Source organism: Rana temporaria, chromosome 4 (assembly GCF_905171775.1).
Source record: "Rana temporaria chromosome 4, aRanTem1.1, whole genome shotgun sequence".
Classification (NCBI taxonomy): domain Eukaryota; kingdom Metazoa; phylum Chordata; class Amphibia; order Anura; family Ranidae; genus Rana; species Rana temporaria.
Window position 1 is genome coordinate 11383113 of NC_053492.1, and position 72089 is coordinate 11455201.

Below are 72089 nucleotides of genomic sequence, written 5' to 3' on the forward strand. Positions count from 1 at the left end.
CCTACGGCGGCACACAATGGGTTAAGCTTTCTCCTAACCCCAAAAGGAAGAAAGAGTTAAACTAGCAGTGAGACAAGTTAGATTTAATTGATTGCCCATAGTGGGACCACCTGTCCCTGCCCTATAAACTGCCCCCAATAACACCAACACACGTATTTTTTTCTTTCTTCATACCTGGAAGAAGAAGAAGAAGTCGTGAGGCAAGTGCTCACCCCCGGTGCTTCCGGGTTCTTGAGCGGAGGGGAGGCTGTATACCGGGTGCTATCTCCGGTCCCTCAGCCTGTGCCCCATCATCCTCTGGTCCGGCAGCAGGAAGTATCTCCCGAGAGGCCGCCATACTTTCCCCGTCCAAACGGCTACATGGATACCAGAGGCTTGTTTGCGCTCCACAGGCCGGAAACGTCACAGTGGACCGCGCGTATTGATGACGCACTTCCGGGAGTTCCGGAGATCGCGTCCAGAGACCGGAGGGACAGTAAGGTAAGCGCCTGTGGCGACCGTTTACCTCTCTACACCCACTCGGGGACATACATTATCGGTCTCACTACTAGTTTAACTATGGTATGGATAACAGAGGGGTCTCATCTCTGGGGGGTTTCCCACATACCGCGGCCGCGTCACTTCCGGTCTGAGTGTCCACACTATTTCTGGCCGGCGGGGATCTGCTATGGCTACACTCAGCCTTAGGCAGCAGATCCCTTGGCCGGTCAGAGGTAAGAGCATGTCTTGGGATTTCTGTTGAGACACCAGTGTGGAGGCTTTGGCAGTTCTAAAGAGGGATTTCTCTATCTCTTGTTTTTTTCCCAGATGGCGTCCTCTGGTAAAGCCAAGAGAAAGTCCAAACACACCTTTTGTAGCAAATGTGAGCAGCCCATGCCGGAGTCTTATACAAGTGACACCTGTGCATCATGTTTAAACCCGTCTGACAATACCAACTAATTTCTATCGTGGTTTAAAGGGGAAATGTCCAATACCTTTAAAGAAATTAAGGACTCTTTGGTGCCCAGGAAAAGAAAGAGAAGTTCCAGGGGTATTTCCCCCACTGCAACTATCTCCTCTGGGGAATGTAGTGCTTCCTCTTCGGATCAGGAGATACTATTTGAGGACCTAGATGACGATTTGTATTTATTACCCAAAGACAAAGTTCCCAAGCTGCTGTCGGCGGTCAAGGACACTATAGAGTCATCCAAGGATGTGTCGGCTAGGCCGAAGAAAGACCAATTATATTACTTTCCTCAAATCCCAGATATGAAGTTTCCGTTTCACCCCATTCTTGCTGACTGGTTCAAGAAGGACTGGCCCAACCCTGACAAAAAAACTGATGCAGGAGCCCGCTTTAAAACCTCTTATAGGTTGGATTCTAAGGTTTCGTCCGAATGGGAAAATCCACCCAAGCTGGATCTGGCGGCTGCCCGGATGGTAAAAAAATCGCTGTTTCCCTCTGACGAATCCTCCAAATTGTCCGACCCTTTAGAACGCAAGGCGGATAGCTTAGCCAAAAAGAATTATCTGGCTGCAGCCTCCACCTCAAAAATTGCAGCCTCCTCAATTCCAGTAGCTAGAGCACTAAGGGTCTGGCTGAGTCAATTATCCTTAGATATAGAAGAGGGGGTGTCTAGAGAATCTTTGCTAAAAGATGTTCATATGATGAAGTCTGCCGCGGAATTTTTATGTGATGCCCCGGTAGATGTTCTAAAGTTTTCATCCAGATCCCTCGCTTTATCTAATGCGACTAGAAGGGCGCTTTGGATAAAGCAATGGACGGGTGATTTATCCTCTAAATTCAGTTTTGTTAATATGCCTTTTCACCCTTCATCCATGTTTGGCCCTCATTTGAAAGACATCCTTAAATCTTACAATGAGGAGAAGGACGCATCTTTTCCCGTAGAGAGGAGGAGGCCTAATAGACCTTTTTATGGAAGATCCAGATACTCCCCAAAGAAGAATTTTTCCTTTCGGGGCAGAAGACCGTTCTATAAGAAAAAGCAGGATGCAACCGCGGCCAAAAAGCAGCCCTTCAACAAGCCCAAAGAAGCCTGACGCCACCAACGCCTCTCCTCCTGTGGGAGGCAGGCTGAGGTTTTTTTCTCAGGTCTGGCAAAAGACATCATCGGACTCCTGGGTGACAGACATCGTCTCCAGAGGGTACTCCCTAGAGCTGAGTTCTTTTCCTCCGCAGAGGTTCACGCTCAACAAACCCTCCAACCCAGTAGTTCTAGAGTTAGTGGAGGATTTTATAAAAAAGCATGCTCTAGAAGAAGTTCCAGATCGGGAGAAATTCCAGGGCCTCTACTCCCCAATTTTTGCAGTTCCCAAAGCCTCCGGGGGGTGGAGGCTAGTAATAGACCTCTCTTTCCTAAACCAGTTTTTCGTGAAACGCAAATTCAGGATGGAGTCGATTCGGTCTGCCATTGCAAACATAGAAGAGGGAGACTTCCTAGCGTCAGTCGACCTCCAGGACGCATACTTGCACATCCCTATCCTAAGATCTCACAGGAAGTATCTACGGTTAGCTCTGATTTGCAACCATCAGATTCTCCATTATCAGTTTACTTGCCTACCGTTTGGCATCACCTCAGCACCTCGAGTCTTCACAAAAGTCGTGGTGGTCCTGACAGCAGCCCTTCGCCTACAGGGGATATATGTGACACCCTATCTGGACGATTGGCTAGTCAGGGCTCCCTCGAAAGTTGTGTTAAGACAACATCTTCTCGAGACCCTCCGAATGCTGGACTCTCACGGGTTCATCGTGAACATAAAGAAATCCTCTCTGATCCCTACTCCAGTCATTTCCTTCCTTGGGTTCACAATAGACACCCTTCAGATGAAGCTGTTCCTTTCTCCTCAGAGGGCTTCCAATGCCCAACAGGCAGTGCGGGATCTCCTACAATCCAATCACTGCTCAGTGAGGAAGGCAATGAAAGTCCTAGGTACGATGACTTCGTCCCTGGAAGCTGTTCCATGGGCCAGGGCCCACTTCAGGATGCTTCAGAACTGCATCCTGTCCCAATGGGACAGGAGCCAAGACTCTTTGGACAGGATTATCATCATTTCTCCCACAGTGAGGAAGGACCTCGTCTGGTGGATACACCCTCAACGTTTCCGGGGAGGCAGACTCCTCAGGACTCCGATTCAAACAGTCCTCACCTCGGATGCTTCAGGCTCAGCCTGGGGTGCCCATGTAGGGGACCACTGGGTACAAGAGGCCTGGTCTCGGAGAGAGCTTCAGATGTCTTCGAACTTAAAAGAGCTTACTGCGATCAGGAAGGCACTCATTCATTTCAAGTCCGAACTTCTCCACAAGTCGGTTCAAGTACAGTCAGACAATTTGGCGTCAGTCTTTTACCTGAACAAACAGGGAGGAACACGGAGCCCCTCCATGCAGAAGGAGTGTGCCCGCATCATGCTCTGGGCGGAGGAAAACCTGTTTTCCCTGACGACCACCCACATCAGGGGTGTAGACAATGTGAGAGCGGACTGGCTCAGCAGAAACTCGATCCTGCCAGGGGAGTGGGAACTAAACCCTCAGGTTTTCAGGAAGATCACCTCCAAGTGGGGTTTACCCGAGATGGATGCTATGGCGAATTCCCAGAACAAAAAGCTCCCCCGGTTCTGCTCCCTTTCCAGTATGGGGGGTCCGCTAGCAATAGATGCTCTCTCAATGAGCTGGAGGAAACTTTTTGTCTATGTCTTTCCCCCGACTCCGCTGATCCCGAAGGTACTGCAGAAGATTCGGGACGAGAAGGTGAGAGCAGTAGTAATCCTACCATTCTGGCCCAGGAGGGCATGGTTTCCGCTAGCCTTGAATATGGCAAGGAACCAGATCTGGAAACTACCCATCCAGAAGGACCTTCTTCTCCAATCAGGGATGCTACATCCGGACCTCGAGAAACTCCAGCTTGCGGCTTGGAATTTGAACTCAGATCCTTGACAGCTCAAGGCCTGTCGCAGGAGGTTATAGCTACCCTCATGGCTTCAAGGAAGCCCGCTACCTTGAAAGTCTACGGCAGGATATGGTCCCTCTACTCCGCCTGGTGCGCCAGGACTTCATCCTCTCCTGAACAGGTAGCATCTCTCTTACAATTCCTACAAGAGGGCTTCCAAAAGGGCCTGAAGCCAAACACCCTAAGGGTCCAGCTGACTGCTATTAACTCCTGCCTGAACGGAATATTTTCAAAAACTCCTCTCGTCAGCAGGTTTTTCAAGGCAATTAATAAAATAAGACCAGTCTTCCAAGAACCATTGCCAGCTTGGAGCTTGCCCTTAGTACTAAAAAGGTTAACATTACCTCCCTTCGAGCCTCTGGAGAGTTCATCCTTAAGGTTCCTCACATTCAAGTGCACTTTTCTGGTAGCAATTACGTCCGCCAGAAGAATAAGTGAACTGCAGGCCCTGTCATCCAAGGAGCCCTATCTCAGATTACTTTCGGACGCAGTAGTCCTTAGAACTATGCCGGGTTTCCTCCCCAAGGTTTCCACCTCCTCAAACATCAATCAGGAAATTGTGTTGCCTGTATTCAAAGATAGATCTGAAGATAACATACACCTTTTGGACGTAAAGAGGATCATCTCTGCTTACTTGCAGAGAACCTCGAATGTTCAGACAGTCTGAGGCCCTGTTTCTACAGTTCCAAGGCCCAAACAAGGGGAAAAAAGCAAGTAAATCTTCACTGGCACGGTGGATAAGAGACACTATCAAACACTGTTACCTTTTGGAAGGCGAAGATTCCCCTCTTCTCCTTAAGGCTCACTCTACAAGATCTACAGCTGTGTCCTGGGCAGAGAGGTATCATATTCCAATGGACCAGATCTGTAAGGCGGCGACGTGGGCTTCACCGAACACCTTCATAAAGCACTACAGAATAGATGTAGTATCGTCCGAGGGATCGGCCTTTGGCTCAAGAGTGCTTCAGGCGGCTTTAAACCATTGATCCCCCCCTTTTTTTTCATTGCTTTGCAAATCCCATTGTGTGCCGCCGTAGGACGACCAGGAATAGGAAAATTTATTCTTACCTGAAATTTTCTTTTCCTGTAGTCCGTAGGCGGCACAGCTCTCCCTCCCATTAAATTTACTCTATTGCTGCATAAAATACGTGTGTTGGTGTTATTGGGGGAAGTTTATAGGGCAGGGACAGGTGGTCCCACTATGGGCAATCAATTAAATCTAACTTGTCTCACTGCTAGTTTAACTCTTTCTTCCTTTTGGGGTTAGGAGAAAGCTTAACCCATTGTGTGCCGCCTACGGACTACAGGAAAAGAAAATTTCAGGTAAGAATAAATTTTCCTATTCTGACCGCTAAATGACTTTTCCTGGCCAGCTTCACTCTGTCTGTAAACAATGGCAATGTCCTTCATTCGTTTGATTTATAAGGGGGCCCCAAAAAAGATACACACAGGAAGATCACTGGATGTTGTGAAGGATTGCTGCCCACATCTGGGCAACTGATGACATCGTCAGTTGCTAGGACTCCAACAGTCATTGTTGGTTTGGGTGCACAAAAGAAACGAATATAGAAAAAGCACGAATTTCCCACAAAATCAATACCAGACTCAAGGATAAGGAGCTGGTGTGGATTTTAAGAGAAACCACCCCCCCCCCCCCCAATAAAAGAAAGCTGTGGGGTCTCAAATTCCATACCAGACCCTTCAAGTGGGGTATGGAAGGGTAGACCCCCACATAAAAAACAGGAGACAATTGTGAGCTCTATCCCAAAGCGTACAGTCTGGCTGGCCAGGAATAGAAGGGCAGCAAGTGCGCCCCTCCCCTGACTCCCCTACTACTAAACCATACAAGACCATGTCCTTAAAATGGGGGGAAACCTCCCTGACAAAACACCTTATTCCCCTGTTGAGGAGAAAAGGGACCTCTTCCCCACATCTCTGGGCTTGTGGTTGTGTAGTCTTTAGGGGAGACAAAATCTCAAAACTGCCTTGAAAATAAGTTTGTCATGAGGGAAGGCAATGCTGGAGGCTGTCAAACAGAGTCCCGGCCACAAGTGTGATATCACACTTGAAGCTAGTCTTGTATGCAGGAACATGTTTCAGGGAATACCTCCCTTTCATCAACCCCTGAAACGTCCCTGCATATGCAACTAACTTCAAGTCTGATCCCTGATCCATCTGAATTCTGGCTTGTCCAGTGAATGGGCAAAGTACGGGTTCTGCAGGATCTTTAGGCTGTCAATTAGGATTTGCAAGCACATCTATAAAGGACACTATGGGGGCTACAGGCCTGTGTTTTATCTTTTGGTGGCTGCGGGATTCTACTAGTGCTATCCACCGCACCAGCTTGGACTGCACTTATGAGACTCGCTATGTCACCGAGTGTTACTGCAGTGCTGGTATGTAAAAGAACAGGATATACTAGGCCAGTGGTGCTAACCAGTTCACCAAAAGGTACTGTAACACTAGTACTGGCACTCTGCTGCATATAAGAATCATCATGTGATTGCACCACCACAGCAACCTGGGCATGGGGTCGGGTACGCCTTGCCTTAGCAGGGACCTCTTCTCCATCGTCTGACCTATCTGTCAGGGTACCGCTGCTCTCTACAGGTTCGTATACTGAGCCTGATTCTGTCAGTGAGGCTTCCCCATTGCTCTTAACTGACATATTCAGATTCCTGTAGACCTCTTCACTAGAGTACCTTTCTTTGGACATTTTGGCCAGTAAATGTATAGGTACCTAGTGTGACTCAAGAGAAAAAGAGCACCTGGCTGTCAGGGACTGCTAGAACTGCTCCAAAAAAATGTACTTGCTAGTGCTAGCAGAGATCAGGCCCGATTCTGCTAACGCGTTTTGTATACAATGTGTTAGAAGAGACAGTGATCTACTGACACTGCACTTGTTGAGGGTGGAGTGGAGGGGCTAACAGGTGTCGAGGCTGATCCTGCTAAAGCTGCATTTTTACTATTGGGGACGCTAGTGTAGTTCTGATCTAATCAAAGATGCTGTTCAGACACTATGTTAGTAATATATAAACAAAGCGCAGCCCTTAAACAAATATGATGAAAAGATAGAATGCAATATGGTGCAACCAAAAAAGTGCATACAGTATATCAATATGTTAAATTAACGTCCATAGAAAAAATCCCGGCACATTAGACATACAGGCCCAGATTCTCAAAGGACTTACGACGGCGCAGCGCCATGTACGCCGTCGTAAGTCCTAATCTGGCCTGTCGTATCTATGCGACTGATTCTTAGAATCAGTTACGCATTGATATCCATTAGATCCGACAGGCGTAAGTCTCTTACGCCATCGGATCTTAACTGCAATTTTTTGCCCGCTAGGTGGCGCTTCCGTCGATTTCCACGTCGAGTATGCAAATTAGCTAGATACGCGAATTCCCGAACGTACGCGCGGCCGACGCAGTAAAGTTACAACGTTTACGTTAGGCTTTTCCCGGCATATAGTTGCCCCTGCTATATGAGGCGCAGCCAATGTTAAGTATGGCCGTCAGTTCCCGCGTCAAAATTGTAAAAAGTTACGTCGTTTGCGTAAGTCATCCGTGAATGAGGCTGGACGTCATTTACGTTCACGTCGAAACCAATGACGTCCTTGCGACGTCATTTGGAGCAATGCACACTGGGATATTTTACGGATGGCGCATGCGCAGTTCGTTCAGCGCGGGGACGCGCTTCATTTAAATGATACACGCCCCCTACCCGCCGAATTTGAATTCCGCTGGGTGAATTACGCTACGCCGCCGCAACTTTACAGGCAAGTGCTTTGTGAATAAAGCACTTGCCTGAAAAACTTGCGGCGGCGTAACGTAAATCGGATACATTACGCCGCCGCATAGATACTCCATTCTACGAGAATCTGGCCCACAGTGCCCTGAAAAAGTATTCATACCACTTGAAATTTTCCAAATGTTGTCATGTTACAACATAAAACTTTATATAAAATATAAATAAAATATATTTTATGTGATAGACCAACACAAAGTGGCACATAATTGTGAAGTGGAAGGAAAATGATAAAGACCATTTAACATTTTTTTACAAATAAATATGTGAAAAGTGTGGCGTGCATTTGTATTCAGCCCCCCTTTACTCTGATACCCATAACTAAAATCTAGTGGAACCAATTGCCTTCAGAAATTACTTAATTAGTAAATGGAGTCCACCTGTGTGTCATTTAATCTCAGTATAAATACAGCTGTTCTTTAAAGCACTCAGCGGTTTGTTAAAGAACCTTAGTGAACAAGCAGCATCGTGAAGGCCAAGGAACACACAAGGCAGGTCAGGCATAAAGTTGTAGAGAAGTTTAAAGCAGGATTCGTTTTTTATAAATGTCCCAAGCTTTGAAGATCCCAAAGAGTATGGCACAACTGCAAACCTACCAAGACATGGCTGACCACATAAACTGACAGGCCGGGCAAGGAGAGCATTAAACAGAGAAGAAGCCAAGAGGCCCATGGTAACTCAGCAGGGAGAACCTGTCCACAGGACAACTATTAGTCGTGCACTTCATAAATCTGACCTTTATGAAAGAGTGGCAAGATGAAAGCCATTGTTGAAAGAAAGCTATGAGAAGTCCATTTTCAGTTTGCTAGAAGCCATGTGGGGGACACAGCAAATATATTGAAGAAGGTGCTCTGGTCAGATGAGACCAAAATTGAGCTTTTTGGTCCAAAAGTAAAATGCTATGTATAGCGGAAAACGAGCACTGCACATCAGCCTGAACACGCCATCCCCACCGTGAAACATGGTGGTGTCGGCATCATGTTGTGGGGATGCTTTTCTTCAGGGACAGAGAAGCTGGTCAGAGTTGATGGGAAGATGGATGGAGACGAATACAGGACAATCTTGGAAGAAAACCTGTTAGAGTCTGCAAAAGACTTGAGACTGGGTGGAGGTTCACCTTCCAGCAGGACAATGACCCTAAACATACAGCCAGAGCTACGATTGAATAGTTTACATCAAAGCATATTCATGTGTTAGAATGGCCCAGTCCAACTCCAGACCTAAATCACATTAAGAATCTGTGGCAAGACTTGAAAATTGCTGATCACAGAAGCTCTCCATACAATCTGATCGAGCTTGAGATATTTTGCAAAGAAGAAGAATGGGCAAAAATGTCCCTCTCTAGATGTGCAAAGCTGGTAGAGACACCCCCAAAAAAGACTTGCAGCTGTAATTGCAGCGAAAGGAGGTTCTACAAAGTATTGACTCCTCAGGGGGGCTGAAAAAAATGCACACCACGCTTTTAACATATTTTTTTGTAAAAAAAAAAAAAAGTTGAAAACCATTTATCATTTCCTTCCACGTCACAATTATGTACCACTTTGTGTTGGTCTATCACATAAAATCCCAATAAAATACATTTACGTTTTTTGGTTGTAACATGACAACATGTGGAACATTTCAAGGCAAAGTGCACAGCTAAACAAGTGTGATAATGCATTTATATATATATATATATATATATATATATATATATATATATATATATATATATACACATACAGTGCCTTGCGAAAGTATTCGGCCCCCTTGAACTTTGCAACCTTTTGCCACATTTCAGGCTTCAAACATAAAGATATAAAACTGTAAATTTTTTTGAAGAATCAACAAGTGGGACACAATCATGAAGTGGAACGAAATTTATTGGATATTTCAAACTTTTTTAACAAATAAAAAACGGAAAAATTGGGCGTGCAAAATTATTCAGCCCCCTTAAGTTAATACTTTGTAGCGCCATCTTTTGCTGTGATTACAGCTGTAAGTCACTTGGAGTATGTCTCTATCAGTTTTGCACATCGAGAGACTGAAATTTTTGCCCATTCCTCCTTGCAAAACATTTTGAGCTCAGTGAGGTTGGATGGAGAGCGTTTGTGAACAGCAGTTTTCAGTTCTTTCCACAGATTCTCGATTGGATTCAGGTCTGGACTTTGACTTTGGCCATTCTAACACCTGGATATGTTTATTTGTGAACCATTCCATTGTAGATTTTTCTTTATGTTTTGGATCATTGTCTTGTTGGAAGACAAATCTCCGTCCCAGTCTCAGGTCTTTTGCAGACTCCATCAGGTTTTCTTCCAGAATGGTCCTGTATTTGGCTCCATCCATCTTCCCTGTCCCCGCTGAAGAAAAGCAGGCCCAAACCATGATGCTGCCACCACCATGTTTCACAGTGGGGATGGTGTGTTCAGGGTGATGAGCTGTGTTGCTTTTACGCCAAACATAACGTTTTGCATTGTTGCCAAAAAGTTTGATTTTGGTTTCATCTGACCAGAGCACCTTCTTCCACATGTTTGGTGTGTCTCCCAGGTGGCTTGTGGCAAACTTTAAACGACACTTTTTATGGATATCTTTAAGAAATGGCTTTCTTCTTGCCACTCTTCCATAAAGGCCAGATTTGTGCACTATACAGGGACTGATTGTTGTCCTATGGACAGAGTCTCCCACCTCAGCTGTAGATCTCTGCAGTTCATCCAGAGTGATCATGGGCCTCTTGGCTGCATCCCTGATCAGTCTTCTCCTTGTATGAGCTGAAAGTTTAGAGGGACGGCCAGGTCTTCGTAGATTTGCAGTGGTCTGATACTCCTTCCATTTCATAAATATCGCTTGCACAGTGCTCCTTGGGATGTTTAAAGCTTGGGAAATCTTTTTGTAGCCAAATCCGGCTTTAAACTTCTCCACAACAGTATCTCGTACCTGCCTGGTGTGTTCCTTGTTCTTCATGAAGCTCTCTGCGCTTTAAACGGACCTCTGACACTATCACAGTGCAGGTGCATTTATACAGAGACTTGATTACACACAGGTGGATTCTATTTACCATCATTAGTCATTTAGGTCAACATTGGATCATTCAGAGATCCTCACTGAACTTCTGGAGAGAGTTTGCTGCACTGAAAGTAAAGGAGCTAAATAATTTTGCACGCCAAATTTTTCAGTTTTTTATTTAAAAAAAAGTTTGAAATATCCAATAAATTTCATTCCACTTCATGATTGTGTCCCACTTGTTGTTGATTCTTCAAAAAAAAAATTACAGTTTTATATCTTTATGTTTGAAGCCTGAAATGTGGCAAAAGGTCGCAAAGTTCAAGGGGGCCGAATACTTTCGCAAGGCACTGTGTGTGTATGTGTGTGTGTATATATATATATATATATATATATATATATATATATATATATACACATACATACATACCACATACATACAGCCCTCAAATTTTCCACTCGCATTTTGCGAGTGGAAAATTGTTTCTGGCGAGGAGCTGGGCTGCCTAGGAGGGGGGGTACGAGTACCTCCGGCATGCAGGATTGATCGGGAGCTGTTCTCCCATCGATCACCCTAGGGGAAGAGAGTATAAGGAAGAAAAAAAACATTGCAGTCTCAGTTACATGTGCCCACCATTGCAGCCTCAGTTAGAGGCTGCAATGGTGAGCACATGTAACTGAGGCTGCAATGGTGAGCACATGTAACTGAGGCTGCAATGGTGGGCACATGTAACGGAGGCTGCAATGGTGAGCACATGTAACTGAGGCTGCAATGGTGGGCACATGTAACGGAGGCTGCAATGGTGAGCACATGTAACTGAGGCTGCAATGGTGAGCACATGTAACTGAGGCTGCAATGGTGAGCACATGTAACTGAGGCTGCAATGGTGAGCACAGGTAACTGAGGCTGCAATGGTGGGCACAGGTAAGCCGCGGCTGCAATGGTGGGCACAGGTAAGCCGCGGCTGCAATGGTGGGCACAGGTAAGCTGTGGCTGCAATGGTGGGCACAGGTAAGCTGCGGCTGCAATGGTGGGCACAGGTAAGCTGTGGCTGCAATGGTGGGTACAGGTAAGCTGCGGCTGCAATAGTGGGCACAGGTGAGGTGAGGCTGAAATGGTGGCACAGGTGAGGTGAGGCTGCAATGTTGGCACAGGTGAGCTAAGGCTGCAATGGTGGGCACAGGTAAGCTAAGGCTGCAATGGTGGGCACAGGTGAGGTCAGGCTGCAATGGTGGGCACAGGTAAGCTGCGGCTGCAATGGTGGCACAGGTGAGGTGAGGCTGCATTGATGGCACAGGTGAGGCTGCATTGGTGGCACAGGTGAGGCTGCATTGATGGACACTGGTGAGGCTGCAGAGATGCCGGGGGACAGATGGAGCATTAGTCTGATGCTCCATCCACCGAGGTAAGTAAGTATGAATAAAAAAAAAAAAAGTAAACCCATACTTCTCTTTTAAGTTCCTGAAGAGAGGATATGATTTTTTTCCTGGTCTGCTCCTTCCCGCAGTGACTTCTCAATACTGGAGGTCCATCCAGAAATTGCTTTTCCAACCACTGCTGAGGCGATAGCTGGTCTGCAAGCGCCACCTGCTTTCAGATCAAGTCGCGGCAGAAATAACTTCATTGCGCATACGCAGTAATGAGCTGCGGGCATCCAGCGCCAACTTGGAGAAGAGAAAAAGGATTCCCGGTGACATCACTTTCAGTTGCACAGGCGTGGAAGCGACAGAAACGAGGAGCTGCCATCTTTGAACAGGTCCTGGCATCCGTGGGAATACCGAGCCCAGAGGAGAAAGATATTGACATTTACAAAGAAAAAAGATGACCTAGTTTAAATTGCCGGCAAATAAATTGCTGGCTTCCTTACAAATCAAAACGGCACACAAAGTTCCCCCACAATAAATACCAGACCATTAGGGGTCCATTAAGTATTTAGGACCTTTGCGGTGTGTGTGCTGTTTTTTACCTGTATTTTTGCATAGCATTCTCTCTTTGAATTCAAACCACAGCTGACGGGTCTAGTATAATTATGTTTATTGGGTCTCACACAATTTTTTTTACATTTTGTTTACATTCACCTGTCAGTCTGGAATCTCCGGGCCCCACAACCAGTGGGGGGGTATATGTCACCACTGACCCCCTATAGTGGGAAACTGACACATTTAGCAGCAGTAGTAATACTGCAACTGGAAGATTGACATGACTGAATAATCATTTAGCTCAGTTGCTGGTGGACCCCCCATACAAGTAAAATTCTGTACAGACTTGGGGTTAGTCCAAACCTAGCGCTCATTCTATGTGGTCCATTTATTGGTTCCTTATTGGTGACCAATAGGAGAAGGATGCCCTTTTATATCAGTAGTCATTCTTTTTTTTTTTCTCAAACAAAAGGTTTTTATTGAAACAAAATGACAGTACACGTAAAGAGCTCCAGAGCTCAAAACATTACCCATATTCGACGTGGCGCAGCACGTCCATACATCAGAGAATAGGTACCCCACCAAAAGCATTTACATGAAATAAGAGCCAAGGAAAAACATTAGCTACATTTGTCCCGACACAGTTCACCTCCCCGTCAGACAGATCACAATTTCCCACATAGCCCCCCCCCCCTACAGCGCGGCACCCCATATCCTGTGTAAACCAGTCAGTATTTTATCCGAGTCTAGAATTTCGCCCCCCCCCCCCCCTCCTCCCTAAAATAGACGGTCATACACCAAATCTATCGGGGCCAGACCTGGAGCATTGAGCCAAGGGGCCCATAATTTTTCAAACTTGGAGCTAGACCCCCTATGTTGATAAACCACTTTTTCCAACCTTAATGTAACTCCCATCTGTGAGATCCATTCGTGTGCCGTGGGTGGCTCAGGGTCCTTCCAGTGTCTTAGAATCATCAATCGGGCCTGAAACAGTGCTCTACTAATAGCTTGCCCCGAAACCCCCTCTTCCAGCAGGGCATCACCCACCCCCAGCAAACAGGGCTTGGGGTCTAGCAGTATCTGAACCTGGAAAGCCCCATTAAGTGTATCAATGACCTTTGTCCAATATAGATGTAGTTTCGGGCAGCGCCACAGGAGGTGAAGAAGATCACCATGATCTCTACTGCACCTAACACAGGTTGGATCGACCCCCAACCCCATCCGTGCCAGCCTAGCCGGTGTGTAGTGTACTCTTAGAAGGACATAGAGTTGGGAAAGTCTGTGCGACACGTTCAGGGAGCACGTGGGAACCGCCTGCAAGGCCTCCTCCCACTGCCCCTCCTCAAACGCCCCCACATCTTGTTCCCACCGGGCCATCGCCCTCAAAGGGGCCCCCGGTAGAAAGAGATTCAGGAGCATGGCATAACAACATGAGATGAAGCCTTTAAACTTGTCCACTTCGACCACATAGTTAAAGACCGACGCTGAGTCCAAGGACCAGACATCAGCCTCCCCCTGAGCATCAACAGCGTGTTTAAGTTGCAAGTAATAAAAATGCATAGAGGCCGGCAATCTAAAGTCTGTCCTGAGCTCCTGAAAGGGTCTAAGCCTACCCCCCCTAATCACGTGGGTCATGAGGGAGATTCCATATTGTTTCCACTTTAAGCCATAAGGCAGCTTAGCTAGTTCTCGATAATACTGATTATCCCAGATAGGGCTGTATTTAGTGAACCCCGTCACCCCCTGGAGCATCCTAACCTTGTTCCAAGTCTTCTGCATGAGGGCATACGTGGGGAAAAGCTTGTTGGACTTTGTGTAACGTAGTGCCTCCAAGCCCTCCGCCACCTCCCCCCCGTGGTGAAACGCAATAGCAGGACTGAAGAGTCCTGCAAATTCAGCTCCCTGTCCCGATCCGTACCTACCACTCTTGCGATATGCTGCATCTGAGAGGCCAGGTAGTACAGCCAAGGATTGGGCAATGCAAGCCCACCAGCATCCTTTGGCCGTTGGAGTTGTTCCAGCTTGATCCTAGGTGGTTTAGCGAGCCATATGAGTGAACGGAAGACCGAGTTAATAATTCTAAACTCTTTGAGAGGGATGACTATCGGGGAATTATGAAGTACGTACAGCAGCTGTGGCATAAGTATCATCTTTATCAAGTTTACTCTACCTACGGGGGAGAGTTTCAGCCTACTCCACATCTTTACCCGATCCCGGCAACGGTTAATCAAGGGGTGAGGTTGAGAGCGACGTACTCCAACAAACATGCCGTAACCTGAATCCCGAGGTAGCGAAATGACCTAGAGACAGGAATGTCCTGCAGAGTCGACGGGGCCAGAGAGGGGTCGCAATCAAGCAGTAGGAGGGAGGACTTGGTCCAATTAATTACCAAGCCCGAATATTCACCAAATTGACTGACAACAGTCATTGCCTCCGACAGCGATGCAGAAGTATCGCCTAGGAGAAGCATAGTGTCGTCTGCATACAACATTATCTTCTCGTGGAGATCACCGTATTGAAATCCCTGGATTGAGGGGTTCGTCCTGATCAGGGCAGCCAGGGGCTCTATGGCTAAGGCAAACAGGAGAGGGGATAGGGGGCACCCCTGACGTGTACCCCTATGTAGGTTAAAAGTGTGTGAAATCCTCCCTCCCTCCCATATGGCCGCCACAGGGGACGAGTACAAAAGCTGGACCCACGCAATAAAGCCGTCTCCGAAACCAAATCTCCGCATCACCGCCCACAAATACTCCCACTCGACACTATCAAATGCCTTGTGGGCATCCAAGGATAGTAGCGCTCTATCACCCACGTTATCCGCCCGGGACTGGATATTTAAAAAGAGTCTCCTCAGGTTTATGGCCGTCGACTTTTGGGGCATGAAGCCTGATTGGTCAGAGTGAATTATGGTGGAAATGACACTATTCAATCTCACGGCCAGGACTTTAGCAAGGATCTTAATATCATTTTGTAGTAGGGAGATCGGTCTATATGACCCAGGGTCAAGAGGGTCCTTATCTGGCTTCAGAATTAAAACTATATTTGCTCTAGACATAGATTGTGGAAGCGTGCCGGCCTCCTTTGCATTATTAAACACTCTCAGAAGTTGCGGTAGTATTGTTTCCCCATATTGCTTGTATACCTCAGCTGGGAGCCCGTCATCCCCGGGGGCCTTCGAGTTGGGGAACAGACTGGTCGCCGCCTGCAGCTCCCCCAAAGACAGGGGGGCGTCAAGCATCTTCCTATTGGAGGCAGACAGGGCTGGTAGCCGGACCGGGTCCAGGTATTCGGCCAGGGAATCAAGCGTATACGCTTGGTGAGATTCATAGAGCTGGGAGTAGAAACCCACAAGCTCCGTCAGGATTTGATCTGGGGAGTTAGTCACACCGCCAGCGCGGGTGCGCAGTGCCCCAATGGAGGGGGACATCTGTTGGGAGTGGGCAATAGTTGCCAGCATGCGACCAGTGTGCTCACCCTCCTCGTAGTACGCCGCCCTCTGAAAAAAACGTGTCCTCTCTGCCCCCGAGGACGTGACCTGGTACAGCGCATCCTGCGCCGAGAGCCACGCTGTCCTGTTAGTCTCGGACGGATCTGCAATAAAGGCATCCTCTAAGTTCCCGGCCATCAGCTCCACACCCTCCCTCTGAGTACTTGTTTGCCTTTTAATGGCCAGGATCTCTGTGATAAACTGACCTCGCAGGACGGCCTTGAAGGCCTCCCACGACACCGCTATATTTTCCGAGTCAGCATGAATTCTCCAAAACTCTGAGATACAGGACTCCAGACGCTCATGGGAGGGGAAAAGATTCAGCCAAAAAGCGTTCATCTTCCACGTGGCCTTAGCCCCCGCAGAAGGGGGACGCACATCTAAGGAGGCGATCAACGGCGAATGATCCGACACGCTTCTCGGAGCATACGCCACCTCCAAGATGTATCGCTCCGCCGCGTGTGAGCAGAGGCATAGGTCAATCCTAGACAGCGAGGAGTAACTCTTGGAAAAACAAGAAAACTGCTTAACCCCCGGGTTCCTAGCTCTCCACGGGTCCCTCCACCCCACCTCCTCCATGAACTTTCTCAGGACGGTGCGACCCCCAAACCCTCCCCCCTCTCCCCGACGGATGTTTGTCAAGCAGGGGGTCCGTGCAGCAGTTGAAGTCCCCGAAGGCGTACAATGGCACCTCCGGGAACCGCACCTGAAACTCCACCAACGCCCTCAATACCTGGTTATTATATGGGGGGGGGGGTATGTACACAAATGCAAGAATACACTTGAAATTAAAAAGCCTACATAGCAAAAATACGTATCTACCCTCTACATCAACCACAGAGCAGAGCTCCTCGTACACTATAGCGCTGTGAATCAGCACACTCACCCCCCTGGAGTATGAAGTGTGAGTGGAGTGGTAACCCCTACCCACCCACCGATAGTTCAAACAGGACTCAGAGTCAGCAGTGAGATGGGTCTCTTGCAGGGCACAAATGGCCGGGAGCCTTTTTCTCATCAGGGTTGATACCATAGTTCGTTTCAGAGGGTCCTGCAGCCCCCTAACATTCCACTAAAGTATCGTGACCGCTGCCATCAAGGGTGGACAAACACGTAATCATCAGGGGAAAACCCGCCACCCACATATCCACCCACCTCCCTCCAAGTGGCACCGGATGCGTTGGCAGTCTGAGGTGTGGACCAGCATAGAACAGGCAACTGGGTAGTAAAGAGAATTGGGTTTCCACCCAGTAGGTAAAAAGGAAAATCCGCTCTGGAGCAGTCCATTGCATAGCAATACCTTGAATCGCGCAACAGTGCGCTGACTGAGCATGTGGAACTCAGCTGAGGCAGACAAGCGACCCATGCAGGCTGGGCATCCCTCAGCATGGGCACCTGTCGTTGATTCAACCTCACGGGAGCCAACGGGCAATTCCAACTTGTCTGGGACAACCGGTCCCACCAACCTGCAACTGGGCCATCCAGTGTGGCAACATAGTCACTAGCCAACAGCATTGAAAGCATTGGCAGGAATAATTGCATTTCCGAACTCACATTTTATGTAGCAAATCATTGTCTGTTTCCGGCAGGTTCCTCGTCCGAGGAAGAAAAAAGAAAGGGGAAGAAGAGAAAAAAAAGACATTTTTCAAAGCGACTCCGCTAGTAGACTTCAGATGATCCCATCTTCCAGGTCAGGAGGCCTCCGGGCCTGGCGCAGCGCACCCTCATTAGCATCGTGCCAATCCGAGGCCCCAGCAGGATGTTCGAAGAAGTGGGCTTGCCCCCTCAGGATGATTCTGAGTTTTGCCGGGTATAGCATTGCATACGGCGCCTGTAGTTTCTGCAGACGCTTTTTAATTTCAGTAAAGCGTGCCCGGCTTTTCTGGACTGCAGCAGAGAAGTCTGGATAAAACGAGACCCTTGTGCCATTAAACTGGATATTCCTCTTTTCCCTGGCCATCCTCAGTATAATTTCACGGTCTCTATAGTTCAGCATCCGGGCTAGTATCGGGCGGGGGGGATTACCCGGTGGGAGGGGCCTAGCCGGTATTCTGTGGGCCCTCTCGACTGCATATAGGTGTGTGAAAGCATCCTTACCAAACACGTCCATCATCCACCGTTCCACAAACTGCGTGGGGTCGCGACCCTCCACTTTTTCTGGCAACCCCACTATACGCACATTATTGCGCCTGAGACGGTTTTTGAAATCTTCCGCCCTTGCGTCCACAGCCCTATCTAGTCGTGCTGCAGACTGGACATCTCTAGTCAGTGGGGGAAGCTTATCCTCCAGGTCGCTGATCCTGCTCTCAGCTGGAGTAGTTCTCTCCCTTATCTTCTGGATGTCCTGCCTGATCAGGCCGACCTCCTCCTCCAGGCTACCAAAGCGTGCCTGGAGGGTATTCACAGATGCTGTGCACTTGTTTATGGCCTTCAATATTGCAGCTAATGTGGGTTGCTCTCCCCCCTCAGGCTCAGGATCATCATCCTCCTGCAAGTCAGGGCCGTTCTGGGTCTGCTCAAACATGGTGCCGACTCCCTGTACACTCTCCCCCTCCTCCATGTCTCTATCTCCAGGGGCAGCACAGTCATCTAGGGGCTGCAGCTCGCCCATGCCCGCCTTTCCTGTCATTTTCAGGGCATAATATCTCATGTCTCTGGGGGGCTCCCCGGGCTGTTTTTCAGTGCCTTTGGGATGTTTACTCACCCCCTCCTTAGGCTTGTCTCCCGTTCGTGCCTTCTGTGCTGACGGCGGAGCGGCGCCATGTTGGGAATCCTGCCTCGCGGTCTCTCCCTTCTGTCCACGGGTCATCATGCCCGCTGGAAGCCGCGGATCGTCAGCCGGGTAGTGAGGGAACGTTCCCCGAGCAGGATGGCGAAAAAACGGGTCGTTTCGATGGCCGGAAACAGGATCAGTGAAGGATCAGTGCGGGAGCTCTGTGAAGAAGCGACTGCTCACATGCCGCGCTGGCCACGCCCCCCTCAGTAGTCATTCTTACATCGTCATGAAATCATTGTTATTGAGAGACAGAAGTTGTTCATTGCTCAATGAACCCCTAGAAACCTTTTGGAGGAACCCTGGCTGAGAAAGGGAGTGGAGATGACCCCATCTATAAGGATACACAGTACATACACACACAGCACAAGGCCGTGTTCACACTATAAGCTGTTTTTTGTGCTGCAGTTCCTCTGAGCTCCACAAGGTGGTGATATTACTTTTATCCATGCAGGAAGTCTCTATAGAAGACAGGAAGTGATGTCAGGTACAGACAGGCAGGTCCATGTATTACGAAGTAGAGAGGAGACGTTGCTGGAAGTGGCAGCAGAGGAGGTAATAAGATTTTATTTTCTATTTACGCCCAGTAACCCCGTCATGTCCGTCCTCTTCCTCCATAGTCACTGTGACGTCTTTTATCTCCAGCAGATGATGATACACACATATATAGTGTGGAAACCTAGATTAACCCCTTCAGGGTCAGAACATTTCCCCACTTACAGGACTGGAACACTCTCTTCATTTTGGAGATGTCACATTTCCCACCAATCACCTTCTCACCTCACCAGTCTATACCAACGGATTATACCACTTTTATTAGTGGTGGGGGGTTGGAATGTGTATGTCTATTTTATAAGATTCAAATAGGAAGAAAGGGGTAAAATTTAATTTGTAGTAAATATCCTAAAATTCGATTTTTCCATAATGATCCCAGTCTCAGCTATTCATCCTAAAATGTGATTACTAGACTCCAGATTACATGGAGATTCTAGAAATATGATGAGTCCTGGCAAAGCCCAAAGACAACATTCACTTTTCAGTTTAGGAGAAGTGGGACACAACCGGGAGAAATGATACTCTGTGTACAGAATCCTTACAGAGCGCCCCTCCCAGCTCCTCCTCCATCTTTAGTCAGAGAGTCCTATGACATCACACTGACCTCACAGCTCCTCCTCCCAATGTCCCTCCATCTGGAGTCAGAAAATCCTATGTCATCACATTGACCTCACAGGGACTCCACCCTGCTTTGTTACCACCCTTGCTCATTCGGCATATGTTTCTCCTGCCTCCTCATCCACATTCCTGTCTGAATAATGTGTCCGGGTTTCTGGCAGACACATTGGGGTGGATTCAAGAAGCAATTGCGCCTGTGTAACCATTGGTTACACAGCGCAATTGCTTACTTGCCCCGGCGTAACGAGTGCTCCTGATTCAGGAACCTCGTTACGCCGACTGCAGCCTAAGATCTGCGCGGCATAAGGCTCTTATGCCCGCATATCTTAGGCTGCATTCTAGCGATGGCCGCTAGGTGGCGTTCCCGTTGTGCTCAGTGTATAGTATGCAAATTGCATACTAACACCGATTCACAACGTTGCGCGAGCCCTGTGTACGCAATTTACGTTGTTTACAAACGGCGGTTTTCGCGCAAGGCTGCCCCTGCTATTAGCACGTATACCCGTCGTTCCCGCGTCGCGAAATTTGAATTTTACGTAGTTTGCGTAAGTGAATCGTGAATGGTGCTGGACGCCATTCACGTTCACTTTGAAGCAAATGACGTCCTTGCGACGTCATTTGCCGCAATGCACGTCGGGAAAGTTTCCCGACGGAGCATGCGCTCTACGCTCGGCGCGGGAACGCGCCTAATTTAAATGATTCCCGCCCCCTACGGGATCATTTAAATGTCGTGCTCTTGCGCCGGGCATTTTGCCGGCGCAATTTACGGAGCTTATGCTCCGTGAATCGAGGGCAGCACAAAAAAATTGCGGGGGCGCAGGGCAAAATCGTTGCCCTGCGCCTCCGTAATAAATGCGCAAATCTCTTTGAATCCGGCCCATTATTCAGACAGACCTAAATATGCTGCTGTATGACATGTGGTGAGCCTCTCATGGGGCCCTCTACTGACTGCCTGAGGTTCCGAATGGTCAATCAACCCCTGCACTGACCTCACAACTCGTCCTCCCACTGTCCCTCCATTCAGAAAATCCTATAACATCACACTGAACCAGGGGCGGACTGACGACTCTTGGGGCCCTTGAGCAATGGGAGATCATGGGGCCCCCTTTTTCCCTGCGCACACCCAAGCAGTGGCACCTACATATTGCAGCTCAGCTGCATAAAGGGGCCATTAAAAAATCTATTGGAGCTTAGCCTACGTGGAATCTCCTGGCTCTTTTCGTAGAAGATGCTGAGCATTTCTAAGTTTAAAGATGGCCGCTGCATGGCAGCCATCTTTATGATGCAACCAGGGCATTTTATGAAAACAGTGGGGTAGATTCAGGTAGCAATTGCGTCTGCGTAACCATAGTTACGCAGCGCAATTGCTTACTTGCGCCGACGTTTCGAATGCTCCTGATTCAGGAACCTTGTTACGCCGACTGCAGCCTAAGATATGACTGGCATAAGGCTCTTATGCCAGTCATATCGTAGGCTGCATTCTTACGATGGCCGTTAGGGGGCGTTCCCGTAGTGGTCAGCGTATAGTATGCAAATTGCATACTAACGCCGATTCACAACCCTACGCGAGCCCTGCGTACGCAGTTTACGTCGTTTGCGTACGTCGTCTTTTGCGTAAGGCTGCCCCTAGCAGGGGCAGCCAATGCTACGTATACCCGTCGTTCCCGCGTCGCGTTTTGGAAAAATTACGTCGTTTGCGTAAGTGAATCGTGAATGGCGCTGGACGCCATTCACGTTCACTTTGAAGCAAATGACATCCTTGCGACGTCATTTACCGCAATGCACGTCGGGAAAGTTTACCGACGGAGCATGCGCACTACGTTTGGCGCGGGAACGCGCCTAATTTAAACGATCCACGCCCCCTATGGGATCATTTAAATTGCGCGCTCTTACGCCGGGCATTTTTCAGGAGCGCCCAAGCAATTTACGGAGCTACTGCTCCGTGAATCAAGCGTAGCGCAGGTAATTTACGGAGGCGCAGCGGCAACACGGTGCGCTGCGCCTCCGTAAGAACTGCGTAAATGTACCTGAATCTACCCCACTGAGCCTGTGTGCAAGATCATAATTCGGGCCCTAATACCAGAGAAAGCAATGCGGCACACATAGCGCACCGCAGCAAACATTGGTTGTGGTTTTCAGGGGCTCTTGGTGGCACCTGCTGCCTACATAGTACAGTAAGGATGCCCAATGATTGAGGGGTTAATTGTCTTATATAAAGTCCCTCTATCCAGACTCAGTGAATCCTATGACACCACACTGACCTCACAGCTCCTCCTCCCAATGTCCCAACATTCAGAATCCGAAAATCCTATGACATCACAGCTCCTCTACCCAATGTCTGTTCAACCAGAGTCAGCAAATCCTATGACATCACACTGACCTCACAGCTCCACCTCTCAATCTCTCTCCATCTGGCTCTCTTTCCTTCCTTATGCAATGGTCATAGGATGTGGGCAAACCCTTTGCATCCTCACAAGCAAAGCAGGTTGGTTGGTCCTGTGTTGTGTGTAATGAAGCCAGAATTCCTTATGACAAGCTATTAACCCACAGAGTGTGGTGGTCCTGTGTGGGTAAATTATACCTCAGCCCGAAGTGGGGCTTTAATAAAATGGAGACCAGGGGCCAGATTCACGTAGATCAGCGGATCTATAGATCCGCTCGATCTACGTGATTTAAGATCCGCTCCCGCAAGTTTGAGAGGCAAGTGGCTAATTCACAAACCACTTACCTCCAAACTTGCGGCGGCGGATCCTAAATCCTCCGGCGGAATTCAAATTCCGCGGCTAGGGGGAGTGTACTATTTAAATCAGGCGCGTTCCCGCGCCGATTTAAATGCGCATGCACCGTCCGGGGAATTTCCCGGCGTGCATTGCTCCCACTGACGTCACTAGGACGTCAGTGGTTTCGACGTGAGCGTGACTTGCGACGCGCGTGTTTGTGAAGCGGCGTACGCAAACGACATTAGAAAATTCAAATTTGACGCGGGAACGCCGGCTATACTTAACACTGGCTGCGCCTGATAAAAGCAGGGGTAAGTATACGACGGGAAAGCCGCTACGGAAACGTCGTAAGAAGACTGCGTCGGGTCTGCGTACGTTCGTGAATTTGCGTATCTCGCTGATTTACATATTATTCAAGGTAAATCAGCGGGAACGCCCCCGGCGCCATTTTTAAATCGAAAATAAGATCCGACAGTGTAACACATTGTAACACTGTCGGATCTTAGCCCTATCTATGTGTATCTGATTCTATGAATCAGGCGCATAGATAGGACTAGTTTAAGTCAGAGATACGATGGTGTATCTGTAGATACACCGTCGTATCTCTTTGTGAATCTGGCCCCAGAACTGTGAGGTGAGGAGGTTTCTGGGAATGTAATTTGATTTTAGTATTTATGTTCAAATCTAGTTTTCCTTCTGTGAAGTCTGGTAATCATATGACCATCACATTGCTTCCACCTCCCTCCCCGATAGAATACAGAAATAAAAAGAAGATTCTAGAAGTCACCAGCAAGAACACTGAGCTGCTGACAGGAGAGGTGAGCGGTGCCGGGAATTCTGGGACATTATCCAGTAACAGACAAGGGATGTGTCTGGATGGTGACTGTATCATTGTGTGTGTCAGGTTCCTATAAGGTGTCAGGATGTCACTATCTATTTCTCCATGGAGGAGTGGGAGTATTTAGAAGGACACAAGGATCTCTACAAGGACGTCATGATGGACAATCAGCCGCCCCTCACATCACCGGGTAAGAGGAGACTTTATTGTAAAGGAGAGAGCAGTACGGAGGCTCCACCTAGATCCCCCCATCATCTGATAAACACATAGAAACAATGTATTCAGTCAGTGTGTGTGTTTCCTACAGATGGATCCAGTAATGGGAACCCACCAGAGAGATGTCCCCGTCCTCTGTATTCCCGGGATTCCACACAGGAAGATCACACCATCCCTCACCATCATCAGGTAGATGAGGAACAATCACTGATAGTATCATTAGGATCTGTACATTATCTGCATTGTTACAATTGATGTCATTTTTATTATATATTCAGAGTGGAGACCTGAGAGATTCTAAAGTTGAGGTTAAAGAGGAGATAAAAGAGGATGGGATGATGGAGGAGTCAAAGTTTCAAAAAGAACACAAAGATCTGTACCAGGACACCATGGTGGAGTCATCCAGCTACAGAAACCCACCAGAGAGATGTCCCCGTCCTCTGTATTCCGGGGATTCCACACAGGATGACCACACCGTCCCCCACCATCATCAGGTAGATGATGGACTAAAATTGGTAGTTTTGATTTATACACTGTTTGTTACAATTTTAATGTTTTATTATATCTTTCAGAGTGGAATCATTGGGGATTATAATATTGTTGTTAAAGAAGAGTATAAAGAAGATGATGAGGAGTATGGAGTGATGGAGTTTTCAGAAGGACACAAGGACATAATAGATCCACCTAATACCAGGAACCCACCAGAGAGATGTCCCTGTCCTCTGTATTCCCGGGATTCCACACAGGAAGGTCACACCATCCCTCACCATTACAAGGTTGGTGGGAAATGTCCACGCATCTAGAGATGATGGCCCGGATTCACATACATCGGCGCACAGAGGCAAGCACTGGATTCACCAAGCACTTGCTCCCACTCCCTCTTAAAGATACGCTGGGTTTCCTCGGCATAAGCCAACATAGGTGGAAGTGGGCATGAGCCATGCTAATGAGGCGTGACCCCATGCAAATGATGGGGCAAGCGCCATAGAAGTACTTAAAGTGAACAGCGCATGCGCCGTCCCGTGGCCACATCCCTGTGCGCATGCTCAGAATCACATCGGAACTACTCCCTAAGATATGACAGATCACTGCCTACGACGTGAACGTAACCTACACCCAGCCCTATTCACGTACTACGTAAACGACGTAAAATACGATGGCTGTGTTTTCTGGTCCATACCTTTGCATGAGTTGCGCCTCATATATGGGGAATAACTTTACGCCGGACGTACGACTTATGCAAACCGCGTATATTATGCGCCGGGCGCAAGTACGTTAGTGAATCGGCCCACGATACGACGGCGTAGGCAAGTTACGTCGGTCGTAGGTAGCCTATTTTTAAGCGTATCTCAGATTGTGGGCACAGCGCACAGATACCATGGCGCATAGTTACACTTACGCGGCGTATCTCGAGATACGTCGGCGTAAGTGCTTTGTGAATCCGGGCCGATGTGTGTATTTTGTATGCAAGCTTATATTTTACAGATGATATTTTCCATCTTTCTCTTGGTTTAGGGTGAAGATTTGATAAAGATAAAAGTTGAGGTTAAATCAGAAGAAGAGACATATGTGAGGGAAGATCAGCAGTCTATGGAGGAGGATGGAATAACGGGGACATTTATAGAGGAGGACACTCCTACAGAGATCAGCACAGGTGGGTCACTAACACTAAATACATTCCTCCACCCATAATGCTCACTGATTGGTCCAGAGTAGGGAAAGGACTGGGTGATATCAGCCTGCAATACCCTGGTCACTTTCCTGACCTGTGTTGCACATCCTGTACTCCTATATTACGATCTGATAATCTTCCTTCTCTGTGCTGCAGACACAATTTATGTACAGTATCTATACTATATTTGTGATGGCACCGTCCCAGCACCCAGCATTGGTGCTTCCATCAGTATACCGCTACCTCCAGTCTTGACGTAGATACCAGATATTAAGCTGACCATACAAGACTAACAAATAGCTTGTATGAAACTGGAATGCTTTATTGAAACTCAGACACATATTTTATACCCCACAGCAGAACCATCCCTTTCTGATAATTTTACCCTAAAGCCCCGTAATACACGGTCGGACATTTGTTTGACCAAAATCACAGAATTTTATCGGAGTAAAAGAGAACATGTTCTCTATCTAAACTCCGACGGAATTCCTCGTAATTTCCAATGGAAATAATCCGATGGGGCATACACACGGTCGGAATTTCCGATGGTCAGTCAGACTTTTTCCATCGGAAATTCAGATCGTGTGTACGGGGCATAACAGTACAAACTGTAACCAGAAACATAATTAACTTGAGCTAATTAACTAGTCACTTAAACCAGCCTGGGTGACTCAATGCCCACCCAGACAATGTTGTGATTACCGTATTTATCGCGGTATAACGCGCTCCCGCATATACCACGCACCCCTAAAGTGGCCCCCAATCCTGTGGAAAAAAGTTTTTTTGTTTTTTTTTGTACTTACAGTTTTGGTGTCTTGCGCGGCGTCCATCGACGGCCTCGTCGGGTCCGGCGTCCTTCTGCGGCTTCGGGTGTCCTCTTCGGCGGGTCCGGCGTCCGTCTTCGGCGGGTCGGGTGTCCTCTTCGGCGGGTCCGGCGTCCTTGCGTCCTCCCTGCTCGTTTCCCGCGCCGAGTTTGAATACTGCGCCGACATATACCGAGCGCAGTACACTCGTGTATCGTCGGGCAGGCTCAGCAACTGTCGCGCTGACGTCCTGTACGCTCAGGACGTCAGTGCGAGAGGCGCCGAGACTGCCCGAAGATACACGAGTGTACTGCGCTCGGTATATGCCGGCGCAGTATTCAAACTCGTGGCGGGAAAGCAGGTATCGGTGTATACCGCGAACCCACAATTTTGCCCTGATTTTCAGGGCAAAACAGTGCGCGGTATACGCCGATAAATACGGTAATCAGACAATAGGTAACCCAATTAACAATGGTAGAGATATGCTTAGCAGAAAACGCATAACACCTTATAAAACAGACAATAGCAGGAGACCTACTACAATGAATACATTATAGCAGGGTGGCTTGAGCAGATTACATTAAAGTCTACAGTCATTGCTGGTTTGAGGCCCCAAATATGGACATGAAACCTCCAGTTCCCAGAGTCTGTGTTTTGGGTAGACGTGAATCTGAATCAGAAAAAAAGACCATTCCACTGATCTCCCAGGCATACATCTCACAAAGAGTAGTGTATCCTTATTTGCCAAGGCCCATAGTCAATGGGTAAAAGGTGTGCTCCTAGTCCTCTCTAAAAGCCCCTGTCCTGGTTAGGTATGTCACAATATGTTTGTAGATTCTGGGTTCAGCTGGCACCAAAATGTTGATTTTCACCATAGGCATCACTCAACCTAAACAGCTGGGACATGTGCCTTGGGTCTTCTGCCCAATTCCCGGGTGTAATAAAATTTCTGGCAGAGCATTTCACCCAGAGTTACTTATCAGTTTTGTACTGGCTGTGCCGGGTGGAGGGATATGTCTGTATAGTCTCAGACCCAAGTCACTGAGTGCAGTCTCAGGAGATGGGAGGCAGCGGTGTGGGATCTCTGCAGCTTAATTCAGTTAAGTAAACATTTAACTTTCCACTGATTACTGAAAACCAATAACATGAGTGTCATGGATCCACAGTTATGCCCCGTACACACGATCCGATTATCGGACGAATGATCGTCCGTTTTATTTTGTATGCTAATCTCATGTCGAATCTGATGAGTTTACTAAAGTCACGAAAATTCTCGTACGGCAGAATAAAAAATCGGAAGTAATGTCATGTGTTGTAATGCATTTGTATTGCATTTTTGAACGACAGCTGTACTGATTATACGAAAATCGGACGATCTGGCATCGTACGAAAAAGATTTTCGTGCATGTCCGATAAATAAAATCGGATGAACTGTCCTGATCGGCTCTCGGAAGCACTGTACTAATGCTCCGATTATCGTACGATCGTTTCGAAAGCGGCATTTTCCGTACGATTTTCGGATCGTGTGTACGGGGCATAAGGTTTGTCTGTCAGCTTACCTCTCCATGTTTTCAGCTTGAGAGACCAGCCTCCCTTCACCTGGTTGCTTAAGTAATCTCTCCTCAAAGCATGGCTCCACCCCAGGCCCTATCAGGGAACACTATATTAACATGTGCACTGCAAGCCCTGCTGATCAATTTTGTGTGTTTGGCTTCTGTGTGCTCCTTGCTGTGTGTTCTATGGCTGATTTTAGTTTAGTTACCGATCTTGGCTTGTTCTTGACTGTCTTTGCCTGGTTCATATCCCGACCTTGGCGTGTTCCTTGACCAGTGGCAGCTGGTGCTCCATTTTCTTGGGGGGGCGTAAAACAAAACCCCAACCAACCCCCCCTTCCCCCAACTTCACTCGCAGACAATGTAACCTGCAGACAGACAGAGGGATAGATTGGATAGGACAGAGACAGATAGAGAGATGGATATACAGATAGATAGATAATCTATCTGATAGATAGACAAATGGATAATCAGATAGACATAGAGATAATCTGATAGATAGATAGATGGTCAGACAGATAGATAGATACCCAGACAGATAATTATATAGGTAGACAGATAGATAATCTGATAGATAGATAGATAATCAGATAGACAGAGAGAGAGAGAGATAGATAGACAGACAGAAAGAGAGAAAGAGAGACAGACAGAGAGAGAGACAGAAAGAGAGAGACAGAGAGAAAGACACACACAAACAGAGAGAAAGAGAGATAGAGAGAGAGACACACACACACACATAAACAGAGAGAAAGAGAGACAGAGAGAGAGAGACAGAGATTAGAGACTTGTAAAGCATGGCTGTAGGTTGCAGAGCTGGGTGCCCTCACACACAGGAGATGTGTATTGATGGCTCCAGCACAGATTGTTGGGTGAAGCATGGCTCTCCCCCCCCCCTCCACTCTCCACTCTCGATCACAGGCTGACAATACATACAGCACAGGGTGCTGCTGTATATGGATGGGGTGGACACTGGACAGACACTGGGTTAGAAGAATAAATAAAGGGTTATAAATAATAAGAATATTTTACTTACCTCCAAGTCCTGGAGCCAGAGAACCGAAACTGAAAGTGCATGATGCTTCAATGATGATTTAATAGTGCACTGTGCCCGGAGCTCGCCCCGAACACTGGCTCTTAGATTTTGCACCCTGGGAAATCTCATGCTCTAGCTCCCAGTGTCATCCGTGTTGGTGCTCCAGAATACCTGCTCTCCTGAATTACTTAGAGCTCCATCCGCAGCAATCAGCCGTAGGGTCCACTACTGATCCCAACAGGGTGCATCTGTCACCTAGACAATGAGTTCTGACTCTTACACTATATCGTTTAAATTGCACATTACATATTTCTGACCCCTGCACTATGTATTCGATATTGTACATTATATACTCCTGCACATACTCCTGCACTATATACTCGGTTGTACATTACATAATTCTTAAACTGTATAGTCCTAACTGTTGTATCTTCTATAATAAGTTGTGCATTACATAGTCCTGACTTCCGCTCTCTATCCACTGCTATATGTACACATAATTCGTATTCTCTTTTGCTACACCCATTTCCTACCAGCTGGACATTTTATATCTGATGATGTGATTGGAGCACAGACTTTTACATGTTGATAATAATGTGATAACATCCTCCAACTTTGGAATCTTAAACAGAAAGTGATAATGAGGGAGGAGTCGATAACCCAAAGATGGTGGGCCTCAGGAACAGTCCACTTTTGGTACCCCACATCCTCACCCTCTGACCTCTGGTGGGGCTCAGCCCCGCTGTTATTCGTGACTATATTATGGACTAAATAAGGAAGTGCAGGACTTCTTGTGTTGGGAAGATGGCAATGAGTGATAGAGGGGGTGGGGACACTCGTCCTATAATCCCCTCATCACTGTCACTCCTATAAAAGACAGTTCTCGTTGTTCCCTCACTCTCTGACTAAGGTCCATGAATAAAGAAATTAACAGGTAGGAGATCAGAGGAGCCATTTACAAGTTACCTTGAGGGGGGAATTGTAAGATCCTCAGAGACAAAGCTGCCTGATGTGGGCGGAGTCCTGGTTTAGGGGAACCGATCGGCTCATGTCTAGTAATAATCTTTTTATTTCTATTTTAGTAGATGGACGGGAGATGAGGAAAACCTCAGAGGATTGTCTCACTTTGTCTCCAGACTGTAAAGTAGAAGATGAGGACATCACACAGTATAGTCCAGGAGAAAACCCGACTACCTCAAATGTCCATCCGGCACCACACAGTGTAGATGGACCATCGTATTCCTCTTATCCTGAGGAACCTCAGACTGTGAGGGATGGTGCCGTCCTTCCAACAGATAAGCGATTTTCCTGTACTGACTGTGGGAAATGTTTTTCAAAGAAGTACAATCTTTCCATACATCAGATATTGCACACAGGGGAGAAACCGTTTTCATGTCTTGAATGTGGGAAATGTTTTTCACAGAAGTCCAATCTATCCAGACATCGGAGAATGCACACAGGGGAGAAGCCGTATTCCTGTACTGAGTGTGGAAAATGTTTTGTACAAAAATCAGATTTTGTCTCACATCAGAGCTCTCACATGGGGGTGAAGCCATATTCCTGTCCTGAGTGTAGCAAATGTTTTTCACATAAGTACAGTCTTAACAAACATCAGATATTGCACACAGGTGAGAAGCCGTATTCCTGTCCTGAGTGTGGGAAACATTTTTTAGAAAAATTCAGTCTTAACATACATCAGAGATTGCACACGGGAGAAAAGCCATACTCTTGTCCTGAGTGCGGGAAATGTTTTGTACTAAAATCAGTACTTGTCAGACATCAAAGGTCTCACGCAGAAGAAAAGCCGTATTCCTGTCCTGAGTGCGGGCAAAGTTTTTCACAGATGTCCACTCTTTACAGACATCAGAGATGTCACACGGGAGAGAAGCCGTATTCTTGTCCTGAATGTGGAAAAAGTTTTTCACAGAAGTCTAATCTTTACATACATCAGAAAGTGCACAAGAGATAGAAGCTGTATTCCTGTCTTGAGTGCAGGAAATGTTTTTCACAGAAGTGGTATATTTTAACACTTTTAAGGTCTCATACGAGGGAGAAGCCACTTTCCTGTCCTGAGTGAGGGGATCGTTACTCTCTGAAGTCCTATATTCCAGACCATCAGGGATCCCACACAATTGGAAATTACTTCTATAAGAATGTTGCTGGACATCACAGCTCTCATGTGTGGAAGAAGCACACCCTGATATACACCTCAGATATACTCCATGGTTGATCTTCATCATGTAAGAAACAATTCACAAGAAGGACAGAGTTCACCAGAGACATGGATGAAGTTGTGTACCGTGTTGGCCATTGATAGCAGTAAAAATATAAAAATAGAGGGGCAGAACCACAAAGAAATTACGCCGGCGTATCTATTGATACGCCGCGTAATTTCAAATGTTGCGCGTCGTATCTTTGTTTTGTATCCTCAAAACAAGATACGACGGCATCTCAGCTAGATCCGACAGGCGTACGTCTTAGTAAGCCGTCGGATCTAAGCTGCAATTTTTCTGCGGCCGCTAGGTGGTGAATTCAGCGTTGAGTATGCAAATTAGCTATTTACGGCGATCCATGAACGTACGACCGGCCGGCGCATTTTGTTTACGTCGTTTGCGTTCGGCTTTTTCCGGCAGATAGTTAAAGCTGCTGTTATGAGGCGTACTCAATGTTAAGTATGGCCGTCGTTCCCGCGTACAATTTTGAATTTTTTACGTCGTTTGCGTAAGTCGTTCGCGAATAGGGATTTGCGTAGAATGACGTCACCGTCGGAAGCATTGGCTTGTTCCGGGTTAATTTTGAGCATGCGCACTGGGATACCCCCACGGACAGCGCATGCGCAGTTAAAAAAAAACGTTGTTTACGTCGGGTCACGACGTATTAACATAAAACACGTCCCCATTACATCCATTTGAATTCCGCGCCATTACGCCGCCGTAACTTACGGCGCAAATTCGTTCAGGATTCGAAAAAAAAAAGATAAGTTACGGCGGTGTAGTGTATCTTAGATACGCTGCACCCGGCGCAAAGGTACGTGGATCTGCCCCAGAGTCATTACCTTTCAACCATTGTGTATGCTTTAGCCACTAGATAGAGCTGACGATCATTGGCAATCATGGTGTTAAATTATGACAAAAATGTATCACACCTGGGCAAATTTTTTTCACACTTGTCCAACAAATTTTCTATTTATTGACCCATTTGTTTACTGTGTTCGATATGGTTTGAGCTCATACTCATGCACTTAGGAGTACAGTAAACATGGAAGGACATAAGTTAATTAGGCCAACAAGATTAAACCAACCATTGACTTAAAACTTAGAATACCAAATCTGGCTACTAAATGGAGTTGAGAATCATAAAAATTAGCCCCATCTTGTAGCCAAATGTAGTGGTAGTCTATTTATCATTTGTTAAAGCAGTGTGTATCTGGAAAGTATTTACAGCGCTTGACTTTTTCCACATTTTGTTATATTACAGCCTTATTCCAAAATGGATTAAATTCATTATTTTCCTCAAAATTCTACAAACAATACCCCATAATGACAACATGAAAAAAGTTTGTTTGAAATCTTTGCAAGTTTATTAAAAATAAAAAATGGAAAAAAATCCCATGTACATAAGTATTCACAGCCTTTTCCATGCAAATTGAGCTCAGGTGCATCCTGTTTCCACTGATCATCCTTGAGATGTTTCTGCAACTTGATTGGAGTTTACCTGTGGTAGATTCAGTTGATTGCCCATGATTTGGAAAGGCACACACCTGTCTATATAAGGTCCCACAGTTATCAGTGCATGTCAGAGCACAAACCAAGCCATGAAGTCCAAGGAATTGTCTGTAGACCATGGAGACAGGATTGTATGGAGCAACAGATCTGGGGAAGGGTAAAAAAAAACATTTCTGTAGCACTGAAGGTGCCAATGAGCACAGTGGCCTCCATCATCCGTAAATGCAAGAAGTTTGGAACCACCGGGACTCTTCCTAGAGCGGGCCGCCCAGCCAAACTGAGCGATCGGGGAGAAGGACCGTAGTCAGGGAGGAGACCAAGAACCCGATGGTCACTCTGACAGAGCTCCAGCGTTTCTCTGTGGAGAGATGAGAAACTTCCAGAAGAACAACCATCTCTGCAGCACTCCACCAATCATTCCTGTGTGGTAGAGTGGCCAGGCAGAAGCCACTCCTCTGTAAAAGGCACATGACAGCCCACCTGCAGTTTGCCAAAAGGCACATGAAGGACTCTCAGACCATGGGGAACAAATTCTCTAGTCTGATAAAACAGAGATTGAACTCTTTGGCCTGAATGGGAAGAGTTATGTCTGGAGGAAACCAGGCACTGCTCATCACCTGGCCTATACCATTCCTAAAGTGAAGCATGATGGTGGCAGCATCATGCTGTGGGGATGATTTTCAGGAACTGGGAGACTAGTCAGGATTGAGGGAAAGATGAATGCAGCAATATACAGAGACATCCTTGATGAAAACCAGCTCCAGAACGCTCTGGACCTCAGACTGGGATGAAGGTTCATCTTCCAACAGGACAACGAGCCTAAGCACACAGCCAAGATAACAAAGGAGTGGATACAGGACAAGTCTGTGAATGTCCTTGAGTGGCCCAGCTAGGGCCCAGACGTGAACCCGATTGAACATCTCTGGAGAGATCTGAAAATGGCTGTGCACCAATGCTCTCCATCCAACCTGATGGAGCTTGAGAGGTCCTGCAAAAAAGAATGGGAGAAACTGCCCAAAAATAAGTGTGCCAAGCTTTGTAGCATCATACTCAAAAAGACTTGAGGCTGTAATTGGTGCCAAAGGAGCTTCACCAAAGTATTGAGTAAAGGCTGTGATTCTTATGTACATGGGTTTTTTGTTTCTTATTTTTAATAAATTTGCAAACATTTCAAGAAAACTTCTTTCACGTTGTCATTATGGGGTATTGTTTGTAGAATTTTGAGGAAAATAAAGAATTTAATCTATTTTAGATTATGTAACAGAACAAAATGTGAAAAAAGTTATGCACTGTGAATACTTTCCGGATGCACTGTAGCTGGATTGAAATGTTATGAATTTGCTTTGGGATTTGAAGGTGTGCTGTCTGCAAAGGAAATATGTTCATTGTATGCATGTAAAAGAGACTTGTGTATAAGCATATTGTAACCGCAGTTTATGTGATTATATTGCAGTATTACAGAACTATTCACAGAAGTAAATTCAGTTATGGAATGAAATGTAACGTTGGTTTTGTCAGTTTAACAGCTAAGAGTTAGTAACACCGTACAGTAAAAAAGCATAGAGTGGGGAAAATAATTATTTGATCCCCTGCAGATTTTGTAAATGTGCCCACTTATAAAGAAATGAAGGGTCTATAATTTTTTTCATAGGTGTATTTTAAGTGATAGAGGGAGAATATCAACCAAAAATCCAGAAAAAAACACATGATACAAATGTTATAAATTGAGTTGCAGTTCAGTGAGTAAAATAAGTATTTGATAATTGTAACGGTCACCACCGTTTACGACCTTCCATCACATCCAAGACAGTTTATCGACACTCCAACCGACGGGACCCGATCCCATTTCATTTGCCCAGAATCAAGACGAGACACAGCTCTGTACTTGTTCCAAATGTAAAGACAATTTAATGGTTTCTTCTCAGCTTTTTATACAGTACAAGGCATTAAAGCAACAATGAGATCTCCACCCCCCCTAATCACACACTAAGGCTAATTACTTAAACATTCTAGGCCGGTCGGCACCAGCCTATAATTATCATGTCTAATCACTGCACATTCCTTAAACAGCATAACAAACAAACCCATCACACACTGAGTTTCCTAGGCAGACGTTTCGTCTCCGCATGCAGCTTGACACCTATTCATACCTCTGAGCATCAATAGGTTTTAGACAGTGTTATCACACAATTAAAGGCCTTTCAAAAGCTAGCCTTATTTAACATATTAACAGTGTTCAGAGAGAGATGAGTCACTATTGACTGGTTGGGGTCACAATTAACCAACATCTTGCAGTGTCTCAAAATCCTGCAATACGAACTATCAGTGATGTCAAATCTCATGTAATACATGAATTATGATTCACTTGCCACTCCATGCCCAAAGGGCACAGAGTGGACTCAGACCCAAGAGTTATCAGTGACGCTGACACAGGAGTATCCTCCATCCTCACAAAGTCTTTGGGTGTCACGGATCATTCCGTTACAATAATATTTCTCCATGAGACGCTGTTCTCAGCCAGGAAAATTATAAAAAATGGATGAGACAAACACCTCCCAAAATAGTAGAATGGAAAATAGAAGTGAATAATACCCTGCCATATAAGAAATGTATATATATCAACAGAGGTTGCCCTAACAAATATAACAAGACATGGGACCGCTGGCTTCAAGAGTCTAATACCTGTACATGACAAAACTATACCAGTAAGGAATGAACACTCAGACGCATGTTTCGTTGGGTAGTCCTCGGGTGTTCAATGTATACTTATAAAGCTTGCTCATAAGGCAATGACAATGTACCTGTTCCCTTGCCTACCTAATATATGACTTTACTGTTTCAGTTACCAAGTTTCTATGCAAAGTAGGCTTAACATGTATGCACCTTTTAAATCAATAAAACTTATGTTAAACGTTAAAAAAAAAAAAATTTTGATCACCAACCAACAGTAATTCTGGCTACAATATGTGCTCATGTGGTACACAAATTAGGCCTGCCAATTTAGTAAGGTGCTCCTAAAAACAACTCATTATGTTTATAAAAGACACCTGTCCACAGAATCTTTCTTCCATTTAAACCTCACCATCATGGTCAAGACCAAAGAGCTGTCAAAGGACATCAGGAACAAAACTGTAGACCAGCACAAGGCTGGAATGAGCTACAAGACCATCAGCAAGAAGCTTGGTGAGAAGACAACTATTGGAGTGATTATTCGCAAATGGAAGAAATAAAAAATAACCATCAATCTCCTACCCGGTCTGGAGCTCCGTGCAAGAGTTTGCCTCATGTTGTAAGAATGATCACAAGAAAAGTGAGGGATCAGCCCAGAACTACACGGGAGGAGCTTGTGAATGATCTCAAGGCAGTTGAGACCAAAGTTATCAAACCATTGGTAACACAATAAGCTGCCATGGATTGAAATTCTGTAGTACACGCAAGGTCCCCTCCTCAAGAAGGCACATGTACAGGTCTGTCTGAAGTTTGCCAATAAACATCTAAATGATTCAGAGAAGGATTGTGAGAAAGTGCTGTGGTCAGATGAGACCAAAATTGAGCTCTTTGGCATTAACTCCACTCGCAGTGTTTGGAGGAAGAAAAATGCTGACTGTGACCCTAAGAACACCATCCCTACAGTCAAGCATGTGCTGCGCTATATAAGTTTCTCACTCACTCATGTCCATCCTAGGATGGAGGCAGAAATACACACATTTCCAACGGTCCCTCTGCTGGCATAATGTCCTCTGTGCCAGTTTTTGGGCCTCTTCAGTGGCCAGTTTAGAATCACATCACTACTGCGCATGTGTGGAAGCTAGTCATCCCAGCACACCGGATCAGGCCAGCCGCTGTAGACTTGCGCAGCTCACCTTACATTCCAGGGATTGCTGTGATCAGGTAGGTAGGTGTTGTTTATTGCAGAAGACACATTTCCTGTCTTTTCTGCAATCAAGGCCTGACTGCTCACATTGAGTTACAGTGGAACTTTATTTCTGCTTGAAGAGTTGGTAAACTAATATATTCCTTTTTTGTTTTGGGGTTTAGTACCACATTTAGGAAACCACTGCACATCTTTTACACAAACCCAATGAAACAAGAAAGAAATACACACAGGGATACTAGTTTAATACTAATGAGAATAAAATAAATGCTCTTATTAATAATCCCAATAAAAACGTCTGGTGGGAGCCCACCACTTCTATAAGCATAGAAAAGAGAAAAGAAGATCCCACAGTGCTTATACCTGAATGATAGTAGAGGTGGATGCACTACCCACTGGAAACACACATGGCTGACCCTTGTAGTGTCTCTATGTTACTGGTGCACTAACACATATTGTCAGCCCCGGGTCACCATTAGTGTTGAGCGGAATACGCCATATTCGATTTCGCGATATATCACGAATATATAGCCGATTATTCGTGAAATATTCGCTAAAATCGAACATTCGTGATATTTAAAAAAAAAATAAAAATTGCGAAATTTCGCTAATGCGAATTTATTGCGAACATTTTGCGAATTTTTTTTTTTTTTCCTGATTGGCTCTGATGCAAAAGAAGGGCGGAGAAAGTATTCTCGAATATTCGGAAATCGAATATTCAGAATATTTTATAAAAAAAAAAATGGTTGTGAAATATTTTGACAACTGTGGTAGGAGAACTCTGATTGGCTCTGATGCAAAAGAAGGGTGGAGAAAGTATTTGCGAATATTCGGAAATCGAATATTCGCGAATACTTTCTCCACCCTTTTTTTGCATCAGAGCCAATCAGAGTTGTCAAAATCTCGCAATCAATTTCACATTCGCATTAGCGAAATTTCGATAAAATATCACCAATATTCGATTTCCGAATATTCGCGAATACTTTCTCCGCCCTTCTTTTGCATCAGAGCCAATCAGAGTTCTCCTACCACAGTTGTCAAAATATTTCACAACATTTTTTTTTTGATAAAATATTCCGAATATTCGATTTCCGAATATTCGAGAATACTTTCTCCGCCCTTCTTTTGCATCAGAGCCAATCAGAAAAAAAAATTCGCAAAATGTTCGCAATAAATTCGCATTAGCGAAATTTCGCAATTTTTTTTTTATATTCGGAATAACGAATATTGGCCGCGAAATTCGAGATATTCGCGAATACTCGAATATGCCATATTCGAGCCGAATATTCGCAATACGAATATTCGTGAGCAACACTAGTCACCATCTTCTCTGACTCACCTGTCTAGGAGAAAGAGTATTCAGAACCCCCCTGAAATTACACAGCGTTCGGCCCCAACAGTTTTGGCACTTTTCCACTTGCCAGGTAACCAGTTCCATCAACACCAGCATCTCCTGCATGTGGATTGGTGCAGCTGTGTGCAACATCCAAAAGCAGTCCCCAGTGTACTTTGTTACTGAAAGAACAGTTTCGGGTTCTTCTATTCACAGGATGTGTTAATACGGTTGGTGCTGACAAGTGTATTGAGCTTTACATTTTGTGCAGGACATACGGCTCGCCCCGCCCCTGCCGGGGACAAACAGTGTCCTCAGTTCGGGGACTGTACGTCTGGTCATCCTAAGGTAAGTGCTTGCTGCCCAGCCACTCAGGAGCGCCCCCTTCATATGGCGCCCATGGCACTTGCCATATCTGCCATAGCTTAGATACACCACTGCCACTACCCCTAACTCGCTCATCCATGTCTTTATGGACCTTGCTTTGTGCACTGGTCCAAATCAGGGGCGTTTTGGTGTGAGGTTGCTTTTTAGGGGTTGGGCTTGGCCCCTTAGTTCCAGTGAAGAGAACTCTTAAGATAGGGTGACCAGACATCCCCAGTTTCAGGGGACAGTCTCTGGATTGAGGACACTGTCCCCGGATCAAGTCTGTCCCCGGTTTTGTCCCCAGATTGGATTTGAACAGGGGCTGGGGCAATTTCAAAGACCGTCAGTGCAGAATTAATTTTAAAAGCTCAGAATTACACCCCCTGCCACTCCTACTAGCTTAGGGGGTGTATTTTTACCCATTATCTGTGCCCCTTTCTGATGATCATGTGCTGGTCGGAGCGGAGGGAATATTTCTTCAGTTTCAGGCGCATGCTCATTCAGCTCCGCTCGCATGTTCCTCTGCATTGACTCAAGTCCCAGCCAGCCACCTGCCTGCCTATCTCCTTGCCTTCCCTGGCGGAGTGATCTTCCTCCACTCCCCATCCAGTAGTAGCCAAGGAGAGTAAGACTTGACAAGCTGTGAGGCGGGAAGCAGCGGCGACGTGCAGAGAGTCGCTGATTGCCGCCATTACTAGTAAAAAATAAATAAAAATATGTCCCCGGATTTCATTTTAAAAATCTGGTCACCTTATCGTAAGGCGTCAGCATACCTGGACATTTTGGACAATTTCATGCTCCCAACTTTGTGAGAACAGTTTGGGGACGGCCCCTTCCTGTTCCAACATGACTGCACACCAGCGCACAAAGCAAGGTCCATAAAGACATGGATGAGCGAGTTTGGGGTGGAAGAACTTGACTGGCTTGCACAGAGTCCTGACCTCAACTAGATAGAACAACTTTGGGGTGAATTAGAGTGGAAACTGCAAGCCAGGCCTTCTCGTCCATCATCAGTGCTTGACCTTACAAATGCGCTTCTGGAAGAATGGTCAAACATTCCCATAGATCCAGAAAAATGTGTATATCCAGGGCGCTCCAAGAATTTTAAACCTGACAGATAAAGTCTGTGTTGGAGAGGGTAGCAGATCTTCACACACTTTAGGCAGCACTCAGGGAGACAAGCAATCTCTGAGGCCTCGTACACACGACAGAGTTTCTCGGCAGAATTCACCGAGAAACTCGGTCAAAACCCGGATTCTGCCGAGAAACTCTGTCGTCTGTACAGTTTTGGCTCGATGGAGCCGCCGAGGAGCTCGACGAGAAAATAGAGAACATGTTCTCTATTTTCTCGTTGTTCTATGGGAGAAGGCGGCCCGCCGAGCTCCTCGGCGGCTTCATCCCAAAACTCGACGAGGAACTCGACGTGCTTTGCACGTCGAGTTCCTCGGCCGTGTGTACGGGGCCTAATGGGAACAGAAAAACAAACAAGGCGCCTCTAAGTGCAGAAATATAAAACTTTTAATATCCCCTAAAGGGATTAAAAACACTTACAAGATAGTGGATGAAGCAGGCATGTAGCAGGTAAGTGTGTCCAGAAGATGTTCCAGTGGCAGGGCAGTCCCAGTCTGATGATAAAGCTTCCAGGGAAGTCCACAGGATAACAGCCAATTTGTGCTGTGAGTGTTTAGGGAACACAATGGTGCTGGAGCCTGGGGATGATGTCAGAGGAAGCGAGACAAGAACCAGCATGGAACACAAACAGGAAGAGGACAGGAAGTGTGTCATAGAGGCGGGACGCGTTTCGGAACAGCTCATTGGTTCCTTCTTCAGCCAGTGACATTCCCATAGACACACTCCTAAACCTTGTGGACGGCCTTCCCAGAAGAGTTGAAGCTGTTATAGCTGTAAAGGGCGGGGCCAACTCAATATTGAACCCTACGGACTAAGACTGGGATGCCATTAAATTTCATGTGCGTTTAAATGCATGTGTCCCAATACTTTTGGTAATATAGTGTAGTTGTATAAAAAATGCACTACTTATCTTTCAAAAAGCATTTTTCAGCACTAAACATTTTATCCAATTTCAAAATTGCTACATTTGTAAATTTCAAAAGCCAGTATAAAGGAATAGAAGTGGTACTCTGCACAGTGTCCTGGAACCTGCAGGACAAGGACTCAATTGGACAGAAGCCAAAATCCTGGGACTGTCCTGCAATATCTAAGACAGTTGGAAATAATGACTTTGGGGTAGATTCAGAGAGAATTTACGCCAGCGTATCTATAGATACGTCGCGTAAATTCAAATCTGCGCCGGCGTATCTTCTTCCTGTATTCAGAAAGCTAGAAACGCCGACATTAGCCTAAGATACGACTGGCATAAGTCTCTTACGCCGTCGTATCTTAGGGTGCATTCTCACGCTGGCCGCTAGGTGGCGCTCCCGTAGTTTTTAGGCGTAGAGTATGCAAATTACCTAGTTATGCCGATTCACAAACGTACGTGCGCCCGGCGGTAGTTTTTTACGTCGTTTGCGTTAAGGCTTTTTCGGCGTAACGTTGCTCCTGCTATTAGGAGGCGCAGCCAATGTTATGTATGGACGTCGTTCCCGCTGCGAAATTTAAATTTTTTACGTCGTTTGCGTAAGTCGATTGAGAATAGGGCTGGACGTAATTTACGTTCACGTCGAAACCAATACGTCGTTGCGGCGTACTTGAGAGCAATGCACTCTGGGATATGTACACGGACGCCGCATGCGCCGTTCGTAAAACACGTCAGGTCATCATACATTAGCATAAAACACGCCCCCCTTTCACATTTGAATTACGCGGGCTTACGCCGGCCCCATTTACGCTACGCCGCCGCAACTTACGGAGCAAGTGCTTTGTGAATACAGCACTTGCTCCTCTAAGTTACGGCGGCGTAGCGTAAATACGATACGCTGCGCCGCCGTATCATTGCGCGCCCCTACCTGAATCTACCCCAATGACCGTATTCACAGTATGACAGGTTACTCGGAGCTGCAGTTCCTCTAGGCTCCACAAGGTGGTGAGCTCATTTATATCGAGACAGGAAGTGATGTCAGGTATAATAAGAAAGTTCCGGGTGAGAGGTGAGTCGGGAGGAAGTAGAGAGGAGATATTGCTTGAAGTGGCAGCAGAGGAGGTAATAAGATCTTATTTTCTATTTACACCCAGTAACCCCCGTCATGTCCGTCCTCTTCCTCCATAGTCACTGTGACGTCTTTTATCTCCAGCAGATGATGATACACACATATATAGTGTGGAAACCTAGATTAACCCCTTCAGGGGCAGAACATTTCCCCACTTACAGGCCCGGAACATTCTCTTCATTTTGGAGATGTGTCACCTTCTCACCAATCACCTTCTCACCTCATCAGTCTATACAAACGGATTGTATGACTTTTATTAGGGACAGGAGATGGGGGGGATTTAGGGTTAGATGGGGACATACTAAAAGGAATGCTCATAGACTTTAACAGGGGGATGGAATGCCCATAGAGAATAATGAAACAAAATGGAATGCCCATAGAGAATAATGAAACAAAATGGAATGCCCATAGAGAATAATGAAACAAAATAGAATGCCCATAGAGAATAATGAAACAAAATGGAATGCCTATAGAGAATAATGAAACAAAATGGAATGCCCATAGAGAATAATGAAACAAAATGGAATGCCTATAGAGAATAATGAAACAAAATGGAATGCCCATAGAGAATAATGGAACAAAATGGAATGCCTATAGAGAACAATGTAACAAAATGGGATTCCCATAGAGAATAATGGAAAAAAATATCAATGAAAACAGTCCTGGGTTCAGTTGGAGTGTTGTTCAGTGAACTTCGAAGATGTTTGGATGCCAAACCCAAACTCTATTGTCCACTTGACGTCTAGGAGATTAAAGTGGAGGTTCACCCAAAAACTTAATTTTTAACCTTAGATTGATGCTCATTTTGTGAAGGGGAATTGGGTGTTTTTTTTTTAAATAGAAGCAGTACTTACCGTTTTAGAGAGCGATCTTCTCCGCCGCTTCCGGGTATGGGCTGCGGGACTGGGCGTTCCTATTTGATTGACAGGCTTCCGACGGTCGCATACATCGCGTCACGATTTTCCGAAAGTAGCCGAACGTCGGTGCGCAGGCGCCGTATAGAGTCGCACCGACGTTCGGCTTCTTTCGGCTACTCGTGACGCGATGTTTGCGAACGTCGGAAGACTGTCAATCAAATAGGAACGCCCAGTCCCGAAGACCATACCCGGAAGCGGCGGAGAAGATCGCTCTCTAAAACGGTAAGTACTGCTTCGATTTAAAAAAAACACCCGATTCCCCTTGACAAAATGAGCGTCAATGTAATGTTAAATTTTTTTTTTCGGGTGAACTCCCGCTTTAAAGGAAAACTAAAGGCAATAATTTTATTTTTTTTAAATAACAAACATGTTATACTTACCTCCACTGTGCAGCTCGTATCGAGTGTCCCCGAATCCTATCTTCTGGGGTCCCTTGGCAGCTGTCTAGGCTCCTCCTCGCAAAAGCTTTCCACCTTCATGCGAGCGAGCTTGCATGGTGGAAAGCTTTTGCGGGCGCGCTCCCGTGATACAGCGGCGGGCATAGCCGCCGACTGTATCACTCGGCCCCGCGTCATCGGATGTGATTGACAGCAGCGCCAGCCAATGGCTGCGCTGCTATCAATTCGTCCAGCCTAGCCAATCAACAGCCAGGCTGGGAACCGAAGAGGATCACGAGGACGCGCGCGGGACTTTCGAGGGGTGAGGTAAGTAAAACGGGGGTTCGGGGGGGGGTGGTACCATCGGATGTTTTTTCACCTTAATGCATAGGATGCATTAAGGTGAAAAAACATTTACCTTTACGACCCCTTTAAAGTGATTGTAAAGCTTTTTTTAAATAACAAACATGTCATACTTTACTCCACTGTGCAGTTCGTTTTCCACAGTGTGGCCCCGATTATCGTCTTCTGGGGTCCCCCGGCGGCTCCTCTCCGCATCGTAAAACCCCCTAGGAGAAGCCCCCTAGGAGAAGCTCTCTCCCAGGGCGCGCTCTCGATGTCCAGAATTTGTGTCCATAGACTCAGAATGCAGGACTCTAGCCCCCCCCCCCCCCCCCCGTACCTGCGTCATTGGATTTGATTGACAGCAGAGGGAGCACATAAGTGTGCTGCTATCAATCTATCAAACCAAGAGCCAAGAACCCCGGGCAGAGGAAGAGCGCGTCTCCGCCAGAATTCCAGGGCTCAGGTGAGTAAAACGGGGGGGACTGGGGGGGCCAGTAACTAGAAAAAGTTTTTTTCACCTTGTAACGGGAGGGCCCGTGGAACCCAGAAGCTCTTAGAAAGTATGAGCCAGAAAATAATGGACATTCAGAATATGTCTTGGATTGCTTTAAAATGGGTCTGTAAAGTTTATCCCCAATATCTCCCAGGAGTTACTCATTCTAGTGTGACTGCTCTGCATCTAATTGTGGCTTGTGCTAATTGACTCTGTAATTGTGTGAAGGTGTATTTATGATAATGTGTATTGTAAGTTAGCCGTCAGCCAGTCTGGGAAACGTAAAGGTCTTGTGTCTGAGTCATCAGCTGTAGTTAATTTGCTCACCTGTTGTCTGCTAAGGGAATAATGTGTATTGGGGGCTCGTTATGTAACCATTGTGTGATGTTGTGGGTGGATCCGGGTCATATTTCCTGTGGTTCTTGCAATATCCTAAATTGTATATAAGAGCCTGTAGTTCTCAATAAAGTGGCATTCCTGCTTGAGGCTGGGTTCACACTACTACACTACTTTGATCCTACTTTGCTCTGTGTTCAATGTTTCCCTATGAGAGCGTCTTGTAGCGTCCTACACAAGTCGGTCCGACTTTGAAAATGCTCCCTGTACTACTTTTGGTCCTACATTGATCCTACTTCAGGCCCATTGAATATCATTGAAGTCGGACCAAAGTAGTATCCTGTTCATGAAAGTAGGACCAATGTAGGATAAATGTAGGACCAATGTAGTAGAGCAAAGTAGGACGAAAGTAGTGTAGTAGTGTGAACTCAACCTCATACAGAGCGTCTTCTCGTATCTGGGGAAGAATTATTCTTATGGGTCTCGTTCGCCTGACTGTGGAGTTTTGGTAGCTGCCTTGTGTTCGGAAAGGGAATATCCTAAACGGCGTCAACCCCTTTCGTATTTGGGGTGCCGTTCCACCCAAAAGTAGAACTTCCGCTTTAAGCACTCCTCACCTCCTTACATGCCACATTTGGCATGTCATTTTTTTTGGGGGGGGGGGGGGGGTGAGGGCTTCGTTAGGAGTGGGACTTCCTGTCCCACTTCCTACTTCCACCTAGGGGCCGCCTAGGCGACTCCTCTTCTGCCCATAGGTGACCCCTCCCTCTAGGCGATCTTCTGGTACATGTGACAGGTCCCAGGAGATCGCCTGTCCACTCCGGGAGCGCAGCACGACTCGTGCATGCACAGTTCGTGCCCGGCCGTGAAGCTGAAAGCTGTGTGTGAATGATGGTGCAGAGAAAAGGAGCGACGCTCCGTGCGGCCGCATCACTGGACCGCGGAACAGGTAAGTGTCTGTTTATTAAAAGTCAGCAGCTATACTTTTTGTAGCTGCTGACTTTTAATAAGAATTAAATGGCTGGAACTCCCCTTTAAGGTGAAAAACTTTAGGATTTACAACCCCTTTAACCCGCCTTACTGACCAGGCCATTTTTTTTTACACTACGGCACTGCATTACTTTAACTGACAATTGCATGGCGTACTAGGAATGTAGATATCTCTGTAGGCAATCAAGTGTCAGCCAATCGAGTCTGCTTCTCAACCCCTTACTTCCCCATCCTAATATTATACAACCAATACAGTCCAGATTATTATCCGTCTACAGAATACCTGCACAGATCACATGACCACACCTATGGGGATGGAGGAGGACCGGAGTCACATGACTGAGAAGATACTAAACCTCACCCTGGAGATCATCTACCTGCTGGCCGGAGAGGTGAGGATTCTGGGAGGTCACATGACATCACTCTTATCTCTATTAATAAGACACAGACCTGACCGGAGAGGTGAGGAGGATTCTGGAATGTGACATATTACTGTTTTTTTTTTAAATACAGAGTTTTCCTCCTGTGAAGTCAGGTGATCATATGACCATCACATTGCCTTCACCTTGCTCCATGAAACCCAAGAGAAACCATGAAAAGAAGATTCTAGAAGTCACCAAGAAGATGATGGAGCTGCTGACAGGAGAGGTGAGCGGTGCCGGGAATTCTGGGACATTATCCAGTAACAGACAAGGGATGTGTCTGGATGGTGACTGTATCATTGTGTGTGTCAGGTTCCTATAAGGTGTCAGGATGTCACTGTCTATTTCTCCATGGAGGAGTGGGAGTATTTAGAAGGACACAAGGATCTCTACAAGGATGTCATGATGGACAATCAGCCGCCCCTCACATCACCGGGTAAGAGGAGACTTTATTGTAAAGGAGAGAGCAGTACGGAGGCTCCACCTAGATCCCCCATCATCTGATAACACATAGAAACAATGTATTCAGTCAGTGTGTGTGTTTCCTACAGATGGATCCAGTAATGGGAACCCACCAGAGAGATGTCCCCGTCCTCTGTATTCCCGGGATTCCACACAGGAAGGTCACACCACCCCCCACCATCATCAGGTAGATGAGGAACAATCACTGATAGTATCATTAGGATCTGTACATTATCTGTATTGTTACTATTGATGTAATTTTTATTCTATATTTAGACTGAAAACCTTGGAGATTTTAAAGTTGTTATTAAAGAAGAAATAAAAGAGGAGGAGGAGGATTGGGTAATCGAGATGATTGGGTTGGAGTCACTAAAAGGACACAATGATCTCTACAAGGACATTATAAAGAAGTCGCCTAATAACAGAAAAGGTCACACCATCCCTCACCATCATCAGGTAGGTGGAGTTGAGGGTCGGGAACATAAAGTGATTGAACGCTCTGACATATGGAGATTATGTGTGGACTTTACAAGATGATATTTTCTATGTGATCTCACATCATAAATACTTCTATGTTACAGATGTTATTTTCTGACATTCTGTTGGTTTAGGGTGAAGATCTGATGAACATAATCGTTGAAAGTGATGTAGAAGAGACGTATGTGAGGGATGATCAGCAATATATGGAGGAGGTTGGAAAGATGAGGACATTCAAAAAAGAGGAGGACACTACAGAGATCAGCACAGGTGAGCCATAATATATTCTTCTGTTATCTCTGCTCTGTTACTGCACACTGATTGGTCCAGAGTAGGGAGGGAGATTAGCGATATCAGCCAATAATAGGTTAATAGTCACTGATACCCGTCCTGCACATTAGAACTTCTCTCTCAGATAAAGGCGTGTGGTCTGGTATGGTTCAGGAGGGGGGCCCAACTTTGCTTCCTTGCCAGGCCCACATCCTGAGAAAAGGGTCTGGTAAAGATTTTAGGAGGGACCTCACAATTATTATTTATATTTTTTGCAAGGGGTTTCCTTCTAGAATTCATACCAAACCATAAGGACTTGTATACTATACAGCATAGGAGTCAAACAGGCAGGGCCGATCCTAGGCAGGGTGCACAGGGTGCTTTGCACCCAGGCGCCTGCTGCGGTGGAGGCGCCGAAGTGCCAGAGTTCTCCCCTCCCTCCTTCTCTCCTTGTTTGTGTCTGTCCAGAACTAGTGTTCTGAGCATAGGTGTGTGTCCGTCCAGAACTGGTGGGTGCGCATTGGGCAGCCCGTCCAGCCTGGCAGTGTTTGGGGGAGGGGCCGCTCCTCTGCCTGACACAAGGGTTCTAGTTTTAGGTGGCTGCTGAGTGCTGATGTGCAGGAATGAATTCCTCACACTGGGAGTCTTGAATCTCCACCAACTCCAGTTGGAATGCCTCCCCCTCCCATCTCTACCTCGGGCTGCACAGAGAGAGAACTGAGGTAAGTCAGTGTTCAGTGTGCTGGGGGATGGCATCCCCAGCATCCCTTTACACGTGCTCTGAGCTGCCCCTGCTCTAGATGTTTTATGGCATGATAGTAGATTGCATAGGATACACAGCCCCTGTCCCTTCCTGCCTTCGTCTACAGATGTGATGTATAATGAGATGTACGAAGGGCCCTTTCACAATGACAGCGCAGGGGCGTCGGCGGTAAAGCGCTGCTAGTTTTAGCGGCGCTTTAACGTCGTTTTAGAGGTACATTTAACCCCCACTAGCAGCCAAATAAAGTGTTCAAAGGCACCAGTGCCGAGGCGCTTTACAGGCACTGCCCATGTGGGTGCCAGAAATATTTCTGCACCCAGGCGCCTGTGACCCTAGGATTGGCCCTGCAAACAGGCATTCATGATGAATAACCTCAACAGGATTCAGCATGCGAAGTTGATGATCTGCAAATGGGCCACTTCTGATATTGACAGAGGGGATCCACCATCAGAAAATGAGCTCTATAAGGTACAGTGATCCACATCAAAGGTGAACTTGGTGATCCATGAAGATGGGTATAAAAACATAAAAACCACACATAGTGTAACACTGTATAGTGGGTTTATTGTAAAAATATCAATTTGACAATCCCAAAAAAGTTCCATACAAGGCTAGTAACATACGGTTGTAAAAAAGGCAATTTGCAGTAGTGTCAGGAATGCTGGTAGATCAGACTGTGTGACCGCACAGAGGAACCAAACAAGGTGAGTAGTGAAATAAAAGGTGTTTATTTACAAATGTGTGAACCACCAGTGCACAATAAAACGACAAACAGTATGTACAAATAAAGGGGAATACCGTATTCATAAACGAGCCAAGCCGAGGTCATACACATGGGAGGTCAGTAGATGGGTAAGGATGGGGACAGGAATCAGGACACAGGGAGGACAAGTCCAGGCAGGGATCAAGGATCGGGATCAGGTCCAGGGATCAGGTCCAGAAATCAGGGTCAAATACAAGCTCAAGATCAGGGTAAGTAGACCGATACCAGGGCGAGGACTGATTGCACACGCCGGGTATATATAAGCCTGTTAATTACGTTCAGGTTACACCTGAACGCAGGAAGGGCTGTGTGCTCCACACTGCTAAGAATCCCCCGCTGGTGGACGCCAGTACTGCAGCCCAAGGATAACATAGCACCACCAGGGAAGAACTCCCCCGACAGTCCAAGACTGTCGGGAGACACCTGGTGGTGGGCCACAGTACTGCACGCCAAATACCAGGCAGTAACACCAGCAGGGGGAACCTTCCCTGACAAGTAGTTTCAGGAACGTCATCCGACGTGTTTCGTCCAATTGAACACCCCAGATGATGTCCAATCAGACGGAACATGTCGGTTGATGGTCCTGAAACTACTACACATTGTTTTTTTACAACCGTATGTTACCAGCCTTGTATGGGAGCACTGGCTTCCTGAATTCCATACTTGCCTCTCTGCGCTGCCTCGGTGTGGCATACATTGGTTTGCGCTACGGCGACGTAATGTGCGCCCGCTCTCTGTGAATCTGGCCCTCAGAGTTTTGTTCATACACAACGTATATTGTCATAATAATTTATATGATATTGTTGCTTCTATAGTTGCCTCTTTTCACGTTTATATTTTTTTGTCACTAACAATTCTTGTCACTATTTTTGATCACCACGTTATTTTTATCTGTAATTACACTTTTTGACTAGTGGAAATGTTGTCAGCCTCCTAGATTTATGCGCAATCTTTCTGTTCTTATACTACTTCTGAAATTGCCCTGTATTTGGCTCCATCCATCTTACCATCAACTCTGTCCCTGCTGAAGAAAAGCATTTCCACAACATGATGCTGCCACCACCATGTTTCACAGTGGGGATGGTGTGTTCATTCAGAGTGATGTGCAGTGTTAGCTTTCTGCCAACAATAGCATTTTTCTTTTGGTTCAAAAAGTAAAATTTTGGTCTCATTTGACCACGGCACCTTCTTCCACATGTTTGCTGTGTCCCCCACATGGCTTCTCACAAACTGGACTTCTTATGGCTTTCTTTCAACAATGGCTTTCTTCTTGGAACTCTTCCATAAAGGTCAGATTTGTGGAGATCACGACTAATAGTTGTCTTGTGGACAGATTCTCTCACCTGAGTTGTGGATCTCTGCAGCTCCTCCAGAGTTACCATGGGCCTCTTGGCTGCTTCTCTGATGAATGTTCTCCTTGCCCGGCCTGTCAGTTTAGGTGGACGGCCATGTCTTGGTAGGTTTGCAGTTGTGCCATACTCTTTCCATTTTCGGATGATGGATTGAACAGAGCTCTGTGAGATGTTCAAAGCTTGGGAGATTTTTTTTTTTATAACCTAACACTGCTTTTAGTTTCTCCACAACTTTATCCCTGACCTGTCTGGTGTGTTCCTTGGCCTTTAATAATATGTTGTTTGTTCACTAAGGTTCTCTAACAAACCTCTGGGGGCTTCACAGAACAGCTGTTTTTATACTGGCCCGGATTCAAGAAGCAATTGCGTCTGCGTAACCATAGTTACGCAGCGCAATTGCTTACTTGCCCCGGCGTAACGAGTTCTCCTGATTCAGAGAGCTTGTTACGCGGACTACAGCCTAAGATATGCGTGGCATAAGCCTCCTTATGCCTTCATATCTTAGGCTGCATTCTTGCGTTGGCCGCTAGGGGGCGTTCCCATTGTGGTCAGCGTATAGTATGCAAATTGCATACTAACGCCGATTCACAACGTTACGCGAGCCCTGCGTACGCAATTTACGTCGTTTCCGTACGGCGTGTTTAGCGTAAGGCTGCTCCTTCTAATAGCAGGGGCAGCCACTGCTAAAGTATACCCGTCGTTCCCGCGTTGCGACGTTTGAATTTTACGTAATTTGCGTAAGTGATTCGTGAATGGCGCTGGACGCCATTCACGTTCACTTTGAAGCAAATGACGTCCTTGCGACGTCATTTGCCGCAATGCATGTCGGGAAAGTTTCCCGACGGAGCATGCGCTCTACGCTCGGCGCGGGAGCGCGCCTAATTTAAATGATTCCCGCCCCCTACGGGATCATTTACATTAGGCGCCCTTACGCAGGGCAAGTTTACACAGCGCACACGCAATTTACGGAGCTACTGCTCCGTGAATCGCGGGTAGCGCAGGAAATTTGCGGGGGCGCAGGGCAAAAACACTGCCCTGCGCCTCCGTAACAAAGGGGCAAATCTACCTGAATCCGGGCCACTGAGAATAAATTATACACAGGTGCACTCTTTTTACTAATTAGGTGTCTTCTAAAAGAAATTGGCTCCGCTAGATTTTAGTTAGGGGTATCCGAGTAAAGGGGGCTGAATACAAATGCACGCCACACTTTTCACATATTTATTTGTAAAAAATATTGAGAACCATTTATCATTTTCCTTCCATTTCACAATTATGTGCCACTTTGTGTTGGTCTATCACATAAAATCCCAATAAAATACATTTACGTTTTTGGTTGTAATATGCCAAAATGTGGAAAATTTTAAGGGGTATGAATACTTTTTTAAGGCACCGTATACTGATGACATTTTCATATTTTCCAGGACACGCCATCAAGGAACCTTTACATGATCGTCTCACTTTATGTTGTAAAATGGAAGATGAGGACATCACAAGAGATTGTGTAGGAGAAAATACAATGAGCTCAGCTATGGATGGAGGACTTCACAGTGTGGATAGACCATTGGATCCCTCTGACTCTGAGCAACCTCCAACTGTGAGGGATGGTGCCGGAATTCAGGGGGACGAGAAATTTTCCTGTCCTGATTGTGGGGAAAGTTTTAGCTCTGAATTAAGTCTTACTGTACATCAGAAATCTCACACAGGTGAGACTCTTCATCCCTGTTCTGATTGCGGGAAATGTTTCCTACTTAATTCAGACCTCGTGATACATTGTGGAGCTCACACGGGCAAGAAGCCAATTTCCTGCCTTGACTGTGGGAAATGTTTTACAAAGAAATCAACTCTTGTTAAACATCAGGGACTACACACGGGGGAGAAGCCGTATGCCTGCCCTGAGTGTGGAAAATGTTTTTCACATAAAGCAAACCTTGTTAGGCACCACAGATTGCATACGGGAGAGATGCTTCATCCCTGCCCTGAATGTGGGAAAGGTTTTTCAGATAAATCAGACCTTGTTAGACATCGGAGGTCTCACACGGGGGAGAAGCCGTATTCTTGCCCCGATTGCGGAAAATGTTTTTCAGATAAATCATACCGTGTTAGACATCAGAGATCTCACACAGGTGAGAAGCCGTATTCCTGCCCAGAGTGTGGCAAATGTTATTCACGAAAAGCAGACCTTATTATACATCAGAGATCTCACACAGGGGAAAAGCCGTACTCCTGCCCTGAGTGTGGGAAATGTTTTGTACGGAAAGCAAACCTTAATATACACAGGAAATCTCACATGTAAAGCCTCGTACACACAATCTGACTTTTCCGTGGATTTTGGTCCGAAGGGCGTTGGCCGTGAACTTGTTCTGAATACACACGGCACAACATTTTCAGCCAACATTCACCAAACCATGTGGTTTTTCAGCTCTTTATTGCCACCCTTTGGGCAACTTCTGCTATTGTTGTCTGATGTTTAGCATTGGTTCCAAGCATGCGTGTTTGTACTTTGGATTTTAGTTGGATGGCCTTGCGTACACACAATCGGATAAACCGACGTAACAAATTTATTGCCCAACAATTGTTGAGCATGTACAGCCAACTTTTGTTGTCGTTAATTCAGCCAACAACAGGTATACACACGGTCGGATTATCTGACCGTCAGAGAATTATGGCCATTAAGTTGGATCGTGTGTACGAGGCTTTAGTCTGAACCCCATTGAAGTCAATGGGAGCAGAATCTTTTAAAATCAATTCAGTCCATTTTTAATATGTAAGGTATTTGAGGGAATGATAAGGGACTCTATAAAGAAATGTGCCTGTGATAAAGGTATCATAGGTGACAACCAGTATGGATTTATGAAAGACCGTTCTTCTCATACTAACCTATTATCGCTCTTAGAGAAAGGAAGTGATTAATTGGATGGTGGAAGTCCAAAAGACATGCAATTTTTGTTTCATTCAGATTCGTTATTCGTTTTTGGAGATTCAGATGTATCCAAATTTCTGAATGCGCATAGAAACGGATAGCGACAAATCCAATAAAAGTTATAACGAAAAGAAAGAAAGCATTAATTTACATAGTTGGTCAGGTTGGAAAAAGACACAAGTCCATCTAGTTCAACCAAAAAAAAAATATGATCCCATATACACAATCCTTCACCCACAGTTGATCCAGAGGAAGTCGAAAAACCCCAGCAAAGCATGATCCAATTTGCTACAGCAGGGGATAAAATTAATTTCTGATCCCTTAATTTCTGATCCCCTGTGAGGCAATAGGAATTTCCCTGGATCAACTTTACCTATAAATGTTAGTACTCAGTTATATTCTGTACATTTAGGAAAGAATTCAGGACTTTTTTTAAAGCAATTTACTGATCTGGCCAGAACCACCTCTGGAGGGAGTCTGTTCCACATTTTCACACCTCTTACTGTGAAGAAACCTTTCTGTATTTGGAGAGAAAATCTTTTTTCCTCTAGAGGTAAAGAGTGCCCCCTTGTCCTCTGTGATGACCTTAAAGTGAAAAACTCAACACCAAGTTCACTATATGGACCTCTTATATATTTGTACATGTTAATCATATCCCCCCTAATTCTCCTCTTCTCAAGAGTGAATAAATTCGGTTCCTCTAATCTTTCCTCATAGCTGAGCTCCTCCATGCCTCTTATCAGTTGGGTTGCCCTTCTCTGCACTTTCTCCAGTTCCCCGATATCCTTTTTTGTGAACTGGAGCCCAAAACTGAACTGCATATTCCAGATGAGGCAAAATGATATCTCTCTCTGGATTCCATACCTCTCTTATACAAGAAAGGACTTTGCTCGCTTTGGAAACCGCAGCTTGGCATTGCATGCCATTATTGAGCTTATGATCTACCAAAACCCCCAGATGCTTCTCTACCATTGATCCCCCCCCCCCCCAATTGAACTCCCCCTAGTATGTATGATGCATATTCTTAGCCCCCAAGTGCATAACTTTACATTTATCAACTTTAAACCTCATTTGCCACTTAGTTGCCCAACTAGACAGAGCATTGAGGTCGGCTTGTAAATTGGAGACATCCTGTAAGGACGTTATTCCACTGCATAGCTTGGTGTCATCTGCAAAGACAGAAATTTTACTTTTGATCTCAGACCCAATATCATTTAGAAAGATATTAAAAAGTAAGGGTCCCAGCACTGAACCTTGGGGTACACCACTGATAACCTTGGATCATTCAGAGTAAGAATCATTAACCACGACTCTCTGAATTCAGTCTTCTATCCAGTTACAAACGGATCTTTCCAAGCCTGTACAGTTTACCTTACACATTAGCTGTGTGTGCGGAACTGTGTTAAATGCTTTTGCAAAATCCAGGTATACCACGTCCACCGCCGCCCCTCTGTTTTACTTACCTCTTCATAAAAAGAAATCAGGTTTGTCTGACAACTTCTGTCTTTCATGAATCCATGCTGTCTGTTGCTTAAAATATTTTTTTCCAGCAAGAGCTCATTTTGTGGTGTTATATTAAACTCTCTAGTATCTTCCCGACATTTCATTCAGATGACGTTACATTTTTGAATTGGGTTCGATACACCACAATTTCATTGTGAATAGCTGGTTGTTAAAGAGCAGGCAGCTAGTGTGTCCTTAAGAACCATGACTCATCTGCTGTCAGTAGGATTCCCTGCTGACAGCTGAATGCAAACACACAAGTGCTGGGTCTGGTATGAATTTTGAGGGGAACCCAAAGTATTTTGGCCCTCCCCCTCCCCCTCCCAAAATCCATACCAGATCCTTTGGTCTGGTATGGATTTTAAGAGGAACCCCACACCGAAATATAAAAAAATGGCATGGACCCCCCTCCCCAGACCCAAACTAGACCCTTATCCAAGCAAGCAGGATGGAAAGCCAGGAAAGGGGGGGGGGGCAAGAGTGTGAACCCCCCTTCCTTCCATACCAGATCACATGGTGGGGTGCTTTGGGAAGAGGGGGCTCCCCCAAAGCACCTTGTCCCCATGTTGATTAGGACAAGGGCCAGGGTTGTGTGTGGGGGGGGTGACTTATCAGAATCTGAACGTCCCCATTGACAAGAGGGTTTCCAGATCCCACTCCCCATTAGAATGAGTAAGGGTACATTGTACCCCTACTCATTCACCCAAAAAAGTGTGAGAAGTGAAAAAATAATTAAAAAAGTAGACAGTTTTTTGACAAGCCCTTTATTAAAACAAATCCCCCCAAATTAATGTTCCCGAAGTAAAGCCTGCGTCAATCACGATAAACCCCGGCCGCTGACCCGAAAAAAGAAAACAAAAAAAAGGTCTGTATGTGACAGCTATGGTCCCCAGCGCTAATGGCAAATAAAGGTAAGCAAGCAGGTGCAGTGATCAGAGCAGTGGAACATCAATGCAGGTTTGTAATGAAGTCCACTGATGCTCAGGCTCAGATGTCCTCTCAAACATCGGTAAGCAGATAATGGGCCGGTAACTCCATTAAGTCCCTATGATGGCTTTATTGTTAACATGACTGTAAGTAAAATACACAGGGGCTTATGCGTTTCACCAAGATGCCTTGGTCCCAGCACAGATACAGGTGCGATGACCAAGGCCTTTTGCCGAAATGCGTAAGCCCCTGTGTATTTTACTCACATGTAAAACATATCATGTAAACACTAAAGCTACCCTAAGGACTATTGGAGTTGCCAGCTCTGCTTTTTGTTCCAGTAAATAAACAAAGGGGCGAGGTCCTCCGTCATCGGGTGACCCCCACCCCTTTGTTTACCGTTGGTGGGAACCTGAACTGTCAGTACCTACTGACTGATGGCTCCAGTTCCATTTGCCCACAGTAAATAAATAAGGGGGTATGGATTTTAGGGGGGGGGGGGGGGGCGCTTGTCCTGTGCCTTTCATGGTTGCTCGGATAAGGGTCTGATATTAATTTTTGGGGGGAACCAACACCATTTATTTTTCTTTTACATTTTGGCGTGGGGTTCCCATCAAAATCCATACCAGACCCAAAGTGCCTGATATGGATCCAGGGACCCCTGCGCTGTTTATTTTTTACATTGTCTTTTGTCTGCGTTCTGCTCTGATAAGTCATGGTTGTTAGAGATCCGGGGGCCACCCACTCCTTAACAACCAGCTATTATTCATAATGAATTTGGATCTGTCTGAAAATAAAATAAAGACTTATTGAAACCTCTCACTTGTTATAATGAATATACAAAGTGAATCCTAGAGAAACAAAAAAAAGAAAACGTCTGGTGTCCCCAGTGACACACTTCCATCCCTATTACATATAGTCAAAAAGGATTCGCCCCGGGACTTTAAATGAAGTGGGTAACGTTTCCGCCAGTAAAGATAACAGTAATTGTATAATATATAATTTATTTAAGTAAAATTGTTTACATGCGTAAAGTAAAATTGTTACATACATAGATAACACCAACAATTGCCAATTGAAACGATACATAAACAATAAATATTAGTACACAAGTATAATAGTGGACAGAGTACATGGGCATCGTACTACCCGACTAGCCTAGTTTCGCAAGATCCGGCTCGCTCTTCAGGGGTGTTTAACCACTTCCAGACCTTAGGTGTTTTTCAGATTTGGTGGTCATTCCAATACTTTTTGTCACACCGTATTTGCGCAGCGGTCTTACAAGCGCACTTTTTTTGGAAAAAATTCACTTTTTTTAATTAAAAAATAAGACAACAATAAATTTTGCCCAATTTTTTTATATATTGTGAAAGATAATGTTACGCCGAGTAAAATGATACCCAACATGTCACGCTTAAAAATTGCGCCCGCTCGTGGCATGGCGTCAAACTTTTACCCTTAAAAATCTCGATAGGCGATGTTTAAAAAATGCTAGAGATTGCATTTTTTGAGTTACAGAGGAGGTCTAGGGCTAGAATTATTGCTCTTGCTCTAACGATCGCGGCGATACCTCACTTGTGTGATTTGAACACCGTTTTCATATGCGGGCGCTACTCGCGTATGCGTTCGCTTCTGCGCGAGAGCTCGTCGGGACGGGGCGCTTTAAAAAAAATTTTTTGTTTGTTTTCTTATTTATTTTTATGTATTTTATTACTTTTTACACTGAACAAAAAAAAATTGATCACTTTTATTCCTATTATAAGGAATGTAAACATCCCTTGTAATAGAAAAAAGCATGACAGGTCCTCTTAAATATGAGATCTGGGGTCAAAAAGACCTCAGATCTCATATTTAGACTAAAATGCAAAAAAAAAAATAAAAAAAAATTTGAAACTGTCATTTTTTCAAATGACAAAAAAAAAATTGTCTCTTTAAGAGGCTGGGCGGGACTGACGTTTTGACGTCACTTCCGCCCAGCAGAGCTATGAGGACGGGCGAAGGAGATTTTTCCTTCAGTCTCGTCCCCGCTCAGCTGCCGAACAGTCGCGATCTCCTCCGCCGCTACCGACGGCTCCGGTAAGCAGCGGAGGGTGCGGGAGAGCGGCGGGAGGGGGGGGTATTAGTTGCAAAGGCACAGGGCAGGAGGGGTTGTGGGTCCCCATACTCACCACTGAGCTTGACCATGGCTACAAGTGTGCGGTCCCAAGACGAACAAACAACCCGAACTGACACTATGAATAAACAAAATTTCTACCTAATGAAGGCAAATTATATAAAACTAAAAATAGGATTCTTTTTATATAGCTTACCTGTAAAATCATTTTCTTGAAAATACATCACGGGACACAGAGCCTTAATTAATAGGTTATGTAGTCACCACAGGTGATTGGACACTGGTTAACCCAATTAGAATTGAGTTCCTCCCCTATATAACCCCTCCCAAATGGAGAGTACCTCAGTTTTGTAGCAAAGCATTAAGTGTCCCACATTTAACTCCGAAGAGGGGCGGGAGTCCTGTGTCCCGTGATGTATTCCCAAGAAAAGGATTTTACAGGTAAGCAGTATAAAAAAATCATATTTTCTTGCTCATACATTACGGGACACAGAGCCTTAATTACTAATTGGGATGTCCCATAGCAATGCTAAAATTGAGGGGAGGGAGACATCAGAAAAAAAGACCGCCATCGGTGCCAGAGTATCTATACTGCTGCCTGCAGTACACTACACCCGAAGGCAGCATCCTCGTACCCTCTCACATCTACCTGGTAGAACTTAGTTAATGTATGGACCAAAGACCAAGTAGCAGCCTTACAGATCTGAGCCATGGAGGCCTGGTGATGCACTGCCCATGAAGCACCAACTGCTCTAGTCTTGTGCGCCTTCACCTGAAAAGGAGGAATCTTCTTTTCTAAACCATAGGCCTGAATAATGACTTGTGGAATCCAACATGCAATAGTAGATTTTGACGCTGCCTGGCCCTTCCCTGGGCCCTGGCAGAATAAACAGACAATCAGTCTTTCGTATCTGAGCTGTAGCTTGCAGATAAACTTTCACCGTTCTTACAACCCTCCATTCACCTCACTAAGTAGTGGCAGACATAAACCGACTTGTGTCCTACCTCCAATATGATCCGCTAAAAAGTATAGTGGGCCGTGTCAGTGTCCACTTTGCATATGCAGAAAAAGGATCACTTGTTGTGACTACATAACCCATTAAGTAATTAAAGGGGTTGTAAAGACAAAAATATTTTCCTCTTAAATTAAAGTCTGACAGTAGCTGATAAAGTAAAAAGTAATGTTTTGCATTATAACTAGTTTGATACCTGTTGAAATCGAGCTGTTTTATTCACCTCCGTCACTCCTGAATCATTATTCTCACTGACTTCCTGGTTTGCAGTGCGCATTCATTATTGCTACATCACGGCCTAATGGGAACTACAGTTCCCATTAGGCTTAGCCTCCATGCCTGTGAGGGATAAGAGAGCATCTTCATGAAGGGCTGTAGTCATAGGGAGGGGTGAGCACATTCTGCTTTCCACCATGCAAACCGGCTCAGATGCTGGTGGAAAGCAAGAAGAGGAGTGACAGGAAATGGCATTTTCAAACCTGGATTACTGTATTTTGGAGGTCAAAAGGAAAAACAAGGTAAGGGATATTTAAATGCTCTAGCTTACAGCAATCAATTGATCTAATAAAAAACGAACCTTTAGTGTTCCTTTAAGGCTCTGTTTCCTGTGATGTATGAGCAAGAAACTAAATTTTCCAGTGTGCAGATGTCTAAAATACAGTGGACAGAGTTTATCTAGATTTTGTTACTTATAAATGTTTACTCTATCAAATAAGTTCTGTGGGAGTTGATGAAAATGTATGTACATGGATAGGGAACTGGTTACATGAACATGTCCAGAGAGTAGTGATAAATTACTAATTCTCTCAATGGTGGTCCCCCAGGGTTGTCATGGGGGCCAATGCTGTTCAATTTGTTTAAAATTAATATAGAAGTTGGAATAAAGAGCTCAGTTGCAACATTTGCTGATGATACCAAATTATGCCAGGAAAGAACATAGGCATAGCATGTACTGTAGCATCATTACAGGAGGACCTTAACAAAATGGTTTGGGCAGCTACATGGCAGATGAGTGAGTGAGTGAATAACTTGTATAGCGCTACACATGCGAACTAAATCGCCTGAAGGCGCTTTCCATCCAGGTGTCGTCCTAATCCTTCAGAAGAGGTGGGTCTTGAGTTTTTTCCTGAAGGCCCGATGGTTTTCTTCCATGCGGATATCCGTTGGTAGAGCGTTCCATAGCCGTGGTCCTTGGACTGCAAATCTTCGTTCTCTCTTCGATTTGTATTTGTACTTGGGGATGTAGAGGAGGTTTTGGTTAGATGATCGGAGAGTGCGATGGGTGGTGTAGCATTTTATTTTCTCGCATAAGTATTGAGGAGCCTTTCCTTGTGTGCATTTGTGGGTGAGGCAGAGGGTCTTGAATGTGATCCGATCCTTTACTGTTAGCCAATGAAGGGCCCTCAAGGATGGGGTGATGGATTCCCAGGGGTTCTTTCCTGTTACCAACCTAGCTGCTGTGTTCTGAATGACTTGTAGGCGTGAGATCTGGTATTTCGGTAGACCTAGGTAGAGGGAGTTTGCGTAGTCGAGAATTGATGATTGTTCCGACTACTACCGCTGTGTCCTATTCCGGGATGAAGGGGATGAGTCTGCGCAGTAGGCGGAGAAGGTGGTGGGATCCGCTGACTACTGATCCTATTTGCGCATCCATCGACATCTCCGAGTCAAAGGTTACTCCGAGGCTTCTGACCTTGGTACTTGGGGTGATGATCTGTCCCAAGATGGTGGGTGGTGTCCATGATGTCCTAGCTTTCGTCTTCCAGTTTGCGTGGAGGAGAAGTAGTTCTGTTTTTGATCCGTTGAGTTTGAGGGAGCTCTCAGTCATCCATTTGTCAATCAATGCCAGGCATTTTTCTAATCCGTGATATCGGTCGTTTTTTTTCGGTGATCCAAAAGTAAAGTTGAGTGTCATTCGCATAGGAGTGGTAGCACAAATCTTGCTCACTGAGGATTTTGAGGAGTGGCCGGAGGTAGATGTTGAAGAGTACAGGTGACAGGGGCGATCCTTGAGGGACTCCGCAAGAAACGGTGCGCGATTCCGAGGTGAAAACTCCTAGGCCCGGATTCTCAAAAGAGATACGACGGCGTATCTCCAGATACGCCGTTGTATCTCTGCGTTGTGCCGTCGTATCTATGCGCCTGATCCTTAGAATCAGTTACGCATAGATATCTATTAGATCTGACAGGCGTAAGTCTCTTACGCCGTCGGATCGTAACTGCATATTTACGCTGGCCGCTAGGGGCGTGTACGCTGATTTACGCGTCAAAATATGTAAATCAGCTAGATACGCGAATTCACGAACGTACGCCCGGCCGACGAAGTAAAGTTACGCTGTTTACATTAGGCTTTTCCAGGCGTAAAGTTACCCGTGCTATATGGTGGCGTAAGTGCAGCGCACCAATGTTAAGTATGGCCGTCGTTCCCGCGGCGAAATTTAAAATTTTTACGTAATTTGCGTAAGTCGTCTGTGAATGGGGCTGGACGTCATTTACGTACACGTCGAAACCAATACGTCCTTGCGGCGTACTTTGACGCAAAGCACACAGGGATATTCCACGAACGGCGAATGCGCCCTAGGTGAAAAACGTCAATCACGTCGGGTCATGGATAATTTACATACCACACGCCCACCTCTTCACAATTTGAATTAGGCGGGCTTACGCCGGCCGATTTACGCTACGCCGTCGCAACTTACGGAGCAAGTGCTTTGAGAATACTGCACTTGTCCGTCTAAGTTGCGGAGGCGTAGCATAAATCAGATACGTTACACCCGCACAAAGTTACGCGCTCCTACGAGAATCTGGCCCCTAGTTTCATTGTTTGGGACCGAATTCCTAGGAAGGAAGCGAACCAGGGTAGATCTGAATCTGTAACTCCCGCTACTTCTTTGAGACGAATGAGTAGAGTTTTGTGATCTACTGTGTCGAATGCTGCACTTAGGTCCAGTAGCACCAGTAGGCATGATTCTCCGTCGTCTGCTGCTTCGAGGGCGTCATCCCATATTTTGAGCAGAGTCGTTTCTGTGCCATTGCCTGGGCGAAAGCCTGATTGTAGTGGGTCGAGGAGTTTGTGGGTGTCCAAATGGAGTTGTAGCTGCTGTACTACTGTTTTCTCAATGATTTTGGAGAAGGTGTTCAGGCTTGTTATAGGTCTACGGTGGTTAGGGTCTTTGGGGTCGAGGTTGTTTTTTTTTAGGAGGGGTTTGATTAGCCCTTGTTTAAGGGAGATCGGAACAATACCTTCTTTAAAAGATTGATTTACAAGATGTGTTATGGTGGGTGCCAAAATATCGGTACATTCCTTCAGTAATTTAGTGGAAATGATATTACCTGGTGATGTGCTGTCTCGAAGGCTTCTGATATGTTGTTTTTGGTGATGTCGACGGTGATGAGGTTCAATATTGAGAAATGTAAAGTGTACAGGACACCGGGAATGTGTCCTGAATGGCAGATACATACCCCATATATATGAGTTGAGGCCCCGTACTCACGACCAAACATGTCTGCTGAAACTGGTCCGTGGACCAGTTTCAGCAGACATGTTTGGCCGTGTGTAGGCCCGAGCGGACCATTTTCGGGCGGATCGGACAGGTTTCCAGCGGACAACTGTTTCCTGGACTTGCTTTAAAACAGTCCGCTGGAAACCTGTCCACCCGGACATGTACGGTCGTCTGTACAGACCTACCGTACATGTCCTGCCGCCCGCCATCCCTCGCATGCGTCGAATGACTTAGACGCATGCGTGGAAGCATTTTAAAGGCAGGCCGCCCACGTCGCCGCGTCATTGTCGCGGCGACACCGCGTCATTGACGCGGCGGCACCGCGTCATCGACGCGGCGACACCGCGGACACGCCCCGCGTATTGTTTACGCGCGGACCTCTGTTTTGAAGGTTCAAAAAGACTTGGGGAGGGGGAGCCTTCAAACTCGGACTAACCAGGTCTTTGGTCCTGAAGGGGTTTAGTCCCAGGTGAGGGGGGCTTGAAAGGCAGCAGAGGGAAATCGGCACCTGTGTCAAGGAAATGAGTGGAAGAGAGAGAGACTCACAAGCTGTGCAGCAAGTGGGAGCTCTCAGACAAACTGAGACACGGGCTGCTAATCCCCCTTTGTGGCCTGCCTTGCACCCTTACTTTGGGGGAGCCTAACCCCTGTATGGGACCGAAGAATAGCATTGAGCCTGCATTTTAATTACCAATACCAGGATTTGGACTGTTTATTTACTTTGGCTGAAGTCGGCTGTCTTTTCGTTTAGCCGTGATTAAAATAAATAAATGAATGGTTTGCTTTCACCAAACTGGCTGGAGCTTATTCCAGAGCTACCCCCAGGTTACACAAGTTATATACTTGGATGCCAAAATATACATTAGAAGGGACACTCTTTGGGGAATCAGTGATGGAAAATGATCCAAGGGTGCTTGTAGATTACAGACTTAGAAATGCCTAGCCCAAGGTACAAAGCCAGACTACTCTCATGCAGTAAAAAGGACATACATTCCATTTTATTACTGTCTATGTAGTACGGCCTACTTGAGGACTGCTTGGATCTACCTGTTCATCTGCATCGCCATGACCCTGTGAGCATTCCAACCCACCTGACACTCTGGGTTCAGACATCTTTTACAGCACCTTTTAAATGACACGTCACACATTTAAATATGTTTATATTGTCTCAGCTTTTACTGTAAGCAATGTGGTATTTATATAAAAAGGAGGGTAATTGGTCAACCGAGTTCTGGATAACAGCCCAAACTCAGGAGAAGAATTCCTCTAAAAAGACAGCTTGGGAACAGTTCAACAACACAAGAGCACAATGTACATATATGTACAATGAAATACCACTTGGAGCATGACCTGTAAGGACAGTAAAGGGTTAGCTATTTAATGCAGGTAGTCACAGACTAAAGGGGAACACCAGGCCGGCCTAGTCAACCTTTATATCCTAATGAGAGATCAGACAGAATAGGGGTAGCATAGTGCCCTTTAAATAGTAGCAACAGCAATGTCCAAGATGCAGGCCTGATTTCAATCAGCAGTTGGAGCTCATTACATTATATCCAATAAGGCACATTGATGTGATAGCAAGCCAAATGGCTTAAACAGGCTAATGGTACGCCTTGAAGTGGTTTTAGGTAGAGGGGTCTATGTACAGTGTTCAAATAGAGAAGAGAAGAGAATATAGGTGAATTAGTGATGGAAATGGATTTGAGGGTGCTTGTAGATCAGACTTAGCAGCGACATGTAATGTCAAGCTGCAGCTAACAAAGCCAGCAGACTACTCTCATGCAGTAAAAGGTACATACATTCCAGAGATAAATAAATAATGTTACACCTTTAAAAAACACTTGTTCACCCTCATCCTTAAAGCGGGGTTCTTTTTCCCCTTAGATGTATGCTCATTTTGTCTAGGGGAATCGGCTAGTTGTTTTAAAATATGAGCTGTACTTACGGTTTACGAGATGCATCTTCTCCGTCGCTTCCGGGTATGGGCTGCGGGACTGGGCGTTCCTATTTTGATTGACAGTCTTCCGAGAGGCTTCCGACGGTCGCATCCATCGCGTCACGATTTTCCAAAAGAACGTCGGTGCGCAGTATAGAGCCGCACCGACGTTCGGCTTCTTTCGGCTACTAGTGACGCGATGGATGCGACCGTCGGAAGCCTCTCGGAAGACTGTCAATCAAGAAGGAACGCCCGCTCCCGAAGACCCATACCCGGAAGCGACGGAGAAGATGCATCTCGAAAACGGTAAGTACAGCTCATATTTTAAAACAACTAGCCGATTCCCCTAGACAAAATGAGCATACATCTAAGGGGAAAAAGTGTTTCATGGGTGAACTCCCGCTTTAATATACAGTTCAGTTTTGGTCACCAATCCTCAGACACAATTGTTGAATTAGACAGTTCCATGAAAGGCGGATGGAGGACATCAGTGCTGAGGGTCGATGACATAGATTGCAGTTATTCGCTGAGGAGAAGAGACGCTTAGAGCAGAATTCCACCCAAAGCAACCCAACTTCCGCTTATTTGCTTCCTCCCCCCTCCGGTGCTACATTTGGCTCCTTTCAGGGCTGAGGTGGGAACAGGTACCTGTTTTTGACAGGTTCCTGTCCCCACTTCCGGGAGACATCGCTGCGGTGGCCAATTTTTTTTTATTATTTATAGGCACATGTCCCTAAAGACGTTGCCCAGCTCGCTCTTTGCTTTTGGAAAGGTTCCCATTCCGTTGTTTACACAAAGAGGAGTCGGAGAAGGAAATGTCATTTAATGTCAATTTATTTTTCCTTTGTGAAATGTCACTTTTGCTTGTGTACACCATATAAGTGAGACACTAAGGCAGGGGTCAGCAACCCGCGGCCCACCACTGCTAAATCTCCAGCCTGTCGGTGCCCATGATTAATTCACAGGGGAACTTGGCCTACAGACAAGTGGTTGTCTGTGTAATAATGTCATTTGCAAAAGTGTCTGTGATTTATAATAAAATTAAAGCTATATACCGGCTTCTCCTATGGGTCACAAGAATGCAATTTGTTTTTCACTCCTATGACCCGTTTTCAGCAGCGAGCGGACTGAAGTCCACTCTCTGCTGAAGTCACTGAAATCAGTCCAGACACCACATCATCACGACAATAAAGTCTGGATCCGTCAGGTGCCTGTACTGATGCCTGTATCAGCCTCTCAGTGAGCCACTGAGAGACTGAGACGGCCGCTCCCCACCCCTCTGCAGCTGAGCGCTTCAGTAAGCGTGGAGGAGCAGAGAGGAGAGCTGCTGATTGAAAGTCAACAGCTCTCTGCTCGTGGATCTGTGAGAACCGAGCCATCTGCGATGTTCGATGGCTCTGTGTAGAGGCGGTGGGGGACAGATGCAGCATCCACCTATGTAAGTATAAAAGGGGAAATATATCTGCATACCAGATTTTTAGACCCTCCAGGGTCTATATGCGCATTAGTGAGCTTTCACCCCTCACTACGGGCTCAACCGCATCAGCTATCCAGCCTGTTTAATTGGATTCCACAGGTGTATCCCCCACAGCAATCGCCAATCAAGGAAACTTCAGAGTCCGGTCACACAATGATCATATGGAAGAGTAAGCTGCTTACGGCCTCACAGAAGAAGTCCCATTGGACAAAATGTATGTCAGGCCAGGCACAAAGGAGCGGTGAAGTCTGAGCACTCATGGAGGGTACTGGACAAACAAATGTTTCCATTTCGAGCCTATTTTTATGGTTTTTGCTGTAAGTACAACTTTTAATAAACTACTGTGTGCTTTTAAAAGAATGTTGCGCAATGAGTTTATCTTCATCTTAGCTGCAGATATATGTGCCCAGCTCAAATTCCATGAATCAGGTTTACATCCACTTTAAGTAATATTTACGATACAATTAGACTCATTGTTGGTGTCAGTAGAATAAAATAAGCCCCATCGTTGAGAAGAAAGAACAATCAATGGGAACAAAGTCTAACTCCAGCCCAGAATTGGTGGTCAGTGGTGGTACTTACCAGACCACACACTCCAGCTGCCACTCTGCTGATGTCAGAGTTATACTTTCACTGTCAGAAAGGAGATCGCTGCGTCCAACAGTCTAATATAATTGCAGTGCCTGGGACCACAGAGAGTCAGGCCCCGTACACATGATCAGTCCATCCGATGAAAACGGACTGAAGGCTGATGTGCCTACACACCATCAGTTCAAAATCCAATCGAGTCCAACGCGGTGACGTAAAACACGACATGCTGAAAAAAACGAAGTTCAATGCTTCCAAGCATGCTTCGACTTGATTCTGAGCATGCGCGGGTTTTGAACCGATGCTTTTGCGTACTAACCATCGGTTTTGACCGATCGGTCATCAGTCCATCAGTCCGATTTTAAAGCAAGTTCTAAAACTTTGGACTGAAGGACAAAAGTCTGATGGGCCATACACACGGTAGGTTTGGACTGATGAAACTGAACCTCAGTCCGTTTTCATCAGTTTGGACTGATCCTGTGTACAAGGCCTTAGACATCTCAAGTCTCATTTTTGCGGCGGCTCCTGCAAGCGCCTTGTGTTTGGTGTGGGGAGGAACAGCTGTGAAAATCTACCCTTAGTATAGATTTTTAGCTGACAGCCGCTTATCCTTCTCTCCCTCCTGCAGCTGTCAGCTAAAAAGCTATACAAGGAGGTTCACAGCTGTCCCTCCCACAGCACAAATTATTCCCTGTGGTTTCTGTGTGCTCCTTCCCCGACCCCCCCCGTGTCCTTGTCTGACCCCCCTGTTCTCCTCTGACACTCATGTCCTCCTCCTCCACCCAGGAATTGGACACAGTGAGCGAGATCTCTCCTGTGTTAACTGAGCAGAGTAAACTGTGTTTACTCTGCTCAATTTATGAATGAACAGAAGCCTCTGTCTCCTGTTCATTCATCTTCAGTGCCGAGTACAGTGTCCTGGAGCTTGCAAGATAATGTAGCGCTCACCCCCAAAGGAGCCGCTGGTTATAGATTGGGTGGCATGTTACCTCTGTGAGTCCGCCATCTAGGGTAGTTGATGAGAGTCAAGCAATGGAATGTCCACACAGCAGGTGCCTTTTCTTGTGCTTTATTTACCCAACAAGGTAAAACTTGAGGTAGAGAGTGAAGATGTATGAGGAGAAGAAATAGCAGATTCAGGCGTAACGATGCGGAAGCAGTCCTGCTTCCAACGACACTTTGCTTTCGTCGCCACTCCAGCCGGAGTGGGTATAGTGTACCTGGACAGGCCTCTCACACCGAACTGGCAGCCAGGGTATCACTCAGAACTCTGAGGGGAACAAGTCTCTGCCACAGACCCCCCCCCCCCCTTTAGACTATGGAGAGAGTTCTCCTCAATAGACTTTATGCCTGGATCTCCTTCAGGTAGTTTTCAATTAGGTCACCGACTGACAGGGGCTAGGATCCAACCTTTCAGTGTCCAGTTACCTTGATCCCCGATGGATTGTCGAGGCCCTGTTGGATCGCCAGCCTCTCTTGGCTCTCCTCAGGTGGACTCCCCACCGAACAGCTATCTTGCTTGGGATCTTCTTAGAATTGGGGACCCAGTCAGTCACTGGGGCCCAGCCACGGCTTTAAATATCCCGGGCCAACAAGGTCTCGGGACCAGGAACACAGCGTGGCACATGCACCCCGGCCTCCTGGTAGGCCATCTCGCCGGGGAGCTGTGATGTGTGGTCACCCTGAAGGTGGGTGCCACACCAGGGAAAGAACCCCGCCCCAATGGCGTCTGCTCCAGAAGTACCCTCTCCCAGCATGCCCTGCGAGGGAAAATCCCTCTCTATTGGCTGCTGGCAAGAGGCACTCCAGATGGGACTCCACTGGCGCCACCCGTCGCCCCGGGGTGGTATAACACCCCGGCAACAACAGAATAAGCCCACAGCGCAGCCCAGCCGAAACAGAGACTCTTTTTTAGAATTGAAATCAGAATCAGAGTCTGTACACTCTGATTACCCCTTAAATTTTGTCAGCACCGGTACTAAGAAGTAACCCGGCGCTACAATAAGGTAGGGTGACCAGCCATCCCCGGTTTCCGGGGACAGTCCCCGGATTGAGGACACTGTCCTCAGACCAAGTCTGTCCCCGGTTTTGTCCCCGGATTGGATTTGAACAGGGGCTGGGACAATTTCCCAAAGAGAGTCAGTGCAGAATAAAAAAAAAACAAAAAACAAAACAGACTTCCATATCCCCCCCCCCCCCCGCTCTGCCGCTAATACTAGGTTAGGGGGTGTATTTTTTTCCATTATCTTCGGGTGCATGCCCATTCAGCTCCGCTCGCATGTTCTTCTGCCTTGGCTCAAGTCCCGGCCAGCCGCCTGCCTGTTTATCTCCTTGCCTTCCCTGGTGGAGTGATCTTCCTCCGTTCCCCACCCAGTAATAGCCGGGGGCCGGAGAGTAAGACTCAATTCACACCTAGGCGTTTTAACGCCTGAAGTCCGACGCTATTGCAGCCTAAAATACGCTGGAGGGGTGATTTAACATTGTTCTCTATGGAGATGGTTCACATCTCCACACAGAACGCCGAAACGCTGTACGCCTAAAGCTCAAAACAAGTCCCTGACCCTTTTTTTCAGGCGGCTTCGGCGTTCGGCATAGCCGACAATGTGTAAATCACCCCTCCAGCGAAAACAAGGTTAAAAACGACGCGTTTTGTCGCGGCAAATCGCGGTACAAAACGCCGCAATTTGTCGCGGCAAATCGTGGTACAAAACGCTGCGCTAAGGTGTGAATGCAGCCTAAGACTTGACAGGCTGTGAGGCGGGTGGCGGTGGAGATGGGCAGAGAGTCGCTGATTGCCTCCATTACTAGTAAAATAAAAATATGTCCCCGGATTTCATAAAAAAAAAATCTCAGAGCTGCAATTCCTCTGCGCACACCATGAGATAGAGTTCGAACCTCTACCAAGATAAGACGTCTCTATGGAATAAAGACAGGAAGTGATGTCAGAAAAAAACAGGAATTATCGGGTGAGAGGTGAGTCGGGAGGAAGTATATAGGAGATATTGCTGGAAGAGGCAGCAGAGGAGGTAATAAGATCTTATTTTCTAATTACAGCCAGTAACTCCCGTCATGTCTGTCCTCTTCCTCCATAGTCACTGTGACATCTTTTATCTCCAGCAGATGATGATACACACATATATAGTGTGGAAACCTAAATTAACCCCTTCAGGATCAGAACATTTCCCCACTTATAGGGCCAGAACATTTTCTTAATTTTGGAGATGTGTCACCTTCTCACTGGAGATGAAATGAACTGACCTGAGTTCAGTTTGTGTGTTTTTCAGTGAACTTCAAGACGTTCTGATGACAAACCCAAACCCTACTGAAATCAAAGGGAGGAAAATCTGTCAAATAAAAAATGCCAATATTCTAAGTCAATTAGGCACAGGTGTCTAAAAAAAATCGAATGGGAAGTGGTCGCACTTCCGCACTTCCGCACCGCCCGCCGTCGTTATACGTCGCTACTTTGAAGAGGAATACCATTGTTATGGTAGCAACTAGCTACTAAGGATGAGCTCCGGCGGGTTTTGCACAGCCCACGTGCAGAGCCCGCCAGGAAGTCTGCAATGTGCTGCGTTAATCACAGGCAGTGAGACATTGTCCCGATGCGTGGCTGCAGAGTTTAGGAAATGTCTCACTGCCTGTGATTAGCGCAGCGCAGTGCCGACTTCCTGGTGGGCTCTGCACGTGGACTGTGCGAACACGCCGGAGCTCATCCTTACTTGTAGGGATGAGCTCTGGCGTGTTCGTACAGTCCACGTGCAGAGCCCGCCAGGAAGTCTGCACGGCGCTGCCCTAATCACAGGCAGAGAGACATAATCCCGATGCTCGGCTGCAGAGATCGGGAAATGTCTCACTGCCTGTGATTAGCGCAGCGCCGTGCAGACTTCCTGGTGGGCTCTGCACGTAGACTGTACGAACACGCCGAAGCTCATCCCTACTTACTAGCTACCATAACCCCTGTACCCTCTTCAAGAGCGGGCGCTCAGAAAGATTTGGCCGGGATCAGTAATTTTTTGTTTTTAAATGCTTAAAAATTTAATATTAAAACTGTCCAATTCCTTTAACCCCTTTGTTCCTTGGGGGAAAACAAATCTAAATGCCTAAGACCAATTTTGTGATGTTGACATGTGTTAGTAAAACCTTTCATATCATCACAACTACTTTGTACTTCCACGTGGATTATACCACGTTTTTGCAGGACAAATTGAGCTTTCATTTGATGGTAAATGGTAATGGATATCTCATGCTTTTTTTATTATCAAAGGAAAACTAGTAAGAAAGAAAATGTATTTTTATTTAGCTGTATATTTCTTGGAACTGATATAACCTGATGCCAATTAAACCCCACCCCCCCCCCCCCCCCCCAAATAAAAAACTGTCCTTGGCCTTTTACCCTGACCTTGACACAAACACTAACTCTGGCACTGACCTAAATCAAACCCTGTTCTAGGTTTTTTTTTTTTATTATTTTTTTTCTATATTATTTATTTTCTTACACACACTTTTTTTCTGTGCAAGGACAGAGTGTGATACAATGTATCACTCTCCTCCATTCACAGAAAAACAAAACACTGGGGTGGGCTTTACAGTGATTGATCACTGTGAATGCCAATCAGAGGCTATCACAGCGGTCAGGTGGCCCAGAATCTTGAGGTCCGGGTCCTGATTGTTAGATTGGGGTTCGCGGTCTCTGTGCTGGGAACCTACAGAAAAAGGCCTAGTGCAGTGGTGCCGCATATTTGTGTGACGTTGGCATGAAGGGGTCAAATAACATGCCTGAGGGGTGTTTTAATCCTGCTTGTAAAGGGGCATGTCTGTGATGTACAGAAAGTGCTGCAGCAGCGCTGACATTTACAATTGTCACCAAATGACATTTTATTGCAGGTTTTGCTGGCTTCTTTTAAAAAAAGGGCCCGCTATTTCTTTTTGACAACCCGAAAAAAAGAAAAAAACACTGCGCTAACAAATAAAAAAAACACACACGTGAGTGTATGAAAAGCTGCCAGTACCAATTACTTAAGATTTACCTGTTTTGTTTTTACATTTCATATCTTGCCAATAGTACCGCGATAGTCCAACCATGGCCCAAAAAAACCCCCTTGTATTTGGCTCCTTGGTCTGGGGACCTTAGAGCCATTTCCTCTATATATACAACCATGGCCCAAAAAAAAAACCCTTGTATTTGGCTCCTTGGTCTGGGGACCTTAGAGCCATTTCCTCTATATATACAACCATGGCCCCAAAAAAAACCCTTGTATTTGGCTCCTTGGTCTGGGGACCTAAGAGCCATTTCCTCTATATATACAACCATGGCCCAAAAAAACCCCCTTGTATTTGGCTCCTTGGTCTGGGGACCTTAGAGCCATTTCCTCTATATATACAATTACTTAAGATACCAAAGTAAATAAAACAATATAGAAACAGAAAGTACAGCGCTCAGTGAACAATAACAGCCAATATATAACTAAAAAAATATTGGTATAGTGAACCGTGACATATAATAATGATATATGTGAAGAAAGTCCATAAACATAATCCACATCCAACTGAATGAATGAAAGTTCATGAAGTGCTGATGAATGAATTAGGGTGAAAACAAAGATCCTCCACCAGAAAGGACACCCAATTAGTGAAATGTAGTCTCCTTACCAGATGGATTGACCGTTATTGCAACGGTCTAATAAGGCTCAGGGATGTTTAGAGTCTTCCCAATAGGACTATCTCTAGATATGGAAGATGCAGGGGACAATTCCAAACAGTATTCGCTCCAGTGAATCAATACCAGTTCAAGCTCCCATGAAATGAAAAACGAGGGGAAACCACATAGTGTAAAACCGTATTGATGGCGGATTTTAATGAAGGTAAGGATGGACTTACAGTTAGGTAGAACTTTGGGCGCAATATCAAATAAGAGGAAGCGGCGTCTCCTCTGAGCTTCCTCCGTCTGCTCGACTCTGTCGTTGCGTGTCTCCGTACGGTGCGTGGTGACGTCACTCAGCTAGGCCACACCTACGCGTTTCGTCATCAAAAGGACAACCGTTATAGGTGTCTGTGTGCTTTTTTTCTTTTATTTATCTTTTCATTTTATTTCCTTTGTAAATGTTGCTGTAGCACATCACACAGCAAGAATGGAAAACAAATTGCCTAGTGCCCCAATACACAATAAACCCTTTGAGTCTAGAATTTTAAGGGAGTAGCTCACCCCCCCCCCCCCAAAACAAAATAATAATACAATATCATACTCCTAATTCAAGCATGCAGTCTGGCTTGCCAGAAACTGGGATGAGTGTGGGTTCTGTCTTCTTCTAAACCATAACATGGGGAGTGCCATACCAGGAGGGACTCCCATGGCAAAGCACCTTGTAACCATGTCGATGAGGACAAGAGCCTCTTCACCACAACCCTGGGCAGTTGTTGTGGGGAACTGTGGATGGAAGCCCTCTTTAATAACAATTGGGGCCCCTGGGTAGCAACCGCACCCCCCCACATAGTACCCCTACTCATTCTAAAAAAAAATGTAATAAAATAAACAAAACTCAAACATTTGATAAGTCCTTTATTAAAATAACAAAAATCTTCAAAAAAGTCGCAAAGTTGTGAACCTATCATCCCAGCCAACTTACTGAAAAACATCCTCCTCATCCTCTGTCACCCAGGCTCAGAGTAGTTTGCCTTCCAATGCAGCTGCCAAAGCAGCCTATTTCACCAGCTCCTTGTCGGCAGTCACTCCTTACGTAACCCCACCATCATGCACGGAG

General features: G+C 46.0%; 1 protein-coding gene and 1 long non-coding RNA gene across 2 annotated transcripts; both read left to right on the forward strand.

The window, feature by feature from the left end:
• Positions 1-24009: 24009 nt before the first annotated feature.
• Positions 24010-51705, forward strand: LOC120935900 (gastrula zinc finger protein XlCGF17.1-like). The gene is made up of 4 exons (XM_040347934.1): positions 24010-24044; positions 46000-46179; positions 46335-46470; positions 50770-51705. Exons 2-4 carry the CDS (start codon positions 46075-46077, stop codon positions 51639-51641), a joined length of 1113 nt encoding a protein of 370 aa, XP_040203868.1. The 5' UTR covers positions 24010-24044; positions 46000-46074; the 3' UTR covers positions 51642-51705.
• On the forward strand, positions 45290-45602 carry LOC120935901. Its single transcript, XR_005748559.1, has 3 exons — positions 45290-45301; positions 45353-45487; positions 45574-45602. It is a non-coding gene; the product is annotated as an uncharacterized LOC120935901 (long non-coding RNA).
• Positions 51706-72089: the final 20384 nt, after the last annotated feature.

What these genes read in the sequence shown, in the direction of transcription:
- LOC120935900 (XM_040347934.1), top strand. Translation starts at nt 46,075, where the DNA reads ATGATTGGGTTGGAGTCACTAAAAGGACACAATGATCTCTACAAGGAC. An exon ending in CCATCCCTCACCATCATCAG is followed by an intron (nt 46,180 to 46,334) that starts GTAGGTGGAGTT and finishes CTGTTGGTTTAG; the next exon opens with GGTGAAGATCTGATGAACAT. An exon ending in CACTACAGAGATCAGCACAG is followed by an intron (nt 46,471 to 50,769) that starts GTGAGCCATAAT and finishes CATATTTTCCAG; the next exon opens with GACACGCCATCAAGGAACCT.